This window comes from Nicotiana tomentosiformis, chromosome 4 (genome assembly GCF_000390325.3).
Source record: "Nicotiana tomentosiformis chromosome 4, ASM39032v3, whole genome shotgun sequence".
NCBI lineage: Eukaryota > Viridiplantae > Streptophyta > Magnoliopsida > Solanales > Solanaceae > Nicotiana > Nicotiana tomentosiformis.
Window position 1 is genome coordinate 124,425,922 of NC_090815.1, and position 72,089 is coordinate 124,498,010.

Consider the following 72,089-nt stretch of genomic DNA (forward strand, 5'->3'; position numbering starts at 1 on the left):
TATATATATATATATATATATATGAGGAAAAAATTGGGTATCAACAATAATAGGAGTAGTTGTCAATTTGAACTTGAGCAATTCAAATGCCTTCATGCAATCCTCACTGAAATGGAATTTGGCATCTTTCTCCAAAAGCTTACACAAGGGGTTCACCACTTTGGAAAAATCCTTGATGAAACGCCGGTAGAACCCCGCATGACCCAAGAAACTCCTTACTCCCTTCATGGATGTTGGAGGTAAAAGTTTAGAAATCACCTCTATTTTCGCCTTGTCGACCTCAATGCCATTCTTTGAAATTTTGTGGCCAAGGACAATGCCTTCCTCAACCATGAAATGACATTTCTCCCAATTCAACACCAAATTCGTCTCTTCACATCTTGCCAAGACCTTATCTAAATTTTTCAAGCAATCATCAAAAGAATTCCCGACCACTGAAAAGTCATCCATGAAGACTTCAAGGAAATCCTCTACCATGTCCGTAAAGATAGCCATCATACACCTTTGAAAAGTCGTCGGTGCATTGTATAACCCAAATGGCATCCGCGAGAATGCGAAAGTACCATAAGGACATGTGAAAGTAGTCTTCTCTTGATCCTCTAGAGCAATAAGAATTTGCTTGTAGCCGGAATACCCATCAAGGAAACAATAGAAAGCACGGCCGGCCAACCTATCAAGCATTTGATCTAGGAAGGGAAGTGGAAAATGATCCTTCCTTGTGACTTTGTTGAGCTTGCGATAGTCCATACACACTCTCCACCCAGTCACCATTCTTGTAGGAATCAACTCGTTCTTGTCATTGATAACCACCATCATGCCCCCTTTCTTTGGGACACATTGCACCGGAGAGTTCCACGAACTATCGGAAATGGGGTAAACAACCCCTGCATCTAATCACTTGATGATCTCCTTTTTGACCACCTCTTGCATTGCTTCATTTAGCCTCCTTTGATGTTCAATGGAGGGTTTGGAATCTTCCTCCAAATTAATCTTGTACATGCAAATGCGGGGCTTATTCCCCAAATATCCGCCAATATCCATCCGATAGCTTTCTTCCTCTTTTTTAGCACCATCAATATGGAGTCTACCTGCACGTTAGTCAAACAAGAGGAAAAATAACAGGTAAAGTAGAATAAAGGCCAATGAATTCATACCTGAGATGCGGAGGCAATGGCTTTAATTCCAAAGTGGGAGGCTCCTCGATTGAGGGCTTTGTTGGAGGAGTCTTCCGATTTTCAAGATCCAAGGACAATTTTCGGGGTTCATAAGTGTACGACCCTATTCCTTGCAATGAGTTCACGCATTCCATAAAGCCATCCGTCTCGTCATCATCAAGATTAAGCAAAACGGCCTCCAAAGTATTATCAACATTCATCGTGGCACTAGTATCATCAATAATCACATCGGTCACCAAGTCTACAAACGAACACACTTCATTGCTATTCGGTTGCCTCATAGATTTGCACACGTGGAACACCGCCTTTTCATCACCCACCCGGAAAGTGAGTTCACCGGCTTTTACATCAACAAGAGCCTTCCCTGTAACAAGGAAAGGTCTATCCAGAATAATCGGTACCTTATAGTCCACTTCACAATTAAGAATCACAAAATCCGTCGGGAGAATGAATTTATCAACACGAATTAACACATCATCAATGATACCCAACAGTCTCTTTATGGTACGATCTGCCATTTGTAATCTCATAGATATGGGTCTTGGTTGCCTAATTCCCAAAGTCTTGAAAACCAAATAGGGCATCAAATTGATACTTGCCCCAAGATCACAAAGAGCTTTAGCAAAGTCGGCACTTTTAATGGTACAAGGGATTGTGAAAGCGTCGGGATCTTCTAATTTAGGAGCCATTGAGTGCACAATTGCACTCACTTGATAAGTCATCTTTATAGTTTCACAATTTATCGACCGCTTCTTTGTCACCAAGTCCTTCATGAACATTGCATAACCGGGCATTTGCTCCAAAGACTCAACCAATGCCACATTAATAGATAGACTCTTCATCATGTCAATGAACTTTTTGAATTGATTCTCGCCATTTTGCTTAGCAAGCCTTTGAGGATATGGAGGAGGAGGCCTTGGCATTGGTTCCTTAGCCTTTGGCACTACCGGTTCCTGTATGTCAACAATGTGCTCCCTAGAGGGGTTCACTTCCTCTTGAGTCTCCTCCATATTGTCATCAATATCAATTCTTACTTCATCATTTGCTTGCACCACATTGTTTGGGATCTTATCTTCTTGTACCACTTTCTCATCATCCATAATTTTCCTTTGACTTGAGGTGGGTGCATCCCCACCTTTTCCACTCCTTGTAGTAACAGCCATAGCATATCCCGTGTTGTTCCCACCCTTTGGGTTCACCACCGTGTCACTCCAATTGCCTTGGTTATTTTGACCATTCCAATTTCCTTGATTATTTTGATTGTTCCAATTCCCTTGGTTGTTTTGATTGTTCCAATTCCCTTGATTACCATGAGGTTGCCATTGTTGTTGATTCGGGCCTTGAGAGTTGTTTATTTGCCCTTGAAAGTTGTTCACATATTGTACTTCCTCCTCTTGGTCATTGTAAGATTTATCTTGATCAAACCCACTATCTTCTTGCACATAAAGTTCCGCACGGTTTTGCACTTGAGGACCCTTTTGCCTTCTCCTGTTTACCATCATATTAACTCCTTCCATTGCATTGACTTGCTTAGGACCTTGTACTTGTTGAAGTTGAGCCTTGGCTAATTGATTCATTGTGGTGGTCAACTCGGCAATTGCTTGCCCATGATCATGCAATTCTTTATGTAGGTGAATCACATTTGGATCACCTTGAGGAACATTTGCTCTACTTTGCCATGCCGATGAAGTATCCGCCATTCTATCTAAGATCTCACAAGCTTCCACATATGGCGTTGCCATGAAATTTCCACCGGCAAGTTGGTTGACCACGTATTGATTGGTAGTATTGATCCCCCTGTAGAAAATTTATTGAATCATAGCCTCCGTCATGTCATTGTTTGATACTCTTTCACCATAGTTCGGTACCTCTCCCATATTTTATGCAACGACACATTGGGTTCTTGTTTGAATGCTAGAATCTCATCTCTAATAGTAGTCATATGCTTGGGAGAAAAGAACTTGGAAATAAATTTCTCCGCCAATTTATCCCATGTATGGATGGAATGGTTTGGCAACATTTCTAACCAATCCAAGGCTTTTCCCCGTAGAGAGAAAGGAAATAGCCTCAGCCTTAAAGCATCCTCGGAGATATTTGTCTATTTAAACCCCAGGAAGTGTCCACAAACCCTTTTAATTGTTTGTACGCATTTTGATTCGGAGCCCCGATGAAGAATCCCCGTTGCTCTAGCAATGTGAGCATAACATTTGTGATTTGAAAGTTGCCCGCCGTAATACGGGGCGGGACTATGGCACTTGCATACCCTTCATTCGGCAACACCCGGTGTGGAACCGCTCTTGGTGGATTTGGGGGTGGAACAGGAACGTTGTCTTGAGACGGTCGACCTTGTCTATTTGCTTGAGGTTCAAGAGGAATCTCTTCAACTTGGTCATCTTTCACGTCCACATCCCCCAAAGACATGTTTTCAAAAGGATCATTGTTGTTGAGAGCCATTGTTTCACCTACAATTATTTCACCAAAAAGATTAGTAACATAGAAGGAAAAGAAGACAATTCACACGCAAAACCAAATATATAGCTAAATCCGTTTTTATGCTCCCCGGCAACGGCGCCAAAAATTGATCTCGTCCAAGTCACACCTCTATTCGGGGTTATGAAACGGGCTATTGCAATAATAATACCCAACACCATAGGGAGCTGAGATGGAATTAGGTGTATATATTTGGATAAAGCACGTGAAGTATCTTGGTTGTACTTCCACAAATATGATTTTGTTTTTTACTTCTAAAATTACGTTAAGGATTACAATTCTAAAGATGTTAAACTAGAGAATATTGTTTTTGGATGATTTTCAAATATATAAAAAGTCCTAGGGGTATGACCTTCACCTAGGTGTTTGCCTAATGAGTTATAAATTTTAAAGCTTGTTTTATTGATCAGGGTGTATTATAGCAATCAAAACTCAAATACCCACTCAATACCTCTCGGTAAGAGAGTGATTTTTTCCAATTTGGCTTTCTCAAGTCCAAATGGGTATTGAAAAAAATAGTTGATAAAATGCTCAGGTCGGGTTTTACTATCTCTAGGTTCAACCCTTTAATTGGGACTATCAATCTCTTGATTTTATCCCAAATTCTTGTTAGCCAAGTTTTCCTAGACTAAGTCTCTCTTTCTCAAGTAGAGACCAAGTCAAATACGCATAAACTAATATTTGCAACCATTAATTTTACAATTAAAGGCAAGAACAAGGATAAATAATAAACACCCAACCATAAACAAGTCATAAATCAAACACCCATTAGGTTTACACACTAGGGTTAGGTCACAACCCTAGTTAGAAATCTAGCTACTCATAATGGGTATAGAAGAAAATAAAGAAGAGAAGATGATAAAACTCATATTGCAAGATTAAAAGATAAAAATCCAATGTTAAATCACCAAAGTAAGCTAAAGTTACCTAAAGAGGCAAGTAAAAACGGCTACAGGACTTTCAATATTCAAAACTTGACCTAATTTCGTAAAAGTAGTCTATTTATACAAAGCTAAAATTTTCGGACAAAATTGCCTTTTCGGAAGTTCTACGGCCGCACAATTATATGTGCGGTCCGCACTTCTCTTCAGATCTTGACAGGAGTTGATTTTGTGGCCGCACAATTCTGGATTGTGGCCGCATCTCTCATGTTATGTGGTCCGCACAATTCTGGGTGCGGCCGCACTGGGCTCTTCTGCGGACCGCACATTTCTTGAGTGCAGTCACATAGCTGTTTCTGCGGCCGCACATTTATTGTGCGGTCTGCATTTCTTCTTGAGCTTGAAATGAAACTCTCTGTACTTTGGCTCTTACGTAGCTTCTGCGGCCGCACAATAATTGTGCGGTCCGCACTTTGCACTGGGGCTCTGTTGATTTTTTTTCACATTCTGCGGCTGCAGATAGAAATCAGCGGTCCGCACTTGAGCTTCTGTGCCTGATTTATGTCCTTATTCAGATCACTCCTCCTTGAGTTGGATTTTATCGTAGTGGCTAATTTTCCAATACTCCTACAGGTAAGCATATTTCATCAGTTTTCAGAAATACAATTAGACACTTTTGGACTAAAACAAAAGCTAAAATGCGCTAATAAGTAGTCAAAATTCTCACTTATCAAGGCGCCCGGATCCATTTCCCCTCTGATATGCATTGCGTGGCTGGTATCGGTCGGACCGGCCTTGGCTCCTGATCAATGGCGCACTTAGATCTATCACCGGTTCTGATATGTTGACCGCCAGGTATTCCACCAAATTTTATTTTAGCTGCTGAGAGGCCACGTAACTTCGGGGGTTGAGCCCTTGAGTGAATGCCTGAACGGCCCAACATCTGCAACCTGTGGCAAATCCATCGGTTCCATCTGGAATCTCGACACGAACTCCCTGAGCATCTCGTTATCTCTCTGTTTGACCTTGAAAAGGTCTGATTTCCTAGTTTCTACCTTGATGGCCCCGGCATAGGCCTTCACGAACGCATCTACAAGCATAACAAATGAGTCGATGGAATTTGGAAGCAAGTTGCAATACCATACTATCGCTCCCTTGGACAGGGTTTCCCCAAATTTTTCAACAACACTGACTCAATTTCGTCGTCTTCTAATTCGTTTCCTTTGATCGTGCATGTATAAGAGGTTACATGCTCATTCGGATTCGTAGTCCCATTATACTTGGGAATGTCGGGCACTCTAAACCTCTTCGAGATTAGTTTCGGTGTTGCGCTCGGGGGAAAAAGGCTTCTGAATAAACTTTTTGGAGTCTGGCCCTTTCCATATCGGAGGTACTCCCGGGATCTGATCGACCCATGAGTTGTACGTTTCCACCTTCTTATCGTTGGCCTCAATCTTTTTCTCGAATGACTTCACCCGCTTTGTCAGTGCTTCGAGCATCTTCATCACCTCAGAAGTTTCCCCGGGTCTGAGCTCACCCGGTTCGACGATAACTTGTTCGTCTCTTCGAGTTTTCCCGGGACTGTTCGAGTTAGACCTTGTTAGGGGCGTGGCTTTAATTCTGCAATTGCGCTATACCACTTGTTGAGCCTGCAACATTTAGAAGATCAACCAAAGGCTTACCCTCTCACCTTCACCCTCGGGCGCTTCGCGAGCCGCTGGTCGGGGTCCCCCACAGATACTGTTTTCGGGATCAATTGGTAAATTGATATTGATGGCCACCTGCGAGTTAGCATCGATCGGGTCGGCGGCTAGGACACTATTGGGATCAATAGGAAGCACATCATTACTAGGCATCACGTTATTATTCTCGCCGTGAGTAGACTAAGAGTTTGATATCCTTAGGCTAGCCTGGAATCAAAATTTCAAAGAAAAAGCATAAAGTAGGGTGTGTTATGGAGATTCATATCAAATCACCACTATTATCCTTAGCCCCACAGTGGGTGCTAAATTGTTTATCCAAAAAATGAGTAACAATTAAATTTGTACGCGGTTTAAAAGATACGTGGTTTAGTATAATACGAATGATTAAGAACAACAGGTAAATGAGTTAAAGACAAAATAAATTGTCAAACCAATTACAATGTAATGACCAAGCCTGATCTTAGATTGAACAGTGGAATTCTTCCTCGATTGGATCTTCGATAGAAGCTCGGTTGCGAGCAAAGAAAAGAACAAATGAATAATGCCTTGAACAATAGCTAGAAGACAAAAATAAACTTTTAAAGCTTTGATTTGCGTGTTACAATGTGTCAAAATAGAGAAAGCCTTTCCTTTTATATAGTAGGAGAATTTCAGTCCTAGTGCAAGTCTAAAAAAGGTAAAAATCTTCTTTTTTCGGTAAATATTGATCTTCAGTTGATACTGAACGGGATTCGCGCCGTAATATCCGGCTGAGGGCGAATATTTCAGCCTCCTGCTCGTCATGCATAACTGTTCACCGCGTACCCCGAGGTCCAGAAGCTATACTTGGCCCGGGTCCGTCATTTCACCTTGTCCGATCTCAGGTACATCGTTCATTCCTCCCGGGTTTCGATACGAGGGGCTCCTGGCCTCGATTATAATCACTTCAAGTCGTGTTTACCCTTTGTTCCTTCATCGAAGAATCGGAAAAAACTTTGCCTCCGATTTTACCCGTATAAAAATACAATAGGAGCAAACTCAGTTATTTAATTACCTCACGGATATTTCTGAGATTAAAATAAAAATAATTTAATAACTTGAAAATGGGTCAAAAAATTAGTCTTTGTTACTTCGATCTTTTTAACAAGAATTACTTAGTTATAAATTTAAATTTTGTTATTTAATATAGACCCATTCTTATTTGGTAGATTAGTTAAATGGATATAAGGGACATGGAATAAATGAGTTTTATCATTAAAAAATATTTTTATAATATGACATGGCATGCTATGTCATGCCAAATAAGTGTTCTTTACTTTATGAGTGAAAAAGTAATAGTTGAGTAAATTTATTGTCCTAAATAAATATAAAAAAGTGACTTTTGTAGGATATTTTTATAAGTTGGGTGACCACTCTTAGGTTAATCCATATTTTACCTATAGATACCTAATTTTCACGGGTTAAATATGAGTTGAAGCCCAAATTTTATCCAACTCAAATATCACTCATTCAACCCACCAAAATATAGGCGGGTTGATAAAATATGGGCTTATTTTGCCAGCATTGATTAAGATGCTAGAGATAGATAATCAGGTGCGGAGCTAAAAGCTTAGCTACGAGTTCGATCGAATTCAGTAGTTTTTGCTCAAACAGTATATTTATATTAAAAAATTTATTAATTTAATTATTAGTATTTGACACGATCGTTTCAAAATTTAGAACCCATAAAACTGAAATCGCCGACACCTTAAATAATCAAATGTTTTCATCTATCAACACTTCCACAGATTGATGTATAATAGAGTTTCAATTCGGTAACGTATGGCATTTGTTTTTGTTATCTTTCACTATCAACCACGGGCCACCACTGTTTGCATTTCCAATGCAATTTTGTCATTTGTTAATTAATTGAATATTGTTTTCTTATAGAGGTGTATGCTAGCTAGACCGCAATCCTGCCAGAATGGAATAGGATCAATACATCTTTTCCTCGAAAACATCAAACTTTCAACACTTACGATATGGGACGTGACTATGAGTCTAGGGGCGGATCTATAGGCTAAACTAGGGGTAAGTGAATGTATGGACCTTCAGTGAAATATGTATTTTTTAGAATTAATTTAATATTATATATTGATATTTATGCTTTATAAATATTGAATCGTTCACTTAATTTAATACTTAATTATATATTTTAAAAAATAAGAATCAATTCTCACTTAATATTTTTTTTGTCTCTTTTATTTTGTAATGCACTAAATATTTTAAATTCGCCTCTGACTATGACAGATCAAACACAATAGTCAGACGTGGTGGTCAATGTTACGTAACATTCTCGATCACCCAAAAAAACTGACTATCATTCTATTTACACACAATATCTTAAAAGGTAAAGAAAAATATTTACATTGGCAATAACTGATATGTTCATCGCATATAATGCAACATTCAATTGTGAGCGACTGGGGACAATTCTTCCTTGGCAATTTTTGGCATAAGCTCTCTCATTTACAAGTAACACATGATAAATAAAATTCATTCACTCTTAATTAGAAATTTCCAACTTTGAGATCTGAGATTAGAAGATAATTTACTAGTAATTAGGAGTGATTCCTCCTTAGATGAGCCCTACGCGCAAAAGTAAATTATTTGGACAGTAAATTTGGATTAGAATATCAGATAGTTTAACTTAAAACAACCGCCATTGTCCTTTCATTGGTTTCCTAATGTTTTATGTATTATTTAATGGCAGTATATATACAACAAACTTAGAGGAGTTTAATTTAGCAATTTCAGCTTCTAATATTATAATCTTGAATTGAAGATAACGTGATATATTTGAATTTACTGGTTATTCTCATCCATCTATAAATATAATAAACTCCACCACCGTTCCTTTTTTGGAGTATACTTTTGAATATAAAGATTATAACAGGTTACATACGCAAAATATATAGTTAGCCATGGATTTCGTCTTAATTGCCATTACACTAGCTAGCTCCTTAGTTTTCCTCTTCCTTATTTACAACCAATTTCTCTCAACCAAAAGAAACAATGGGCAGAGGAAAAGGGTACCTGAAGCTGCCGGAGCATGGCCTATCATTGGCCATCTCCACCTTCTCAGTGGATCTGAATCTGATCAGTTACCTCACAAAGTCTTAGCTCGAATGGCAGAAAAATATGGGCCAATTTTCGGGTTGAAGCTTGGAGTATACAAAGCTGTTGTGGTTAGTGATCCCAAAATAGCAAAAGAATGTTTCACAACCAACGATTTGGCCCTTGCAAATCGGCCCAAATCCTTGGCTTCAGAGATCATAGGCTACAACCATGCCATGTTTGGGGTTGCTCCCTACGGACCTTATTGGCGAGAGATAAGGAAAATAGCAACTATTGAATTTCTGTCCACTCGGCGAATTGAGGTGCTCAAACACATAAGAGAATTTGAAGTAAAATCAGCTATTAAAGAGTCTTATGAATTTTGGTTGAAGAACAAGAGTAGTAGTTTAAACGGTGCAGTGAAAATGGAAATGAAGGAATGGTTAGGGAATGTAATTATGAACACAATGGTGAAGATGTTATTTGGAAAAGAATGTACTGAAGGAGAAGGAATAAATAAAGCTCACAAAGCAATAAGAAGATTTTTTGAATTGATGGGGGCTACTGTTGTTGCTGATTTTTTACCTTATTTAAGGTGGCTAGATATAGGAGGTCATGAGAAGGCAATGAAAGAAGTTGCTAAAGAAATCGACTCTGTTGTTGAAGAATGGTTAGGAGAACATAAAAGGAGGAGGGATTCTAAAGGGATTAAATCTGGAGAGGAAGAAGATTTTATGGATGTAATGTTGTCCATTTGTGAAAACAGAGATTTGCCTGGATTTGATGCTGATACCTCTATCAAAGCTACATGTATGGTACGTTTCTTAATTACCCTCTTAAAACCACTTCTAACCAGCTATGAGTATATGACTTGACTAAGAATTAAAGAAATATGCTAAAATCGGTTTAAATTATAGCAAGGGGAAAATGTCCAAATTCGTTCGTGTACTTTTCGGAATTGTTCAAGCCTGCCCTATGTCAGACTTTTGGTCTAATTATAACCATGTCGGTAGCAAATTATCATGTACTCGCTCCGTTTTAATTTATGTGAATCTATTTTCATGTTAATCCGTGCTAAAAATAATGACTCATTTCCTTATTTGAAAATAATTTACTTTTATGCAATGATTTATAGTCACACAAAATATATGTGTCTCATTTTATACCACAAGTTCAAAAGTGTTTTCTCTCTTCTTAAACTTTGTGCCCAGTCAGGATTTACATAAATTGAAACGGAGGGAGTATTTGCTTGCGTTGGTGGAGTTCACTTGTTCAAATTCTTTGATAAAAAGAGTTTAAATTTACCTCTCAACTTTTGAATATGAACGATTTTGAATATGAACCAAAGGTCAAGAGCAACAGTGAGTCTTATTCCTAATGGGGTAAGAGGTGTTTGGATTAACTTATAGGCTAAAAGTCAAAAGTCATGAGTTGGTAATACCCTAATTTTTGGCTTTTGGCTTATTTTTGTATTTTTAATGCCTAAAACTAAGTGATTTTATGCACTTTTTATCATTGTCAAACACCTCAAAAACTAGGAAAGTGCTTAAAAACGAATAAGCACGTAAAATAAGCCAATCCAAATACCCTCTTAGTCAAAAGTGCAACAGAGGACATAATTGAGCAATTTCGGAAAGTACATTGACAAATTTAACCATTTTCCTTGTATCAACAGCATAAAACTTTTGTTTTCATTGTTAGTGTATAAAATCAAAATCGTTTTTCATTAATCATCAATTCATTGTCTTCTGACTACGAAAAGAACATCTATAAATTTGTCATTAATATTCTATTGTAGTCCCTTGTTGTGCTCAAATGTGTAGCTTATTGCTGAAATTGTTGAGTTTGGGTTGGTAGGCTCTGCTAGCGGCAGGTACAGACACCACGATCGTAACTCTAACATGGACTTTATCTTTACTACTAAACAACTACCAAGCACTAAAAAAGGCCCAAGATGAATTGGATGCTCACGTTGGGAAGAACAGATGTGTACAAGATTCAGATATCAAGAACTTAGTCTATCTTCAAGCTATTGTTAAAGAAGCATTGCGTTTATATTCAGCTGCACCGCTCTCTGTACCACACGAGTCGATGGAGGATTGCACTATTAGTGGCTATGATATACCAAAAGGCACTCGCTTGTTAGTGAACATTTGGAAGATTCATTGTGATCCAGATTTATGGCCAAATCCTGATGAGTTTAAGCCAGAGAGGTTCTTGACGACACATAAGGATGTCGATGTGAGAGGAAATCACTTTGAGTTGATACCATTTGGTAGTGGAAGAAGAATGTGCCCTGGAATTTCTTTTGCCCTTCAAGCTGTGCCCTTTGTATTAGCTGGTTTGTTGCAGGGGTTTGAACTTAAAAGGCCTTCGGATGAACCAATTGATATGAGTGAGAGCTTTGGATTGACAATCCTTAAAGCTTCTCCTCTCCAAGTTCTCCTCGCTCCGCGCTTGGCTCCCAATCTTTACGAATGAAATGCTTAGTTCGTAATATTGATGTGAAAATAATAAGAAGACTTCAAACGTCATACATTACATGTGTAATTGTACAAGTCTTCACATCATGTTACAGATGACATTCAATTTTTTTAGAGTCCTGCACTGAAATTTCAAGTTGTAACTCTGACCAAAGGTATACTTTACCCTCCCAATTTTACTTTGGATCCGTTCAGCTCGGAAGGATATATATGCTTATTAGCTTCTGAAGTATTTTTCAAAAGTTTCTGTCTGACGACGTTGCTCTCATTTTCTCTCTAGCGTAACTACATCGCTATAATTTTTAACAAAACATTTTGATTAGTTGATACATCAAAGGTCAATGTAAGTTTTCTGCCAATTGTTATACCGCGATGCTAAAGTCACATGTGCTGTGAACAAGGTAGACAAAACCGAATGGATTGGGCTTGGGAATGTGTTACTCATGAGTAGTATTAACCAGCCCAATGATAGGTTATTAGACTACAATTGGGACCCAGGTTGAGGTACAGGTGTCATGTCAAGGAATTACTGGAAAAGAGGGAATACAGTTACTTTAATTATCAATCTGTTATTTCTGTATTTGGTCGTGGATATTGGATCCATTACAAATGTTTCAATAGCTTAATGACCTTAGTTTCACTCTGACGTGGACTGCGAAATCTACCATAATTTTTAATCTATATAAGAACAACCCCTTCCATAACTAGTTAGTCATTTAGTTAAGAGTTCTTCCTCTCATATCCAACGCAATGGATTTCTCTCTTGCCATTACCTTGTGCTATAACGTTTAGTTTTCTCTACTTCATTTACATGCCTTTACTCTTTAGGAATCAGTAGCAAAAGCAATATTAGCAGCAGAACACCCCCTAAAGTTGCTGGTTCGTGGCCTCTCACCGGCCATCTACACCTTTTCAGTGGCTCTCAGCTGCCTCACAAACTTTTGGGCCTCATGGCAGACAGAAATGGGCCAATCTTCACAGTAAAATTTGGGGCCTATCAAGTTTTAGTGGTGAATGATTGGAAGATAGCCCAAGATTCTTTAATCAATAAGGACTAGGCCTTGAAAGCCAAAAAATGCAGAAATATTATACTTTTTGGGGTGGTTTTAACTTTTGACCCTCGTTTGCCTCATGGGCAGAACTTCAAGATCAAAAGTTAAAAGTGTTGCCCTATGGATAAACGAGATACAACACTTGTTAAACTTGAAGTTCCATCCATAGGGGAAACGGGAATAAAAATTCAAGATCATCAACTTTGAGGGCTATTTGTATATTTCACCCTTCGCAAGCTGACCAAAGGTGCTAGTTGATATTGCAGTTTGTCTAGAAATTCAAAATCTTTATTCTTTTTCCTTAACACTAAAATAATCCAAACCTTGTCCGTTGAAAATCCGAAAGCAATATTCTACTTAATGTTAAAGCTTCTTTTCATGGATTGTAATTTTGAATAAGGTTGGAACTAATGCATTTTATTGAGTATAATGGAAGAAAATAAGAAGTATAGACAGTTGTAATATTAACTCATCTTACATGTTCAAGAAGTTAGTTAAGTTAGTTAAAAGTCAGTTACAAAGTTAGTTACACGATTACGGTTAGTAGCAATACTCTTAGAGCTGCTGTGAATCTTTTGATTCTATACATACGAGTAGTTATAGTCAGAAATCAATCAACGAAGAAAGTTCTCTTTAGTCTCACTCGATCATATCTATGTTTCTCTCTCTCTCTTCCTTCTTCTTCTTCTTCTTCTTCTTCTTCTTTCTCTAACTTTTACATTCTACATTCTTCATTCTTCTTGTTGTTATCAGCTCTAAATCTTACTGTGAGCAAGATGTATGGTTAAATTTCTATATGGTATCAGAGTAGTAGAATCCAATTACTTCCGCAAAATCTACAGTTCTTGAAATTTCTAATTCTGTCAAAACTATCTTCAAATCTACATTCTGGCAATCCACATCAAAGCAAATGTTGTTGGTTAATTACAATTCTAAAAAACAGTTCAATCTAGGAACCACAACTTGAACCACACCATCTGTGACTCAAGTTGATGCAAATGGAACTCAGTCTACATCAGGAATCATACCAGCCATGGACCATAATCATCCCTTGTATCTGTATTAAACCGATGTGAGTGACATTTCCCTTATCTCTTTACAATTAACTTGATCCAAAAATTACTCTCTATGGAGCAAATATATGAGAATAACTTTACTAGGGAGAAACAAGTTGGGATTTGTTGATGGTTCTTAGAAGAAAGAAAACTTTAGGGAAGAATTCTAGTACCAGTGGGAAAGGTGTAATGCTATAGTTCAATCTTGGATAATGAATACTGTCTCTAGTAAACTGTTGGGAGGAATGGTGTATGCTGATAGTGCTCAAGTATTTGGGAAGGTCTGAAAGAAAGGTTCAATAAGGTGGATAGATCAAGGTCTTTCAGTCTACATCAAGTAATTATAAGACTAACCCAAGGAACAACTTCTGTAGCAACTTACTTCACAAAGTTGAAAGAGTTGCGGGTTGAATTAGAGGCTTTAGTGCCACAACCTGGATGTAAATGTGATAAGCCAAGAGAATTTGTAGCTTATCGCCAACGACAGAAGCTGTACAAGTTTCTAATTGGGCTGAATGATAACTATCTACAAGCTAGGAGTCAAATTATTCTTATGACACCACTACCTTCAGTGAATCAAATGTATGTTATGATAGTCAGTGATGAATTACAAAAGGCTATGGGGGCAGTGATGTTTTATACTTCAATGCCACACAAGAGGGGGGTGATTTATGTGGTGTCCAATTTTTGCGTGCACTGATTATAGAAGGACCCGGTTCTTCTAAGTGTTCTTTCTACTACTATTGCGGAAATAGTAAATGCGGAAAGTAAAGAACATAAGTATTTTTACGTGAAAAACACCCCGCTCAAAAGGTGAAAAACCCACGATCTACTACTCAGTAGGATTTTTTCCAACACTTCACTAAATCACTGAGCCAAAACAGCATTTACAAAACTCTTAGTAAACCTAAGGATTAACTCTAATCCCATTGTGGCAACCAGCCTCTAACTGTTGCGATAACTTCAAGTTAACTCTAACTTGAATACTCAGAGTACCTAATTCAATTGCTTCTAGATAAAGCTGGAAGGTACAACTTGAAAACACCTACTACAATTGAACTAGAATAAGAGACAGACACTTGGAACTGGTTCTTCTACCTGGTTCATGTAGCTTCAGGTTCGCACACTTGAATCACACAAGAATTGCTTGCAAAATGTCTTGCTATTTTATTGTCAACTCACGTTTAACTTCAGCGTTTGTGCGTACCTATAAAATGAGAATATTTTGCAATATATAGAGTTAGTAGAATGGGAAATAACTAGAGTTCTAATGCTACCCTTCCTTGGTGGAAGAGTTCTAGCTATCTTCAACTTTTAACTCCTCCCTTATCTTGGATAAAGTTCTCTTCGAGTAAGTTGTCCTTTTCCTTATCATTTGCACAATATTTTCAATCAGGAGATATCAGATATAACAACTTAAGCCTATCTCATTCACGTGTATCCCTTATGCTCGAATCTGCCCGTGTCTGTGTACACTATGTATGGACCCGGTTCATGCTGGAGTTCCTTTGTCAATCATCAAAACAAACTTCACTTGGGCCAACAAATTCCCCTTTTTTGATGATGACAAACTTTGTGCTTTTCATAAGCATAGGCCTTGTGTCACTTTAGCTCAACATCAAACCAATGTTAGAACACTTTCCATTTTAAAGTCACAAATCATCAAGGGCCAGGTTCATTAGGTTATAAACATCATAGTCCAAAGTAAAAGCACAACCTATCTTTCCCCTTTTGGCATCATTGAAAAGTTATATAGAAATTATGTTAGATAACCAGATTTTAATAGAAATCACCCATGGCCACTGGGCTAGCATCAACAAACAGTCAGACCACAAAAATAGTTAATTATCATTGTTACTTAGTCATCCACACATATAAAGAGAAATAAAAAATACTGGATCATGAGCAAAAGAAAAAAATCCCATTCGGGTCACTAGTTGGTCTAACTAGGCTAGGAAGGCTTAAGGCTTGGAAGGACCAGGTTATTGGTTCTTGGCTTGAGGCAGTTTCAGCATGTCATGAAGAATGCCATCATTCTTCTCCTTCTTCTTTGCCAGCTCAGCTCTGAAAGCATCTCTCTCAGTCTCCACTTCTGCCAACCTCTTCTTCAGCCTTTCAATATCAGCATCCTTAGCCCCACTTTCTTGCACCAAGGCTCGCACTTTGCTATTCATATGTACCTTTTTGGATGAACCAGGTTCATTGAGAGTGGTGTGGACTTTATAGTCACAAGCAATCAGAGTATTTTTCCCAAAGTGATCCTTGCTAGTACCAACTTCCCATTTCTTGATGGGTACCTTAAAGTGTGCAAGTACAACGGTGAGAATAAATCCATAGGGTATGGCATGCATTTTGGTGCCAGTTAGAACCCTATCAAGAAGCTAAATAATAAATCCAGGCCAATTAATTTGCCTCCCACTGTCCAAACATTCCATAAGGATCAGGTCCATGAATGTGTCAATGTACATCATTTCCTGCCTAGGTAGGACAACTTTGTTGACAAATTCGAACAACATTTTGTGGGATGGCTTCATCTCACTTTTGTACACATCCTTGGGCCCAAGTTCTTCATCAATGCCACCAAACTTTCTTGTAATGGCAAGGGCAGTAGGGAGATTCTCTAGGTTTGGCCATTTGAGCTTCTTGTAGTCATTGTACCCTGCAATAGGTACACCTAAAATCTTTCCCAGTTCCTTGTCATCAAAACTCACTATCACCCCATTTACCACACTGGTGACCCTACCATCTTTGATCTCATAATTTGCCATAAACTCCACAATCTCAGTTCTGGCAAGCTTTCTATCCATTTGAAGGACCATGTCCTTCCAACCATGCACTTGTAACTTCTCCAGCAACATCAACATACCTTCCTCATCCAAGTCCCTGAGGAGTCTACCTTTCAAGATGGTTCTCTTCCCAAACTTAACCATCTTGTCCTTCTCAAGATTAGATTCTTCTTCTTTTTCTTCTCTACTTCATTCTTCTTCTTCCACTGTTTTTACTTTTCTAGACTTCAAGGCAGACCTGGTTCTTTTGACTAAGGAAGATGGCCCTGTAGACTTTGTATTTGAAATAGACTTCGTTGTAGAAGTCTTGATCTTCTTTGCATTTGGAGTCACAACCTTCATTTTTTCTACCTCCTCTTCATTATGACGAACCAGGTCCATCTCATCAATTTCAATTGCCTTAACAGGCTCAACCACCTTCTTCTTTCCCTTAGCAGTAACTTTTTTCTTACTTTCTTCTAAGGCCTTTTCCAGTTCAGCATCGCTCTGCTTCTTCTTACTTTTTGTAGCTCTTCCTCTTATAGGAGGAGTCTCCACTAGGATAGATAAGGCAACCTTTCCTTTCTTGTTTACCCTAGCAGTACCAGGGATTGTAGCTCCTGAACGCCTTTTCCTTTTAGGATTGTAACTATCAAACACCTTTTTCAGTAAGTTTTCAAGAGGTTCCTGCTCAGATGGAACAGGTTCTTGAACCTTCTTCCCCAATCGAATCAACCCCTCAGCAGCTTCTCTAGGCCCACTTCCCCCATTTTCTTTCACACTTTCTTCTTTTTCAGCCGATTCCTCAGTCCCTCCTTCCTTAACTCAAATTTCTTCGGTCAGACCAACATGGTGGGTGAAGATTCAACTACTCCTTGTCCCATTCTCCTCACATCACCTTGAGCTCCCTCACTCTCCTTTTCTTTTATTCTTTTATTTTTACCACCCGTTTTCACAGACTCAGCAGTCTCTACCCCAACCACTTTTCTTACCAGAATAAATCTAGTTTCAAGATTTTCAGTAACCTCAGAGAGTACTTCATATGTAACTTTAGGATCAGAATTTACCTGATATGTTTCAGATGAAGCAGTTTCTTCCCCCTCAGTTGCATATTTGAACGAGTCTTCAAATTTTTGATGTTCAACTCCCTGACTTGCCCTCAACTGCTTATTGATTTTCTGATTTGTTCTTTTCCAGCAATAACCTTGCGAGCCAATAGCTTGACCCTTCCTTTCTTAAATGTGAGTGTGATTAAGGGTGTGATGGATGGTGTGGGTATTGTTTCCTTTGGTGGTGATGAAGGATTCTCAAAAGGGTTTGCTATCGCTGTGTTTGGGCATGAGAGAAGATGAGGATTTGTGTGTTTGGAAGATTAGAGAAAATAGAGAGAACTTTGACGGTCTGGGAATTAAGAATTGAAGAAACAATTAAGGCCTTATCAATTTAAAGAGGTGGAGTCTAATTGGGTAACAACTACCTTTACAGAAGTTCAGAGGTCTAATTAATTTGGGAGTCAATTTGAGGAGACATTTGTGACTTTCCCTAGAATCTTGGAACTTATTGCATTTTGGGACTCTTTTGAATGAAACTGGTTCAGTTTGTCATGGAAAAGCTCAAAGAGGTTAGGATTAAATGGGACTCTCCTCTTGATCATAATTCAAATATTATTATTCCAAAATATGCAGAGTGGAGAATACGTACCAAGTAATCTTGATGAACCAGGTTCTTCATTGAGAAATCTCTTGTGTAAGTCTGAATTTTCCAAGAAAATAGAGATAATATAATTAGAGATTAATGAGTCATTTTAGCACATGGAACAAGAGTATACTTATGAGAGTATGAGACTGAGAAAAATCTAATCTAATTATGTACAAAAATTCACAATTTCTCTAACCAATTTGTTTGAGTTAGAACTGGTTCCTTTTAGGTGATCTTAATTATCCCTAATTCTAAAATGTTCCTTTCAAAGTGATCTCTACTTGGAGCTTTTGTGAAGATTTCAGCTTGCTTGTCAATAGCATAAAATTCCACATTGATCAAACCCTTCTCATAGTTGTCCCTTAAAAATAATGCCTAACATCTATATGCTTAGTTCTCTTGTGATAAACTGGGTTATTGGTCATACTAATTGCACTAGTGTTGTCATAAAAAATGGGGATACAACCTACATCAATTCCAAAGTCCATTAATTATTATTTGATCCATAACAATTGAGCATAACATGAGGCAATAACAACATACTCAGCTTCAGCATTAGATAATGCCACATAATTTTGCTTTTTGGTGGCCCAAGACACAAGATATGAGCCAAGAATGTGTGCCATACCTGATGTGCTCTTTCTATCCACAAGAAAACCTGCATAATCAGCATATCCCACTAAGTTGAAATTACTACCTTTTGAATACCATAGACAAAGGTCAGTTGTGCCTTTTAGGTATCTTAAGATCCTCTTGACAGCAGTCAAGTGAGACTCCTTTGGACTTGCCCGAAATCTAGCACAAAGGCCTACACTGAAAACAATGTCAGGTCTACTAGCAGTGAGATACAACAAAGAGCCAATTATTCCTATGTACAACTTCTGATCAACATATGAATCATGCTCATCTATATCCAATTTTGTGGCAGTTGCTATATGAGTGTCAATTTCTTTGGAATCTTCCATTTTAAACCTTTTAAGCAACTCTTTCACATACTTCTACTAATGGATCATAGTTCCATTTGAGTTTTGTTTAATTTGTAAGCCTAAAAAGAAATTAAGCTCACTTATCATGCTCATTTCAAATGCACTCCCAATTAGTTTAGCAAATTCTTTACTTAACTTATCAGTAGTTGCTCCAAAGATTATATCATCAACATATATCTGAACTACCAGGAGATCTTTACCTTTTTCTTTCAAGAATAAAGTATTGTCAATTTTACCTTTCTTGTAGTCATGCTCAAGCAAAAATTTTGATAATTTTTCATACCATGCTCTTTGAGCCTGCTTGAGCCCATAAAGTGTCTTTTCAAGCTAGTAAACATGATCAGGACATTCCTTGCTTTTAAAGCCCGGAGGTTTCTTGACAAAAACTTCTTCCTTTAGATAGCCATTGAGGAACGCACTCTTGACATACATCTAATGGAGAGTGAATTCCATATAAGCAACAAAGGTTATAAGGAGTCTAATTGCCTCTAATCTTGCAATTGGAGCAAAAGTCTCATCATAGTCTATGCCCTCTGCTTGACTATATCCTTGAACTACCAATCTTGCCTAGTTCCTTGTAACTGTTCCATCTTCATCAAGTTTGTTTCTGAAAACCCATTTTGTGCCAATTATTGATCTGTCCGTGGGTCTTTGTACCAGATGACAAACTTGACTTCTCTCAAATTGGTTGAGTTCATCTTGCATTGCATTCACCTATGTTGCATCCTGCAAAGCTTCAACAATATTTTTAGGTTCAATAAGAGTTAGAAAAGCATCAAAATCACAAAGATTCTTCAACGAAGATCTGGTTTTGATTCCAGAAGTTGGATCAGTAATTATGTTCTCAATGGGATGAGAACTTTTGATATTTGTAAGGTTTCATAACCAACTGATTTCCCCTAGATGTTCCTTCAATGTTTTGTTGCTGAGGAACATGTTCATGGATAGGTTCCCTCGAGATTTGAGGATCACTTCCTCTTTGTTCAGTTCCCCCTATCAAGTTTCCCTGGGTGGAAAGACCTGTTTTATCACCCGTTTTTTCCTCTGGTGCAGCTTCAGTCTGGGCTGTGGTTTCATTTGAGTTTCTTACCAGCCCAATTGTTTCATCATCATGTTCCTACCTCTCAGAAAGAATGTTAGTTTCATCAAAAACCACATGTATACTTTCTTCTACACACATAGTTCTTTTTTTTATAAATCTTATAAGCTTTACTATGTGAAAATATCCCAAGAATACTCCCTCATCACTTCTAGGATCAAACTTACCTAGGGAGTCTTTACCATTATTATGCACAAAGCACTTGCATCCAAATACCCTAAGATTGGATATGTTTGGCTTTCTCCCTTTAAGTAACTCATAGGGAGTCTTGTCGACGAGAGGTCTAGCCATGCGCCTATTTATGATGTAACATACAGTGTTCACAGCTTCTGCCCAGAAACTATGGGGCAGTTTACTAGAAAGAAGCATAGTCCTAGCCATTTCTTCCAATGTCCTATTCTTTCTTTCAACTACTCCATTTTGTTGTGGAGTCCTAGGAGCAGAAAAATTATGATTTATGCCATGCTCATCACAAAATTCAGCAAATTTAGCATTCTCAAATTCAGTACTATGATCAGACCTATTTGATGCAAGTTGATTACCTAGTTGTTTCTGATTTTTCTAACAAAAGAAGTAAACATGTCAAATGCTTCATCTTTAGATGTTAAAAACAATGTCCAAGTAAACCTAGAGTAATCATCAACAAGAACCATCACATATCTCTTACCACCTCTACTCAATGTTCTCATTGGTCCGCAAAGATCCATATGGACCAGTTCCATCGTTCTGGTAGTGCTTACCACTTTCTTGCTTTTGAAAGAGGATCTTACCTGCTTCCCCCTTGCACAAGCCGCACACACTTTATCTTTCTTGAATTTAATGTTATGCAGCCCTATCACCAAGTCCTTGGAGACTAGTTTGTTGAGTTGACTTAGACTGGCATGTCCAAGTCTCTTTTCCCAAAGGAGGCAATCATTATCCAACACACTTAAGCAAGTGAGTTCATTATCTGAAAGTATGGACAAATCTACAACATATATGTTGTTCACTCTTTTCCCCTACAAAACTATCTTGTTAGTGGTAAGATTAATCACAAAGCATTTTGTAGAGGTGAATGCTACCACGTTACCTCTATAACATAATTATGATACACTTATTAGACTGTACTTCAGTCCATCTATCAAGTAGATGTTCTCAATAGAGTGAGAATCAGTGTTACCTACCTTTCCAACCCTAATGATCTCACCTTTTTTCCCATTTCCAAAGGAGACATTACATCCTTTAAGGTCCTCAAGTGAAAGAAACTGGTTTTTGCTTCCTGTCATGTGCTTTGAGCAGCCACTATCCATGTACCATATTTGGCTACTCCCCTTCACTTGGACCTGCAAAAGGAAATCATGGGTTAGTCTTAGGAACCCAAACTAGTTTGGGTTCCTTTCTATAGGCAAAAGGATGAATCAAATTCTTTTTAGCCCAACTTGGTAGCCTATTCTTCCCTTGAACAAATTCTTTGTTCTTTTGCCTAGCCTTTTCTTTTGCAGTGCATTCACTTTTATAGTCACCTGTTTTACCACAATGTGTGTAAATCTTGTTCGCAGGAAGTGTGAGGTGCTTGCTTTTGGGATCCCACTTAGGTGCCACGTTCCCAAAGCCAAATCCTCTTCTGTTGCTACTATGGTGTTCTTGTAGCCATGAAAGTGCATCGGAAGACCTGTTCCATTTACAAGTTCTGTCTAGCTCGTGCTTGACCTTGCTTAGATCCTCCTTTAGAATTCTTACCTGCTCATTCCTTTTATATAACTCGTCTTTTATTTTTCCTATGTTTTATTTTAGAGTGAGTTGTGTGTGATCAACTATCTTTTTACCTGTTCCTAATTTCAATTTTAGATTTTCAAATCTAAGCTCTAGGACCGTTGAGTCAAGTGCATAAACCTGGTTCTTCAACACAGTGTTTTCACTTACAGTTTCACTAACCCTAAGTTTCAGGTTTTTGCACTTAGCCTTCAAAATCACACATTCTTTAGACAACTATTCATTCTCATTGTTTACATCCTCAGATTCATCAATTAGTTCTAGAAGTAACTCAGACAGCCTTTCTTTAGACAACAGTTTAATTTTGTCTTTGAGATGAATTACACTTACCTCAGTTTCTTCATCAGATTCTCCGATTTCCACAAGTTCTTGTTCATCTTCATCATCGTCTGAGCTTTCTCCCCAAGCAGCGACCATAGCCTTGGTTGATCCTTTGTTGTTGCTTTTCTTGGGTTGAACCTGTTCCTTCTTCTTGTTCCTTCATTCAGCTCTTTCCTTCTTCTATTCAATTTCCCATAAAGGATAGTTCTTGATGTGGTGATCCGTCTTTCCACACTTGTAGCAGCCATCATTGGTTTGCTTCTCAGGAGTGTTTGCCTTGATATAGTTTCCACTTCTTGAAGAGCCTTTTCCTCTCCTCAGGTACTTCTTGAATTCTTTGGTGATCATAGTCATTTCATCATCTTCTAGCTCAGAACCTTCAGTGGTTCTGAGTGCCAAGCTCCTTTCCTTTTTAGGTACATCCATTTTCATGGTTTGTCTCCTAAGTTCATAGGCAATGAGATTTCCAATTAATTCATCCAGTGGGAGAGTGACAATATTCTTTGATTCGTGAATGGCAGTGATTTTGCTTTCCCAAGTGATAGGCAAAACCCTAGTCAGTATCTTCTCAACTTTATCTTCTTCAGGAATAATCCTTCCAAGAGACTTTAGCTCATTTGTGAATGTAGTGAACCTTGTGTACATCTCTTGAATTATTTCTCCTTGCTTCATAGCAAAGTTCTCATACTGAGAATATAGTAGAGTTCCTCTGGATCTCTTCACCTGAGATTTTCCTTCATGAGCCACTTGCAATATGTCCTAAATTTGCTTAGCAGTGGTACAACTTTGGATTCTGCTGTACTCATCTGGACCAAGTCCACAAACAAGCCATTTCTTGGTTTTAGCATTCTTCTCCCATTTCTTCAAGTCCTCAGAAGTGCAATCCGCTCTTGTCTTTGGCACCTCTACCCCTTCATCATTTATCTTCAAGGTAGCCAGTGGACCATCGGTGACAATGTCCCATAACTCATAGTACTCTATTATAATGTGATCTCTCATCCTGTTTTTCCATCAAAGTAGTACTGGCCATTAAAGAGTAGTTTCCTAGCAGTGGCTTGCCCTTCCCAGTTTCCAGGTGGTATACTCATCTTGATATTCTCCTAAGGGGTTAGCCTCTTCAAGGATAACTTTCTCTCATACCAATTGATGTTTTATACTTCAATGCCACACAAGTGGGGGGGTGATTAGTATGGTGTCCATTTTTCGCATGCACTAATTATAGAAGGACCCGATTCTTCTAAGTGTTCCTTCTACTACTGTTGTGGAAATAGTAAATGCGGAAAGTAAAGAATACAAGTATTTTTACATGGAAAATACCCGGCTCAAAAGGTGAAAAAATCACAACCTACTACTCAGTAGGATTTTTCCCAACACTTCACTAAATCACTGAGCCAAAACAGCATTTACAAAACTCTTTATAAACCTAAGGATCAACTCTAATCCCGTTGTGGCAACCAACCTCTAACTGTTGCGACAACTTCAAGTTAACTCTAACTTGAATACTCAGAGTACCTAATACAATTGCTTCTAGATAAAGATGAAAGGTACAACTTGAAAACACCTACTACAATTGAACAGACACTTGGAACTATTTCTTCTGCCTGGTTCATGTAGCTTCAGGTTCGCACACTTGAATCACACAAGAATTGCTTGCAAAATGTCTTGCTATTTTACTATCAACTCACGTTTAACTTCAGCGTTGGTGCGTACCTATAAAATGAGAACATCCTGCAATATATAGAGTTAGTAGAATAGGAAATAACTAGAGTTCTAATGCTACTCTTCCTTGGTGGAAGAGTTCTAGTTATTTTCAACTTCTAACTCCTCTCTTATCTTAGATAAAGTTCTCTTCGAGTAAGTTGTCCTTCTCCTTATCATTTATACAACCTTTTCAATCAGGAGATATCAGATATAACAACTTAAGCCTATCTCATTCACGTGCATCCCTTATGCTCGAATCTGCCCGTATCTGTGTACACTATGTATGGACCCGGTTCATGCTGGAGTTCCTTTGTCAATCATCAAAACAAACTTCACTTGGGCCAACTGGCAGTCTCTAACTCAGTTGGTTTATTGGGTACAATGCCCACCCTTGATCCTACTGCTATATATTCTAAGACAGGATATCAAAATTAGAAGTTCAAATAAACTAACAATTTGTATTGTGATCACTGCAAAATGAGAAACCACACCAGAGAAAATTACTATAAACTGAAAGGATATCCTCAAGAGTCTAAGTTCAAATGAAAAAGAGGAGCAGGAGGGTCATATTCTACTTACAAAACCATTAACTACAGTACAAAACCATCAACACAGTACAAATTCCCACACTAGCTCTTCATCCAATGTAGTAGGTAAAAAAACAAGTATTAGTAGCAGTAAGTCCATGCTAGTGTCCAAAATTCTTAGAGACTGGATCATTAACACTGGTACCACAAACCACATGATATCTGATATAAGCATGCTATATAAAGCCTCTTTGTTAAAAAGTACAAACACAAAAAATGTGCAGTTACCAAATGGTGATGTATCACAAGTAACTCATATTGGTTTAAGCACAATTTCTGGCAACAATACGCTAACTAATGTGTTCATACTGCCTTAATTCAAATATAATCTTATGTCAGTATCACAAGCAACAAAATAATTTAATTGTGTAGCTGCTTTTTATCCGAACTTCTGTGTGTTTCGGGATCTTTGCAGTGGCAAGGTGAAGGAGATTGGTAAGGAATGCTTATACATGCTATTAAACAAGTCAACTGAAAAACTTGAAGAAATAAGCTTAAATGTGCATCAAGCTACTGTTGCTAGTGCAGATGAAACAAAACTATGGCATATGAAAATTGGCCATGTAGCCAGTACAACTTTAAATAAAATTCTACATGCTAGCGCAGTTAGATTATAGTAGAAACTCCCAAGAAATGTAGCATATGTCCAAGTTTGATCTTGTTCACATGGATGTATGGGGACTTTACAAAGTTCAAACCTTTGATGAAAACAAATACTTTCTAACCATAGTAGATGAGTACACTAGAATGACATGTGTTTACTTGCTAAAATTAAAATCTGATGCATGTACTGTCATCTATTCTTTCTAAAATATGTTCAAACTCAGTTCAATACTATGGTTAAAGTTGTTAGATCAGACAATGGTACTAAGTTCCTTAATGAAGTTTGTAACAATATATTCAAACAATTAGATATAATACACCAAAGGTCTTGTGCCTATACACCTCAGCAAAATGGCATAACCAGAAAAAAAAACCAGACATATTCTAGAAATAACAAAAGCAATTAGATTTCAATAAAACATTCCTCTGAAATTTCGGGAAAATTGTGTTCAAACTGTTGTATATTTGATTAATAGATTACCAAATGTCTCCATATGAAAAAATATACAACAGGAAACCTTCTTTTAGCCATTTAAGAGTAATGGGATGTCTGTGCTATGCCAAGAATATTGCTGAAACCGATAAACTTCAGCCAAGAACAAGAACAGTTGTCCTAATAGGATGCTCAGAGGTACAAAAAGGCTATATACTATATGATATGAATAACAATTTTTTTTTTGTCAACATGGATATTAGTTTCAGGGAAGATGGATTTCCATTCAAATGGATTACTACTAAGATTCCAATATTTACTAACACTATGTGAGAGATGTCTCAAGGAGATGAACACAATACACAAATTCTGGAACTACAGACTTCTAACAATTATTAGGGGTCGAGTAGTAACAATGAGCCAGCATAACAACAACTAACTACAACTCTACCAGTGCCTTTAACTTAGACTACTCCAGAAACACAACCTACCTTACAACCTTAGACTAATACAAACACAAAAACTATGTTACAAATACCAGGGCACCAACAATTCAATAGTTGCCTGCTCAACTTGTGTCAAGATCAAAACCAAGAGTGAAACCTACCAGAAAATCAACAAGAACTTCAAGGCCACATATATGGAAAAAGGACTTTATATCGCTCAGCCTACACAACAAAGCTAACTATCCAATCTCAAACTTCATTTCCTATGACCAGATCTTACCAAAATACAATGCCTTCCTTTCAGCTTTTTCATCTATCGCAGAACCTCAATCCTATACTGAGGCAGCTCAAGATCCAACATGAATTAAAGCCATGCAAGCAGAGATTAATTCACTACAAGAAAATAATACATGGGAGATAGTAAGTCTATCAGAAGGAAAGAAGCCAATTGGCTGCAAGTGGATATACAAGGTTAAATATAAGGCAACATGTGAAGTAGAAAGACTTAAAGCAAGACTTGTAGCAAAAGGCTACAGTCAACAAGAAGGTATAGACTACTAGGAGACTTTCTCTCCTGTAGTCAAGATGGTAAAGTCAGGTCAATTCTATCTATAGCAGTTGCAAGAAGTTGGCATATACACCAAATGGATGTATATAATGCCTTCCTACAAGGAGATCTTATTGATGAGATTTACATGAAACCGCCACAGGGATTTCAGAGTCAGAGGGAAACTAAAGTGTGTAGACTCATAAAATCCCTCTATAGATTAGCATGCACTAAGGCAATGGAATGCAAAGTTGATAGAAGCTCTGTTGAGTTTTCAGTTCACTCAGAGTCAATTTGATCATTCTCTATTCATTAAGAGAACATAAATAGGCACTAAAGTGGTTCTTATCTATTTTGATGACATGCTGATAATATGTGACAGGTTGGACCTCATAGAAGACACCAAAAATGCACTACAGAAGGCCTTCAAGATGAAGCATTTAAGTGAATTAAAATACTTTCAAGGGATTAAATTTGCAAGGTTAGAAAAAGGAATATTAATGTATCAAAGAAAATATGCATTAGAACTAGTATTTGAACTTGGACTCTCAGTTGCAAAGCCAATAGGTACACCTATGGACAACAACCTAAAACTCACAACAGGGAATATGATGAACATCTCTCAACAGCTTCACTCACAGAGGATGAAGTCTTATCTGATCAAGGATCATACCAAAGACTTATTGGAAAACTACTATATCTCACAATAATAAGGCCTGACACATCTTTCAGTGTGCAGAATCTAAGTTAATATCTGCGGCAACCAAAAAGATCACACATGGAAGCAGTTGCTCAAAGAATAGTCAAGTATATCAAGAATGAGCCTGGCCTAGGTGTACTTTTATCCAATAAACCTCAAGATAAAATTACAACATTTTGTGATGCTGACTAGATAGCATGTCCACAAACAAGAAAATCTATCACTGGTTTTCTAGTGAAGATTGGATAGTCAACTGTGTCTTGGAAATCAAAGAAGCAAACCACAATTTTCAAGAAGATTTGTTGAATTTGAATACAGGACTATGTCCTCAGCAGTAGCAGAATTGACATGGTTATTAGGAATGCTTAAAGAAATTGGCTTCAAGTTTGAACTTCCTGTAACTATTTACAGTGACAGCAAAGATGCCATTCAAATCGCAGCAAATCCAGTCTTCCACGAAAGAACAAAATATATTGAGATAGGCTGCCATTTCATAAGAGAGAACATACTACAAGGACTTGTGAAGACAGAATACATCAACACCACATAACAGCCAGTTGACATACTTACAAAAAGGTTAAACAAAATTCAACACATGTATCTAAGGTCCAAGCTAGGATTACTTAACATCTTTACTCCACCTAGCTTGAGGGGGAGTATTGAGTATAATGGAAGAAAAAAGAAGTATAGACAACTGTAATAGTAACTCATCTTACATGTTTAAGAAGTTAGTTAAGTCAGTTACAAAGTTAGTTACACAGATACAGTTAGTAGTATTACTCTTATAGTTGCTGTGAATCTTTTGATTCTATATATACATGTAACAGGAAGAAGAATGAAGATTGAAGAATGTCACTTGATCACTATCAAAAATAACTGCAATCTTAACTTCAATCTTCATTCTTCATGTTGCAATTGTGAATCTTCTGGTTGAATTTCTACACATTTCTTGGCATGAATCACTAAGGATCCACTCCAACACGATCAACAAATTCACGTTTTATGTGCTTCTGTGTCAATTTGGTGAATTTAAATTGAAACACAGAACCTGAAGTGTCAGCTTAAATTAAGATTAAAATAACTCAAGAAACCTTAGTCATCTCTTCCGTAAGCAAACTCCTGATTAATGGTTTAATAGCAAACGCAAAGATTTTGGAAACAGGAAGAGATCGTTTAAAGGCCGAAATAAAATAGTGGCTCAAATAGTTCTCATTTTTTTCGAAAGAGCAATGTCACTCGATCATTATAAAAAATAACTGCAATTTTTCTCTGTTTGTGACTTCTGTCGTCTCATCACTCAATGATGAGAAGCAGTTCAACTCATTCTTATTGTTAAAAATCATGTTTAATTGATTTTGAATAATTTGATCATGTAAAGATTCTTTGCACACTTCACCTTAACTGGAAAAAAAAGAAGGAACAAACAAAAAGATGAGAATAATATTGAGGTTATCATGTGGAAGCCTATTTGAGATATTATATCAAAATTTTCAGAATATTTTGACCACCATATATATTAGGCATCATATATACATATGACAACTTTAAAGAGTCAGTTGGGATGGAATGGCAGGGAGTCCAATTGATTGATGGAAATGGCTGTGGTGTCTACTCAGCATCTCAGAGATGCGGCAATAGCATTGGGAAGAAAACCAAAATTTAACTCTGAAGTACATAATCTTGGGGAAATGGCTGAGCTTTTATCACTTGCATGTGTTGACCCTTTCATGGCCAGGCCAGCCAGCTTGCCCCATGTGAATGTGATCAATACCACATTACGCATAATATTCATGGCCCATGGGTTAATATAACGAGGAACCGACCCTTGGCTATGTTAGTCCCGCCAATATTGCTGTATTTGTAAATAATAATTCTGTAAAATATAAGTTATCGTAATGAAACAGTAATTAATTCGAGCCCACTGAATTCACAGTGTTTTCTTAAGGAATTTAATCCCCTCCTAGTACCCAAGGTTATGGATTATTTCCTCCCAGGATAGAACGAATCACACACTGGTGTAGCGGTACTTCAAACCCCAGTGTTTCAGCGAACACAAAGTTCGGTAGCAAATCACACTTACAGTTGCTTTGTTTGAAGTTAAAACAATGCAGAACAAAGGAGTAGAAACTCAGAAAATCGTATGGAAATGCTGAGAGGAAGGAGTGCAATGTATAGCCAAAGTTGAGCGTTTTCAGTTTTGTTTGTGTGTCTTTCTTCAACAGCTGCTGCACATATTTATAGCAGTCAGCTTTGAAGATGAACGACCCTCCACCCTCCATGGTGGAGCATGCACTAGTTTGTTTGTGGAGCAAGCACTTGGCCATGGTGGAAAGAGCATTAGGCGGCTGCTATTGCAGCTGGTGGTCAATATGCGGATTGGAACATATACGTTACAAATACGGATAATCTTACATTAATATTTACTATTAACAAATAAATTTGGTCCAAAAAATTAATCAATCAATCGATCATTTGACCAAATCCAAATCCAAATCCAAATCCGAAGCCGAAGCCGAAGCCGAAGCCGAGCCGAGCGAGCTACGACGATGACGACGTGAGGCTTGCTTTCTTCTTAACTCTTTAAGAGCTACAAGAAGAGCAATTATATATATACCCACCAAAAATCTTTTCCTCTTCCAATATGGGACAATGTCTCATTGTCAAGAGGGAAAAACTTAAAATTTTACTCAAAAATTTCATTTTTCCCTCCATTTCCCATTCACCCTCATTTTAAGACTATTTCATCTTAAATAAAAAACCTCAACAATCCCCCACATGAATGGGGAATGGCTATATCACGAAAGTATGCATGGAAAAACTGTGTGATTTGCAAGCAATGATTAATCACATCTGGATAAGTAGGTTTTCCTTTGAACTTTTCGTAGTGAACTTATGTCGGATATACTCGGTCAATCGGTAGATTTGATATCTTTGAACCGTCAAACTTTGGTGTATACCTAGACAACCATAAGTCACACAACCGACCCTTAACCGTCTTTGGCTCTCATTGTTGTGTTCGTTTCAGCCATGAACACTGCCTGGTTTCATAAGTGCGTAGAGAACTGGCCTTACAAAGTTCTCCTTGAAGCGGCTAACACTTCACACTTACATAGGTGATTCCTAAACGTGTCATCCTGTAGATACACTATTTGATATACCCCATATCAAATTTAGAAATTATTAAAAAGCCTTAATGCTTTATCCATGGTACTGAACATTGTCTCATCATGAGAACGGACTAAAATTTTATTTGACAATGTTGAACCGTCATTAATGACTTTGTTTGATCTCCTTGAACCTAGATCTTGGGATCTCCAGTCTTCTAGGTCGAGTTACCGCCACAATAACTTGTTCTCGGCCATAGCCCCATTCCCTTTGATGATTTCTTAACTACCTCTCTAGTTAGGCCTTTTGTAAGTAGATCCGACACATTATCACTTGACTTTACATAGTCAATCGTGATAATTCCTCTAGAGAGTAATTGCCTAACGGTTTTATGTCTTCATCGTATATGACGAGATTTATCGTTATACATAACGCTCCCAGCCCTTCCAATTGCCGCTTGACTATCACAATGTATGCATATTGGTGCCAACGGTTTGGGCCAAAATGAAATATCTTCCAAGAAATTCCGGAGACATTCAGCTTCTTCACCGGCTTTATCTAAGGCTATGAATTCAGCCTCCATTGTAGAGCGGGCAATACATGTTTGTTTGGACGACTTTCAAGATACCGCTCCTCCACCAATAGTGAATACATATCCACTCGTGGACTTAGAATCAGTTGAACCGGTGATCCAATTTGCATCACAGTATCCCTCAATCACCGCAGAGAATTTACTGTAGTGCAAGTCAAAGTTCTGAGTATGTTCTAAATATCCCAAAACTCATTTCATTGCCATCCAATGAGATTGGCCTGGATTGCTCGTATATCGACTCAGTTTACTTATAGCACAAGCTATATCTGGTCGTGTACAATTCATGATATACATTAAGCATCCCAACACACGAGCATAATCCAATTGTAATGTGCTTTGGCCTTTATTCTTTGCTAATGCAAGATTCACGTCAATTGGAGTCTTTGCAACTTTAAAGCCCAAGTGCTTGAATTTTTCAAGTACTGTCTTAATATAATGAGATTGTGACATGCCAGACCTTGAGGAGTCTTATGAATCTTAATTCCCAGAATTAAATCAGCAACTCCCAAATCTTTCATATCAAACTTGCTATTGAGCATACGCTTAGTAGCATTTATGTTGACAATGTCATTACTCATTATCAGCATATCATCCACATATAGGCAAACGATGACTATGTGATTTGGAACATTTTTAATGTACACACATTTATCACATTCATTTATCTTAAAACCATTTGACAACATTGTTTGGTCAAATTTCGCATGCCATTATTTGGGTGCTTGTTTTAGTCCGTAAAGAGACTTAACAAGTCTACATATCTTCTTTTCTTTACATGGAATCACAAACCCTTCAGGTTGTTCCATGTAAATTTCTTCCTCCAACTCTCCATTTAAGAAGGCCGTCTTAACATCCATTTGATGAATTTCAAGACCATACACTGCAGCTAATGCTACTAACATCCGTATGGACGTAATTCTTGTAACTGGAGAGTATGTATCAAAGTATTCTAGACCTTCTCGTTGTCTATACCCTTTGACTACGAGTCTTGCCTTGAATTTATCAATAGTGCCATCATCTTTGATTTTTCTCTTAAAAATCCATTTAGAACCCAAAGGTTTATTTCCAAGAGGAAGATCAACCAATTCCCATGTATGGTTGTTCAATATGGATTCTATTTCACTATTGACTGCCTCTTTCCAAAACAATAATTCAGAAGAAGTCATAGCTTCTTTAAATGTTTGAGGCTCATTCTCCAATAAGAAAGTCACAAAATCTGGTCCAAATGAAGTAGACGTTCTTTGACGTTTACTACGTCTTGGATCCTCCTGATTATATATACTTTCTTTTGTTTCTTCCCGAGGTCGTTTAGATCCTTCACCAAACGACTCACATGCCTTTTTATATGGATATATATTTTCAAAGAACTCAGCATTATCTGATTCTATAACCGTATTATTATGAATGTCGGGATTTTTTGATTTATGAACCAGAAATCGATATGCTTTACTATTTGTCGCATATCCTATGAAAACACAATCAACGATTTTCGGTCCTATCTTTACCCTTTTGGGTTTAGGAACTTGCACTTTTGCCAAACACCCCCACACTTTAAAATAATTCAAGTTGGGCTTCCTTCCTTTCCATTTTTCATATGGAATGGATTGTGTTTTGCTATGGGGCACTCGATTTAATATTCGATTAGCCGTAAGAATGGCTTCCCCCCACAAGTTCTGTGGCAAACCAGAACTTATCAACAACGCATTCATCATCTCCTTTAATGTGCGATTCTTTCTTTCCGCAATCCCATTAGATTGGGGCGTGTAAGGGGCTGTTGTTTGATGAATAATTTCATATTCTAAACATATTTCTTCAAAAGGAGATTCATATTCACCACCCCTATCACTTCTTATCATTTTTACTTTCTTGTTAAGTTGCGTTTCAACTTTATTTTTGTATTGCCTGAATGCGTCTATTGCTTCATCTTTACTATTCAGTAAGTAAACATAGCAATATCGAGTACCATCGTCAATAAAAGTTATGAAATATTTCTTTCCACCGAGAGATGGTATTGACTTCATGTCACAAATATCTGTGTGAATTAAGTCTAAAGGATTTGAATTCCTTTCAACTGACTTATAAGGATGTTTAACATACTTAGATTCCACACATGTTTGACATTTTGATTTTTCGCATTCAAACTTAGGCAGTACTTCCAAGTTAATCATTTTCCGCAAGGTTTTATAATTGACATGACCCAAACGTACATGCCATAAATCATTTGACTCAAGTAAGTAAGAAGAAGCTGAAATATTATTATTGTTTTCCACAACCATTACATTTAGATTGAAAAGGCCCTCGGTGAGGTAACCTTTTCCTACAAATATTTCATTCTTACTTATGACAACCTTGTTGGACACAAAAATGCACTTAAAATCGTGCTTAACAAGAAGTCTAGTAGAGACTAAATTCTTTCTTATTTCGGAAACATAAAGGACATTGTTCAAAGTCATGACCTTGAATTTCCACGGCCTCTCCTTTCAGCAGCTTTATTGTCCTCTTCGATTCTCAATCGAACAATGAGATCTTCAAGGGACATTTCCTTTCGTTTGTGTTTCAAATAATTTTTGAAGTCCTTCCACAACGGAGGCAACTTCTCAATCATTGCTGCTACTTAGAATGCTTCATTGATGACAAGACCTTCAGCAAGTAGATCATGAATAATCACTTGCAATTCCTGAACTTGGGTAATAACAAACTTGCTATCTACCATTTTGTAGTCCAAAAATTTTATGGCAACGAATTTCTTCATCCCGGCATCTTCAGTTTTATATTTCTTTTCAAGCGCATTCCACAATTCTTTTGACGTCTCTACGCCACTGTATACATTATACAGATTATCATCCAGTCCGCTAAGAATATAATTCTTGCATAAAAAATTAGAATGCTTTCACGCTTCAATCACGATAAAGCGTTCATTCTCTGGAGTTTTATCTGGCAGATCAGGAACATCTTCCTTGATGAACTTCTGTAGACATAACGTAGTTAAGTAGAAGAATATCTTCTGCTGCCAGCGCTTGAAATCAATCCCGGAAAATTTTTCGGATTTTTCTGCCGCTGCCAATGCCGGTGTTCGGCTTGTCGATGCGTTGGCAGTCACCGTCAGAACAACTTGGTTTTCGCTTTCAGTTGTCATTTTTTCTGTAAAAGAATGACATAAACAAACGTTTAATACACATTTTCAAACTGGAGTAAAAATCACGTAGATTTTAATCTCCAACAAAACGCCACGAAGGCTTTACTCTCCAAAACGGGAGTACACAAAACCACAAAGGTTTTAGTTTGTAGAATAATAAGAATAACACAAATACAGAAATAAATATTAAATTCTTAATATTGTTAGTCCTGCCAATATTGCTGTATTTGTAAATAATAATTCTATAAAATATAAGTTATCGTAATGAAACAGTAATTAATTTGAGCCCACTGAATTCACAGTGTTTCCTTAAGGAATTTAATCCCCTCCTAATACCCAAGGTTATGGATTATTTCCTCCAAGGATAGAACGAATCACACACTGATGTAGCGGTACTTCAAACCCCAGTGTTTCAGCGAACACAAAGTTCGGTAGCAAATCACACTTATAGTTGCTTTGTTTGAAGTTAAAACAATGCAGAACAAAGGAGTAGAAACTCAGAAAATCGTATGAAAATGCTGAGAGGAAGGAGTGCAATGTATAGCCAAAGTTGAGCGTTTTCAGTTTTGTTTGCGTGTCTTTCTTCAACAGCTGCTGCACATATTTATAACAGTCAGCTTTGAAGATGAACGACCCTCCACCCTCCATGGTGGAGCATGCACTAGCTTATTTGTGGAGCAAGCACTTGGCTATGGTGGGAAGAGCATTAGGCGGCTGCTATTACAGCTGTTGGTCAATACACAGATTGAAACATATCCGTTACAAATGCGGATAATCTTACGTTAATATTTACTATTAACAATCCAAAAAATTAATCAATCAATCATTTGACCAAATCCAAAGCCGAAGCCGAAGCCGAGCCGAGAGAGCGACGACGACGACGACGCGAGGCTTGCTTTCTTCTTAACTCTTTAAGAGCTACAAGAAGAGCAATTATATATATACCCACCAAAAATCTTTTCATCTTCCAATATGGGACAATGTCTCATTGTCAAGAGGGGAAAACTTAAAATTTTACTCAAAAATTTTATTTTTCCCTCCATTTCCCATTCACCCTCATTTTAAGACTATTTCATCTTAAATAAAAAACCTCAACAGGCTATTAAAACCATAAGATGCCTTCTAAGCCTCGAAGAAATTCCGACTAGCGTGGTTCTTTTTCTGGACCAATTTGAATTTTATTTTATTTTTGATTTTAAAGGTTGTAGAGTAGAAAGTAGCTAGGCGGATTTCAGCGCATGTATTGAGAATCTCCAAAGAAAATTTATCTTATAGTTAACTTTCGACAATAGATTCTTAAAAGGCGGAGGACATCCGCAAACTTTAAGATCGTAAGTAAAATCAAGACTAGTTTGAGGGGGTTCATATGTATTATCCTTTCATATTTATACTTATTGTCACAAACCTACTAACTTAAAATTTTGAATCTACCTCGATTTGGGAAAACCTTTCAAATCTCAATATATGCGTTGAACTCTAATGATAAACATATAGGAGAAATTAGTATATATTGCGTACGGAAAGCGTTAGAAATCAAAAGTCTTCATAAAATAAATAGGAAAAAAATAGTAAAGACGATATTATAAGATTAGGAAATCGATTGAGTAATAATGAAGTAGCAAAATGAATGGAAGCATTGATTGTGTAATAAGTGTAATCACATGATTTTTCGTGTGACCTGTCTTGAAAACAACAAGGCGAGCCTAATGCAAATGGCAGCTTCTCATGTTTTCCCTTACTCTGAAAGCTGAAGCTGATCTATATATTCTACATAAATACAAATGTACACTATAAAGTATTCAGTCTCTAGTCCTCATCTGTGTATCCCAGCCCTACATTATTTTCCATACATCATTATCACGCACTCACTCCCAATTAGTCTGTTTTGCTTGGCTGTTTATGTTAACGCTGAGCTTTCTTGATTCCTTTGTATATGCGTATAGGACCTTTAAATTATACATATTGATTGTACTAGTATATTAATGTAATTTAACATATTATTGTAATAAATTACTACTCTCTTTTACATGAGTTTATCAATCCACATGGTAGTCATATGTACTTAACAATTTAGGTAACTTGGCATAGCTAAGTTTAATTTCTTCTTGGGATTACTTAACAATTTATGTGTCTAAAGTATTTCTCAAAGAAAAAAAAAACTTCTGTTACCAAATCTTGACATTACGTTCTGTCATTATAGAAGTGGTCATCGAAACATTCATTCTTAGAAATATGAGTTGTACACAGTTCTAATTAATAGCTGTTGCTGCCACTTCAACTAATTAAACCTCTGAAATTGGAATTAGCTTACAACTAAATAGCTCTGAGGAATACACTAATTCCCTCATGAAAGAAAATTGATATCATGTCCTAAGAATTTGGTAAGTAGTAAAATATTAAAACTGCATCTGTATTTCGTCTTAAGAAATATTTCCATATACTACTCTTTTGAAATTTGAACAAAGCACAATTTTTACGTAGCGTTTAACGTTAGCTAGATTTTCTTTTGTTAGTTTTTTTCCCTTAATACAAAGCCTGAAAATGGATTCTAATAAATAAGAAAAGTTAAAATAGATTTTATATGAGTAGAGATATGATGGTCCAACTAATTTGAACTCGCATTGAATAGGACCATTAAAAGGGATAGTTCGCTTCTAACTCAGAAATTTTTTCAAATGGCTATGTCTAAAATGATAAACCTAGCTAAATTGTTTTCAGTTTTAAGTATGTATCTATAAAAGAGTTTATATACACATTGTTAAAAATTTCTTATTACCGAAGAAATCATGTCGAAGGAACTCGACAAAATGATCCGGTAATTTTGGAAGAAGGGTCACAAAGTTTATTTTTGGGGGTCAATAATAAGTTCTCTAGAAGACGTAATCCTTCCCTAATCATAAATTTTGACCATAGTGAAGATAATCAATAAGAGAAATAGATGGTGCCAACATCTTAATCCAAAGAGTAAGAATTTCTTCCTCTACATTTGCTGCAATTGATGTGTCTACTCCAAAAGTACAAAGTAACTCTTCGTGAAAGTGAAATTCCTATAATAAATAAAAACAATCTAATTTTACATTATTGATGTATATAAGTTAAACTTATTACTGTAAAATATGAGGTTCCTTACATCAATTGCAAGTGCAGATTAACTTGCCTCTATTAGTATATGGTTTAATTTGCCGCATTTATGGAAATTAATTCCAACTTAGCGTCACTTTCTTAACAGTTAAGCGAGTATTCATTTCATTATTAAAATCACAAATCACAATCACTCCCCACCTCTTAGCTCCCCATACTATAGACCACATAGCTCTCCCTCCCGACAAGTAGTTAACCAACCGCTCAACACTCAAAACAAAACTCTCTCTCTCTCCTTCCCCCGAAGCTTAGCTTCACATCGGTCGCCGGAATCTGACGTCATACAATGTTCCCGCCAAAACCCGAACGGCGGACTCAGTCGATGCCACGTGGCATTTCTCCTCATCTGGCCGACAAAGTGATTGTCGCCGTGAAGGCGGAGAAGGTGATCACTAAGACTGCACTAGCTTGGGCTCTCACTCACGTTGTTCGTCCTGGCGATTGCATTACGTTGCTCGCCGTATTTGCCGACGACAAAACCGGTAATGTTACTACTGTATGAATTTTAGCAAGTTAAGCTTATGAAACCGTTCAAATTTCTTAATTTCACCTTTTTTTTTTACGATTTTTACAGAGAGAAGGAGATTTTGGGGATTTCCGAGGATGAGAGGTGACTGCCGAAGTAATGAAAGGACGAATTCGCATGATCGAATCGGACAAATCACGGAGACTTGTTCTCAGATGGTTCTTCAATTTCACGATCATATAGATGTAAGTAAAATTACTTCCTTTTACCAGTAGTAAAAATTACTCAAGTGCCTCTGTTTTTATCCTCTTTTAACCATCCTCCATTGACTCTGGTAACTGCATTTGCTTTACTAGGAGGGAACTGCTTTTAACTTTTAGTTTTAACTGTTTATTGTTTGATGAATTACTGTGTGCAACATGTTGTTATGGTCAACGGTGGTAAAAAGTAACCGTAAGTAATTTCAGCTGTTAGAAAATCACTATAATGAGTTTAACTTTCATCCACTTATGATATAAAAAAGCATTTGGGCCATTCCGTGCAAGTTAAAATAAACAGCAGTTAAATGTGTAGATTAAACATAGTCAGTCACATTTAACTGTAAAAATAATTTTCTTTTACACTGTTGTGGACAGAGGCGGATCCATGATTTAAATTCTATGGGTTCAACTTTTAATGTTTTTAGCATTGAACCCATTATATTTTTAAAGTTATGAGTTCATATCTACTATTTTTGTAATTTTAGTGAATTTTTACATATAAAAATTTACTCCGCATCAAAAGTTATGGATTCAGTTGAACCCATTGATACTACGCTACATCCGCCACTAGTTGTGGATAGAAATAAAATTCAGTAGTTAATCACATACTAATTGGTTCTTCAATCTCAATGTCTGATATAATTGAGTTCTATTAAGGTTTAAGAAGATTCTAAGCTTGTCAGGATCCAATGTAAACTGTTGTACTTGAAGCTAATAATGTATAAGGGGTTGCATGTGCTCTCCATAAGAAATGTCTGGTAGGTAATAAAATATTATGGAATCTTTTATACTTCTGCTGATTTAGGTATGATAACTCAATGATAATTTTGCTGATCAATCATTATCGCTACAATGTGCGGTTGGCACTTTACTTTTCCTGGACTGAGGAAATTAAAAGAAAAGAAAGAGAAAGTGTGCAGAAAAGTAATTATATTTACTGTTAAAGATAAAAAAAAAAAAAGATTTACGCTTGTCAAGAAGGAAATTATAGTGACTGTAGTCTGAAAACGATATTAACCTTGCAAATAAACATAACAATAATGAGTTTTTAATTTAAATCACCTTCTGTTTGTAGGTCAGGGTGCGAATTAAGGTCGTCTCAGCTTTGTCTGCTGGTGTGGTGGCAGCTGAAGCTAAAAAGAATGCAGTCAGCTGGGTCATTTTGGACAAGTAATAGCATGTAAATGTGTTATATCCTTTTATACTCTCTATTCATCTTTGCCTAAAATATCTTTTCTCAATAACTTTAGTTGATCTGCATGCATATTGCTTGATTATGGAAAAAGCTGTAATACCAAAATATACCATATATTGTTGCTCCACTTATCTCTAACTGAAACATGTATAGGAGGTGTATGTTACTTCTATACGTTCTACATGTACCTTACTAGATTCTGTAATTGCAATTGCTACTTAATAGTTTATCTCTACTGTTTTATATGGGATCATCTCATCATATCTTTGTTTGTGCATATGGCACTATGCTTCTTTTTCCCTGTTTTAATATCTCGTGGACTCATTTCTTTTTCTTTTATCAATTTTTTTCTACAGAAAATTGAAGTTAGAGCGTAAGCATTGCATGGAAGAACTTCGTTGCAACATTGTAGTGATGAAGGGTTCTAAACCGAAAGTTCTCAGACTAAATCTAGGATGTCCAGAGGAACTCCAAACTCCTTTCTTTTCTGCCAATTCCTCTCCTGTTAAGGATAGTAGAGAAATACAGGATGAAAGAATGAAGCATTCTACTCCAGTGACCAGTCCTGAGGATCAAAGAACATCCTATATTAGAACTCCATTACTGAATTCATTGACTGATCCAGACACATTCCTTCTATATGAGCGGAATCCCCTGTATGAAGGGTTCAGTAAAGAAACATTTTCACCGGTCCACAAGCGAAATGGATATGATCATCCGGTAAACGAGCTGCACTCTTTTGGGGAAAGGATAATAACTCTCTCAACAGTTCCTAAATCTCAAAATCATACTCATAAAACAATCCTTTGGATTCAGCAAAACCATATTATTGCTGACAACAATTCAGCTGTAGAAAACTGCAAAATTATCTCACGTTCTGTCACTTCTGGAAATAAACATGAGAATTCTATTGAATACAACCAAAACCCAAATACCCAAGGAAGCAAGTTGAATCGAGATACTGACAGGGACTATCTTAACTCCAGCATCAGAGAAGCAGTCTCTTTAGGTCGAACTTCCTCGATACCTCCTCCTCTATGTTCATTCTGTCAATGTATAGCACCATCTTTTGGAAAGCCTCCAAAACAATTTCGCTATGAAGAGCTAGAGGAAGCAACAAATGGATTCTCAGACACAAATTTTCTAGCAGAAGGCGGGTTTGGTCTGGTTCATAAAGGGGTTTTAAGGGATGGAGTGGTTGTTGCTGTAAAACAGCTAAAGTTTATTGGATCTCAAGCAGACGCCGATTTTCATAGAGAAGTTCGAGTTTTGAGCTGTGCCCAGCACAGGAATGTTGTGCTGCTGGTTGGTTACTGCATTCAGGGAAATAGGAGACTATTAGTATATGAGTTTATTTGCAACAAGTCGTTGGACTTTCATTTGCATGGTATTTTCTGTTCAATTTTTCTCTTTAAAGTTCGTCTACTATTCAACGTATGGTGCTGCTTTATGTGGAATTCAATCAGTGCTGGACTTGAAACACCTTGATGTTCAAATAAATTTTGCAGGAACGAAGGAAACAGCTCTAGATTGGAGCTCACGCCTTAAGATAGCTATTGGGACAGCAAGAGGCTTACGTTACCTTCATGAAGATTGCAGAGTGGGATGTATAGTTCACAGAGATCTCAGACCAAAAAACATTCTCTTAACTCATGATTTTGAACCTTTGGTAAGTTTTACTGGTGGTTCTGGTGAAGCATGTTTATCTTTCCAGCTTTTGAGTGTCAAGTACAGCAGATGTTTTTACATCAGATGAACCAAATCCATACACTTGCCATTTGGATGAGAAAAGCTATTATATTTGAGAGATCTTAAGATATCTATAATTGCATGTGATTATGGACAAACACACTTATCCTTTTGTAGAAGCAATGAACAAAACCTAATCAGATGGTTTGTTTATTTAAGGTTGCTGATTTTGGGCTTGCACGATTGTACAATGAGTGGGATGTTTCTGAAGATGAACATCTAATTAGAACTTCAAGGTAATTTTCTGTTTTCTGTATGTCTATGTTAAATACATCTCATTCTTACCCTAATTATTGCTTATTATTATTGATAGACTAGATCTTTTCAGCCTTGTTTTGTAGACCTCTAAACAGAGATCCTAAGCTCTAAGGCTGCTTATTTTTGTTTTCGTTTCCGAACTCATTTCTATGTTTAAATTGCCAGATAGATTGGTGGTTACTTGATGAGAATTATTTTGAAGTTGCTTTTCAGGTATCTTGCCCCAGAGTACTCCAATGATGGAAAAGTCACAGAGAAGGTTGACGTATATGCTTTTGGCTTGGTGGTATTGGAGTTGATTACTGGTAGAAGAACCAATGACTTGCAATGCTACAGAAGTCAGCACCTGCTTGCAGGAAGCCTTTCCCCTACAGCTGGAAATGGACCATATCATCTTTCAGCATTCAAAAATCATTTGCTGGACTCCAACTTGACCTCATCCCCGCTTGAAAACTTTCCTTATGAACTACAGGCGATGAGTCATGCTGCCTTCATGTGTCTACAGGAAGATCCTCAGCTGCGACCTCCAATTTCAAAGGTTTTCGTTTCTTCTTTTGTTATTTATTAGAGATGTGTGTTTTCTGTATTCTTTATCATTCAGTAGGCCTAATGTACCTCCTTAGAGTTCAAACTGGATATTTCCCCTCATCAATACAGGGAAAGTGTGCTTAGAATGGTGAGAACTTTATTAATTTTTTCTTCTAATCTGTCAGGTACTTAAAATACTAGAAGGAGGTGGTCCTATTTTTGACTTAAATTCATTTGGCAGTAGAAGTGGTTATATGCAGGGACCAAATTTTAATAATCATCCTGTATCAAAGAGGCATTCTCGCAGGCTTTCTTATTAAGAACATCGGCAAGTGACTTCTACTTAGAGTGCTGTGAAGCCTCGATCTTCTTGTAGTCATTTTCCCATCATACACCAGAATTAATAGCTCCAACCTAAGATAGATACAGTTGTCATACAATTCTAGTTACGTTTTGTACAATCTGAACTTCCTTTACTCAATGTATCACATTTCCAGTGTATATAGATGTAAGTTCATTCTTCCATTTTCATGTGACTTCTCTGAACTCTTTTAGAAAATTTATCTGAATTGGAAAATGTTTTGTGAAATGAGACTACCGCAGGAGTCAATATTTCATTTTTTGGCCTTCTGTTTCAATATCCAGCATTGTTTTTTTGTCCAGATTCAAGCAGATGTCTGCTTTTACTTCTGTTTGCAAGGACAACGAGCCTTGTAATTTATCGATGAAGATAACGTTGGCTGCTGAGTTAATATCTACTGATATTCTGCCACAACCGATGTGGGACAACTTAACACCCCGCCCGCCCAAACCTACCCACTGGACTGGAGCATGGACAACATAATATGGGGCCCAACGTCGAGTAAATCGAGAATTGAATGGGTCTGACTCTGATACCATGTAAGGAAATGAACCTTGGGCTGAAATCAACCCCAACAATCTAGCAGATGTGGTGAGAATTACCTAAGACTAATTCTTGTTATGAGTTTATTATTTAAGTATATCATTTTCCATTTGTATTGCAGTGAAGAACGTTTCATTTAACTGTTGAACCACGTGCTTGAAAGGTTGTATCAGGTGCCCTTTCTTAAATTATCAAAGCGGACCAAGCAGTAATAAAAAGTAAAGTAACTCTAGATGCTGTGTAATGAGGTTGGTCTGGAAATGCTGTTGATTTAACAAGTCTTATTCATTCAGGGAGTTGACTATGAACAGGAAAGTATTTTACTTTCATTCTCAACATTATAGAAGTGGTTGATAGGCTTCTTGAGGTGTCATTGCGAGTGTTATGAGATTAAGAGCCAGTAGGCCCCCTCCCACCTAACCCCCCCCCCCAACCTGCAGTGGAAAAAGAAGGAAAGAAGAAACAGAGAAAATAATGAGGTACCAAGCAAGAAAGAGAAAGGAATGAGGGAAAAAACAAATGTGCTGGAGCCCTTCTGATTTATTTTTTTTCTTTTTCCTTTTCATCTTTCTTTTCGAATACCTAATTGGCTAATTCAATCAAGACTTGCAAATTTGTTGTCAACAACCTGAAAACCGAAATGTGGAATGATGGTGGCCTAATCATTGATGAAGATCAAACCATTGCAATGTTTGAATAAAGTATTTAGTCACTCATTATGTGAGTTGGGCCTTTCTATTTATGTTGAGAAAAACGATAATGAAAAAAGGGCTAGGAACTCGCTCAAAAGGAGCCTAATCTAGCAGTTAAGATATTAAAGAGAGAAGACACTTATTTTCTTGACTGTGCATTCAACACACCTCCTCTTCTTTTTATAAGCCGAATAATGAGTAGACTCGAATGTACAACCTATGTCTCTCTAATATTATGTTAAAGTTTGTGACTAGCTTAAGACACTATTAGCTATACAGAAAAAACTGCACTTAGATTTTCTTAATTACGTCTTCAACAGTAATTGAAAGTATTGTGTACCCAGTGGTCGAGGCCCTAGTATTCAACTCTAGTATACATTATTAGATATGGTGGTTATGTTTCTATTACGCGACAATCATCATTGGATTATGCTTAATATAATAAGGACTTCATGATTTGACAACGTGCGGTTACATGCATGGAGATTCTAATCATTCAATTCATTGAAGTAGGTCAAGATATTGGCATGTGAAATATATTAATCACTTACAAATTGTCTAGTTTATAGTTTCTGGATTTGTTCTTCGGAAGAATCTTTTAGTGCCCAATAGTAATGAGAGAACGTGAGCAGAAATTCAATTATACATCATTTTTTATTTTTCCATTAAAATGGTATGTCAAAGCCAGGTTGTTTCATGGAACATGCTTCGCAGTATGAAATATTGGATTAAAAAATGGTCGTAAACTCGTAAAATGATGTCTGATTCGCCAGATTTTATATATTTGTATAGAACCATGAAATGATTAAAAGAGGGAGTAGTGACACACTCATCTTTGCTAATGACAAGATCCACCTACTCCTTTGTCAAAACAAACATTCTAATTCTTTACAAACGAAATTCTTTAGTAAAATTTAAATTAAAGTAAAGAAAAGAATGTAGATGAGCAGATGCATCGGAAGAAAAGTAATGGATGGTTGTGATTGTTTCATCTTAATTAGAGGTTTTCAGTTTAAACTCAGCCTCTTGACGAGAAACGTTTTTACTCTTTAGTAGATATATGTTACTAGACACAAATTCGTATTGGTCGGGTTGGTGAATTTCAAATACCAAATAGTAACTAAAATGAGACGGATGCATAACAAGATGAATAAAACTTTGTAAAGTAAATAATTTTACATGCTATTATAGGAAAGTGGTATAAGTAATTAAGAAATTGTAAGAAAGAAGTTATTCATCCACATCCCTACCCTGAATTACATAGTCATTGTGCCAGAAAATTCACACACCAGAATTGTCTCATTTACACCATAATCCCTTCGTTGATGTTCTTCTTCTGATCTTGTCTATGCGATTAATGTTGTATAAGACCACCTTGGACGAATAATGCAACATCATTACACGTGTCATATACTTGGACCGTCAGATGAATATTTAGCGGATGGGATTGAATCCCAGCTTACATCTTCTTGACCATTATTCATGGCCATATGATGCAAATTAGGTGCCATTTCTGAAACACTCCAAACTTTCACCGATTTATCAAGACTTCCACTATAAACCACCCATTTTCTCTCACTTCCGGTCGACTCCTTATCTTCCTCGACCGCTAGACATTTCACCGGTCCATTATGACCGGTCAATATAGACAAACACGTGTGAACCGAACCGTCCCTTTTCCAAACAATAATATTTTTATCTGCTGAACCGCTGAAAACCAAATTCCCAGCAACTGCTAAGCAAAGAACCGCTAATTTATGCCCTGTAAGTACCCCTCCGTGAGACAGTTGTTTTTCACGTTCCCAAAAATTCACAACGCCATCCGACGAACCGCAGTAAACTACTGAACCGGATTTATTAACCGCTAGAGCCGTCACTGCACATTCCTGGTTCAGTAGTGTTTGTACAAAAACATGATTTACGCTTTTTCCTACGGATTCCCTTTTCCAAACTTTGACGGTTCCGTCTGCTGAACCGGTATAAACGATTCCGTCTACGCTGGCTACAACCGAGTTAACGGCGTCGTCATGGGCTTTAACGGATTCCAAACATTTGGAGTTATCAACTCTCCATACTTTAAATGTTCTATCCCATGAAGCTGAGTAGAGAAGGCCTTGAGTATGGTCCATGCTCAAACATGAAATTGCGTCGCAATGCTTGATCCAAAGGGCTGTCCGATTACGCTTTACCTATTCAGAAATAATATAATTAAAAATATGTTATCTCAAAATGTTTAAATTTCACACTACCTCAACATGACATCAGGGAGGTTTACAGTCAAATTTCATCATCAGCCAAAAAGCAAAATGAAGTATACACCCTAGTACATTTTCGGGTGTTTGGCCTATGTTGACACATAATATAATCAATTAATTAAGAGTGTGTTAACTCTAATCATATACTTGAACAAGCAGAGGAAAACTTTCGGGAAAACCCGCAGGCTACCATTTGGGTGCGCATTTGGTAACATGTGCACTGTACAATAGCTCGCAAATCACATCGAAAATGTAACGCCTGATGCGACGAGCTCTGCCTGAGGAGGCTCATGATGGTGAGGGGAATCGATTCTAGGTCTTCTACGTGGGAAACCACTCACACAACCAACAGAACCCTTGGGGGCAAATTTGACCGACACCCAAAAACCAAAAAATATTTTCCACGTATTTGGTTCATGGAAAAAAAAAAAAAACAATCTTGCACTTGAAAGGGAGTGTTGAGACATAATATGATTAAACAATTAAAAATATATTTTTTCTATTATTTTAAAACTTATAGGTAAAATGGTCAAACTTCGACATTACCTCAACATAGTTGCTGGGCTTAATGGAAGCCTTGAAAATATCAAAAAATGTTGGTAAACTCCCTGCACGTTTATGATTACTCGGATTCTTCGATTGCACCTTCCAAATTCGTACCTTTCCATCTTGATGACCCGTGAAAATTTTCTCCCCGGAGATAATAATAGCTTTAACAAGACCACTATTTGATTTAAAAGCAGCAAATTCCTTCATATCTTTCCAAACACGTATGTTTTTGCTATCCGAACCAGTATAAAGAATATCATTCTTTGCAGCTAAAGAATATATATGCCCTTCTTCACGAACAAGAGAACCAATGAGACCATTTTGTGGGATGTTTTTTGGAACATCATCGTCAAATTTGTACCAAGGGGATTTATTAAAAGGAGAACTTTGGTTCCAAGGTGACAACATCGTAGGAGATCCCTCGGCGCTAAGGCGATTGGGATCATAGGCGGAGAAACTACTTTGACGGACGTCGAAATCGTCGTCGTTAACGGTAGTTGACGACATATTGGGCACGGAGTGAACCATGTTGTTACAAAAATTACTACTATGAGGTAATAAATTATTATGGGGACAAGTTTCAGCTAACATTTGAGGTTGTTAATTGGCCTTTTCTTTGTTTCTTGGCTGATTATCGTTTGATTTTTTTTGCAAGAAGACGAAAATGAGAAGAAAAAGCAAGGGGAAACAGAATGAAGATGGCGAAGATGAAGAGAATGTTCAATGAAAGGGAGAATGGTGGAGAGTTTTTGTAGGGAATATAAAAAGAGGGAAGGCGGGAGAGGAGAGAGAGTCATGAAAATGTGAATGGGGAAGGACATGCAATCAGATCTTGACACGTGGACGGTGGATATTATCCGGATTTTGTTAGTATTGGGTCGGGTTTGGGTATTATCACTCTTAAACCGAAAAAATATACAAAATTTATATTTATAAATAATTTCTAGCGAGGACAAAAATTAATAATAACCCCGGCTCGTCGTAGTAACATGTCCATAAGTTATTTTCTTCTGTTTTTTTCTATTTTAAATATTGACAGACACCGTGGAGCATTTTGGCAACAGAAAGCAAATGGATTTTAAATAAAAATTTATATATGCCAATCTCGCAAATAAGACTCCAAACAAAGTTATATTTTAGGTGTTTGACAACTAACATATTAACATGATTGTATGTAGTCTCATGGCAACTAGTTAATCTTTTTGTAATATATTTTTAATTGATTTTCGTGGATTATTTTATATTCACACACTATAACATATAACACAAATTGTACAATGCCATTTCGTAATCTCCCTTCGCCAATAATCCACTACAATTAGAATTAAAATCTCACTTATTACTCAATATGCACTGCTAACCACCTCAATGATTAAGGTTTACTTTTTTCATTAAGAGTTTAAGACTTTAAGAGCCAGGCCTATTTGAATTAAGAGCCTAGGCTTATTCGCTTACGTCTATAAGATATGATACATTCATTCTAGACCTAAACTTCCGTACTATATTTTTCATCACTCTATTGCTAGTCACATCACACTGTGATTTAATTTAGTTTCTGACACAAGGCTAAATTATAGAGTGCTTAAAATATTGAAACCCGAGAAGAGTGGGTTGCTCTAGTGGTAAGCACCCTTCACTTTCAACCAAAAAGTTGTGAGTTCGAGTCACCCCAAGAGCAAGGTGGGGAGTTCTTGGAGGGAGGAAGCCGAGGGTCTATCGTAAACAGCCTTTCTACCCCAGGGTAGGGGTAAGGTCTGCGTACACCTACCTCCCCAGACCCCACTAGTAAAATTATACTAGGTTGTTGTTGTTGATAAAATACTGAAACCTTAGGCGTTTGGATTGAGTAGAGCATTTTCTCTTCGATTCAAAAGTAAACAACCTAACAAAATTGTTCTTCGGCTTAATTCAATGTAATATCTGAACATCTGACAAATTATCCAGCAAAGTCGTTCTCAAAGAGATATCAGGTGACCAACATGCCAAAATTGTAAGTGTAAAATATTATTATCTCAATGTAATATTTTTCACTTTTCAAAAATTAATTTTACTAATCTTCGAAACTATATTAGATAAGATCAACTCAATATTTTAAAATTAATATTTAGATAGTCGAAAACTATACGAAAAGTACTATAAATTTAAAAACAAATCATGTCAATATGACAAAAAATGCATTTAAAAATATTGGTTAAAATTCACGTAGTTTGAATCACGAGAAGCAAAGTGTAACATAAATTGAGATAAAGAGAGTAATTCGAATTTTAATTATTTAGAAGAAATTACACCAGGTAGCCACTTTAAAGGGCTGCTATTTAGGAATTAGTCAGTGCGTCTTGAATTTCAGTTTTTAGGTTTAATTTTTAGGACAAAAATTTTCTGAATTATCCTGAAATTAAGATTTTTAGTTTAAAATTTCAGAACAAAATAAGTACTGACTAATCTCTAAATAGCATATCTGAAAATGGCTATCCGTGCACTTGCCCCAATTATTTCTTGTGGATTGTTTGTTAACCTGTTTCTTCTCCTTATTAACTATCTCCAAAAAGGAATATGGAACAAAACCACCCAAGACTTATCATATCCGTTAACTGCTTTAAAGAAAAGGTATAAAAATCAAATTTATTCTTTAAACCGAAATGGTAGCATCTTATCACCAACAGTAGGGCGCGTCACCTGAATTTTCTGGCTATTCATGGAAAGTTCTATGGTAAGAAGATTATAAGTGCTGCACTTGATTACTGTTTCCATGCTTTGAATATTGATTCTATATAAGAGTATGAATTGGACTTTGGAGCAAATCACAATCTAACGAATTCTTTATCTATATAGTGATATTGTTTGCTGGATTTTTTAAATGCCTCTAGATTGGATTAAGAAAAATGGAATAATATGATGGAGCCGAAATGAATATATATACATTAAGTTTAATAGCTGATTTAACTTCTAAAATATCCTATTTTCTTTAATTAGAATGCGTATTTATCCTACAAGATAATTCTCCCCACGCCAATTAACATCTTTTTGGAGGCTACTTAGGCAGCAAAAGAGAAGTTAGTTTGAGTTATGAGTCTTGCTATAGAAGACTTGTGTGCTAATTTCACTATAGTAAAAAATAGCAATGAAATAATATAAAAGGACAAACTTGTCCTTTAAGCAGTACGTGCTTTAATGATCCAAGGTTGAAGCATCGCAACCTCAATATGCCAAAAGGGAATAAATAAATATGATGGATAGAAATCTATAAACCTTCTAAATATGAGTGAAAATAAGAAATTAGATTAGATCCAAAGATATTGATGGTTTTCAGTGGTCGGCTGCTAAGATACAAACCCTAAAAGTTCCACAAATTTTATATCTCTGCAAGTGGTTGATGGGAAGAGTTTGCTTGATATATACCTTACATTTTTTGAATTCCTTCTGCCCCCGTGCATAGGGAAAGAGTTCGCACCTTACGATTATTTTAGAAAAATCCAAGTATCCAATGAGGTATACTAAAAACAATAAAACGAAATCGTGTTCCTAAGAGCTTATGTTGAAAAAAGTTGTAGATGAGCACCACCACGATTTAGGTCCCGACACATGGGAATTAATTCAGTGTAAAGTTTCAAGCTCTAAAGCATAACCTCCAAATCTCAACTCAAAGACAATGAAATGAAAAATTTATCCCAAACTTTAGACGCAAAATTTGAGGGTTTGGCCACCTATTCTCTCATGTTAGATAACATAATTACTCTCAAACATGATGTTTTCTTTGACCACGCTTTGCTATTTCTGAATTTCTTTCTAAATATATTAGGAGATTCGCATACTACACTGAATCACACGTTCACATTATCTAAAAATTTAAGTTGTTAAAAAGATGACTCTTATTACGAAGGTTAAAGGTTGGTCCGACCGGGTCATGGTTTATATTATTGGGGCTTAGTTTGTTAATTCTGGATTGGCTCCTTTGTTTTAAAGGTTCCACGTGTGTCCAACCCGTTAAACTAAGTGTAAATATAAAATTTTGCCCAACGGTAAAGGTAAATTATGTCGAATATTATAGCGGGAGTACATTTAAGCAAAAAAAATAATAAAGGTGTAAATTGCGTCATTCTCCGTTAATTTAATTATATAAATTCATGAAATGCTATACAACGTCATGCTATGCATATTGTTTCACCACAAAAAGACTTCTAGACAAAGTGGACACCAGAATGGATTAAACACGCATATACACAAACGACACAACTCATTTGCCATAATAGGAAAACGAACGGGCTTTAGAACCAAATTATGGATTCTTACAAGCCCAATGATGCATGATTTTGAGGTTCTTTTTGGAAATTTTACCTCGTGTAGCAAAGTTTTATACCCTATTTATTATTAAAAAAATTCTTTTAAAATATTATTTTTTATAGCTACCTTTTAGTTTTTATAGCAAAATATATATTTATGGTATACACTACCGTTAAGCCATTAAATACGCTGTCTAATATTTTTCTCTCTTTATTTCAGTTATTCTCTTTCAAAATCACCGCACAGTATCTTATTTCTTTCTCCATGATCTCTCTCTCACATCGCCATTGTCTTCCCCATTATTAAACCACAATTATCAGAAACCGCCATTGTTTCCCTCAAATTTCAGTATTTTTGCTCCAAAAAGTTGTGGTAAGTGTTTAAGTTTTTGGCTTTTGGCCGGTTAAAACTTCTTCTTTTTCTCTTTACTAATTTTTTTAAAATATTCACCATTGTTATGTTTTTACCATAAAACTTGAAATTTCCTCTTCAGTTGTTGATTCAACAACTCAGAAGAGGGTTACCCGAGGTATACCCATCAAAGCACTCAATTTCGATGGGCCATCTTTCAATTTGCAAATCACTCAAGCGGAACCTATATTTACAGGTTCATCAGCAACCACTGAAGCAGAAAGGAGAACAAAAATACACCAACTGTTCTTAGATGCATTTATATGTATTAGAGTCTGCATACATAGATTTTTAGCTTGTACAGTGGTTGTCTCTTCTTGTATTTAGATATATTTATATGTATTCGATATTGCCTACACTGATTTTTATTTTATATAGTGATTTTTGACTGTTGTATTTAGATATATTTTAGTTTATTCAACAATATTTTTAAATACACCAACTATTCTATAATAGTTATGTATTCAAATGTATTTTGAACCTAACTGTATTCATATGTATTTAATACAACAATCATTGCCATAACTCACCGTTTTTGTGGTAATTATCATTGCAGTATGTTGTATTTCATGAATGAGTTATGTATTCAATTTAACTGTATTCTTTTATATCAATGTAAAAAAATATCGAAGGATACCAAATAAAAAGAAGAGTGAAACTCTGAAGATAGCTCTGTTTTTTGGTGTTCATCGTTTGCAAAATCTTCTCATAAATTGGATTGATAATGTTGCGTGTTATAATGGTGTTTGTTGAGTTATATTAGATGTATATCACGTTAATTGACCCACTTTCCATTTTTAAACAGTTGGAGAGACCTATTTTTACGTTGATTTCCGTTACTGTATTCATGAATACATGACGCGAATACACCTAAATACATAAACGTACAACTGTGTTTTCCTGTTTTTTAGTCGAGTTTTCATACTGTATTCATTAATACAATAGTTTGAATATATCGAATACATTACCATAACAACTGAAAAGGTAGCTATAAGAAGTAATTAAGTATATGGTAGCTATAAAAAATTAATAACCATTAAATAATAGTGGTTTCTGAAAATTCCTCTTTTTTTTTTTCCCTAAAATTTTGAGCCGTGAAGTTCAATGGCCTATTTAACTGCCTAAAATTTTGAGCCGTCAAGTTCAACGGCCTATTTAACTGCCTTGGGACAAGTCGACACGTATACAAAATCATATTCTGACACCAAATACTAGGAATCGCTAATCACCTGCCACGTATAAAACGAATCATATTTCTCTTGTCCCTTTCGGCAGAGAGCAATATCTATAGGTCACTGTAATTTCTCCACATATAGAAGTACAGTGGGGTCCTACTGTACATAAAACCCATAATATACTGCCACGTAGAGGTTTAGTGAGTCGTATGATAGCAAAAACTGCAAAGTTGAGTGAAGGTCGTAATAGGTCATAGACTAATATAGTCCTATATGAGGGAAAATTTGATAGGAGGAAACTTTTACTGCTCAGGTTGTTTGGGTAAAATAATGAGAAAAGAGAGCATGTGCAATGGCTTCTTTTAACTGTTGGTTGATTAAGGTAGGACAGTGTTTGTCGTTCTACACAATCTTGGAAAGTAAATAGCGGAGGGGACATTTCATCATTCAACATTACCTGCAAACCTAGTTATATGGTACTTTCCAATCTTTTTTAATTTCCCTAGGTTGTTTATTGCTACCAAATGCCTATGAAAGCACCATGAGTTCCATGTACCTTTATTTATATTTTTAATTTCCAAAATTTTGTATGGGGTGACGTATGCGGTGAATATAGTTTGGATGGCAGGATGAGCGACATAAGGTAGAGTTGGAATTATATTTTATGTAAGTATTACAAGTTTTTTCTAATTTTGGAGCTAGCTCGTGTACCTTCGACTATTTTAGCGAGCATTTGTGCTATCTTCGTCAGCATATGTATCGAATATTTCTATCCACAAAAACTTTGGCGAATAAAAAAAAATCACCGTATATATATTTGGTGTCTCACTCCTTAAAATCAATATTCTTCTCCTCCTCCTCCTCGATCGTGAAGGTAGACATTTCCTCAAATGCAATCAAGGTGTTGTGGCGCATGGCATAGTAGGCCATATTTTGGAGAAAGGTGACATCCAATTTTGTACTTGCTTAAGGATAAAATTGTTCAAATTTCAAAATTCCATTTTGGTTTATGTTTAAAAGCAAATTAGTTTTGGAGCACCAAAATCAAATTATATATGAGAGAAATCGATAGTATTCAAAAGTAAAATAAGTGCAAGGTTGAAGACAAGAGGTTGGACATGAGCTTATAAATTAAAGCTCCATTAATTCCTACTCTCGTACCCCCATAAGTTAGTGCTTTTTCAGTACAAAACACTCCATACCAAATGTGGGGATTAAATTTCTCTTGGAGCCTATTGAAAGATCAGTAGATACTGGGAAGCGAGTACATTTTTTGTTCTTTCCTTTTCACTTGAATATAATATCAACGATAGTGTGAGTCAGGATCACAAAGAAGTGAAGCTTTTTTCTATTTGGTAGTGGGAGTAGAAAAAAGAACACATGGAATAAGATCTCAATAATGTGTAGGAAAGCCTAATAGGGAGTATTTCATCCTTTAATAAGTCTTACATGGCGTAAATACATATAGTTATAGAGTTTAAGTTATATATACTTATAAGTAAAAAATTTATTCTATTACTGTAATTTAACCGGAAATAACATGTCATTACTTTATTTTTTAGGTTACATATCAAGATTGATATGAGAAATATATATTGCTGCAAGTCAACTTAGCTTTATAGTGTAAAAATTCATCATACTGTCTGTACACAGATAATTCATAGTCATATTAGATCCTTTAATTAATCAATCGTATGATCACTTGTGCACTAAATCATAAGAAGAAGAGATTGACGAGTATATAAAAAATGAAATTAAATGTGAAAGACAAAGAGAAGTGTTTTTACTTTTATTCTTTTGTTATGCTTTAATTTCCTTCGTATGCTAAACATTTTCGGCTAATCCTGAACTTTGTAAAGATGCGGGCATTACTAATATTATTTAGTTATCGATGGAGCACATGGTCTTCAAAGGTAATTACCAGAAATGGCAAGAGGAAATATTAATTCTTCAGTTTTGCTTTGCGTAGAGAAATAAAAATATGGACAATTTGGGTAAAGTCTCCTATTATTTTGGCAGTTTAAGATTTTATGAAATAAGTGTTTGGTTTGATATCAACGCCATAGAAATTTTCAGTCTTTTAAGATAAGGTTGTTTCTTGCTATAAGAAGGAATAGTATGGATCAAGCATGAGTTTCTTGCAGCGGTTGGTGTTGTAATGGAATGGTACTTCATCCTTAATCAGAAGCTTTAGGTTCGAGCTTTAAGTATAGAGTCGTTTCTAATAGGAAGTGTTTGACCCATAATATGGAACTCTCCGTCGCGAGTCTGAATTTAATCGAGCCACAATACAGTATTGGACAGTGAGTGAGAAACGAAAAAAATTCTAGCAATAGCATTCAAGAAAGAAAAGACAAAATCATTGCTTTTCTAAAATAAACTAAACATTCTGGTAGAGGCTCAATCATCAATGGCTGTGATATTTTAAAAATATTTCAAAGATATCTTTCAAGACCATCCTATTTTGTTGATCGTTGAAATTTTCAGTATCCTTTTTTTTAATTAACGAAAAGCTAATATTTTTTGGAATTTTTAATAATTAATGATTTAAGCATGACATAAGATAAGGTCCACTCTATTGAATTGGCGAAATAAGGATTTAATGATTAAACTCACGTTCAAACTAAAGGAAAGCGAACACAATCTCACATAGAAGAAAACTCTAAAAATGAATTTTCTAGAGGAAATTTTGACCAATCGTAGTAAATTCTTTTTTATTCTCTATTATGGCTTTGTGATGATAAGCAACATTCACTTTCAACCAAGAGGTTGTGAGTTCGAGTCACCCCAAGAGCAAGGTGGGGAGATCTTGGAGGGAAGGATGCCGATGGTCTATTGGAAACAGCCTCTCGACCTCATGGTAGGGGTAAGGTCTGCGTACACACTACCCTCCCCAGACCCCATTAGTGGGATTATACTGGGTTGTTGTTGTTGTTGTTGTTATTATGGCTTTGGTTCGTGAACTTTTCCAAGTCATCTAATTAAGAAAATCTTCATCATTGACGTAATATTTGGATTTTTTATTCTTTTTTAGGGGTGCATTAACAACTTTAAATTTTTCTATTGACCGATAGTAGAAGGTCGTAAAAAACCTTAATAATGAATCTTTTAGTGGTAAAATATGAAATTAAATGTGAAAGACAGAGATAAGTGCTTTTACTTTTAATTCTTTTGTTATGCTTTAATTTCCTGCGTATGCTAAACATTATCAGCTAATCCTGAACTTTGAAAGATGCGGGGATTACTAATATTATTTAGTTCTCGATGGAGCACATGATCATCAAAGGTAATTACCAGAAATGGCAAGAGGAAATATTAATTCTTCAGTTTTTCTTTGCGTAGAGAAATAATGTTAAAAAGTCAAAACCCCATCTTAATTTGGTAATCAATGGAGATATGGGGTGTGAACAGAAGAGAGGAGAAAGGGAAGGTGAATGTGATGACCCAAAATGCCATCTTTAAATTTAATGATTAATTCTGTGATCTAAGCACTATTTATCATTACTTAACTTGCGTGCGCAGTCCGTAAAAATTTCCGAAAAGTTTTTATGTGAAAATAGATTAAAATATGAATTAAAGCTTTAAAACTCAACTGAGTTGACTTTGGTCAATATTTTGATCAAACGGACTCGGATCAGTATTTTGACAGTTTTGGTAGGTCCGTATCGTGAATTGGGACTTGGGCATATGCCCGGAATCAAATTCCGAGGTCCCTAGCCCGAGATATGGAATTTTGATAAAAAATTTAAAATTTAAGTTCAAATAGTGACCGAATGTCGAATTATGTGCAAATGATCCCAGAGTAGAATTTTGATGATTCCAATAGCTCCGTATGGTGATTTTGGACTTAGGAGCGCGATCAGAATTTTATTTGGAAGTCCGTAGTGGAATTAGGCTTGAAATGCCGAAAGTTGAATTTTTGGAAAGTTTGACCGAGGAGTTCACTTTTTGATATTGGGGTCGAAATCCGATTCTGAAAATTTTTATAGCTCTGTTATGTCATTTATGTCTTGCGTACAAAATTTGAGGTCAATCGGACTTGATTTGATAGGTTCTGGTATTGTTTGTAGAAATTAAAAGTTTCAAAATTCATTAGGCTTGAATCTATGTGTGATTCGTGTTTTTAGTGTTGTTGGATGTGATTTGAAGATTCAACTATGTTCGTATGGTGTTTTAGGACTTGTTGGTATGTTTGGTTGAAGTCCCGGGGGCCTCGGGTGTGTTTCGGATACTCAACGGATCATTTTTGGACTTAGAGAAGTAGCAGATTTTTTTGGTTTTTGTTGCAGAAGTTGTTCTTCGCGTTCGCGAAGAAGATCTTGCGTTCGCGAAGGTGTGGTCAGTGAAAACATCGCGAACGCGAGGAGTAGGACACGTTCGCGAAGAGTTTTTTCTGAGTGTGAGGTTTTGTTCTTCGCGTTCGCGAAGGGGAAGACGCGAACGCGAAGGTATGGTCTGTGTATGCATCGCGAACGCGTGAGTGGAATCGCGTTCGCGGAGGAGAGCGAGGCAGCTGGGAACCCCCAGTCTTTTGTTCTACGCGTTCGCGAGATAAGGGACGCGTTCGCGAAGGTCTGAGTTTGCAAAGCTTCGCGTTCGCGAAGTGTTGGTCGCGTTCGCAAAGAGGAAAATTAGTGATTTAAGTTGGAAAGTTTTGCTATGGTTAGGCTCGTGGTTGAATGTGCGTTCATATTTCGTAACTTTCGTCGGATTCCGAGAGCCATTTTTGAGTTAATTTCGAATTTTTATTGAAAAATATAGTATTTTCTTATACAATTAATTCTATAATTTTTGTTGACTGTATCGAATTACTTATGACTAGATACGAGTCGACCGGAATCGGAAAATCGAGGAAAAAGCATATTAGTTGGTTAAATTGGAGCAAGTCGAGGTAAGTGACTTGTCTAACCTTGTGTGGGGGAAATTTACCCTAGAATTGATATTAATGTGATTATTGAAATGTGTTGAAAGTCGTGTATACGAGGTGACGAGTGTGTACACGGGCTAAATGTGAAATATTATATTTTTAAATTGTGTAGATCATTATTGCGCATTTATTAAATTATTTTATCTTGTTATATTCCTCATCATTGATCTGAGATATATATTTTAAATTTGTTTGACCTTTTCCTGCTAATTGTTTTACCTGTTTAATTGAAACTTAATTTCTTTTATACTGTGCATTATTTGAAGGTTGATTTTCTTTAAATTAAATATTATTAATATGAAGTATTTGACATTTTTTAAATTTGATATTGAAGTAACGTATTAAAGATTTGAAATATTATTTTCCTGAATTATTTATTCTTGAATATTTTCGTAAGATTTTTGGTACTCATTATGATGGAGCCGTGAGCTCTTTATTATGATGGAGCCGTGAGCTCTTGAGGTGCAAACTATGATATATTGTGATATTGATACGCATGCAGTGGTATAAGGTCTGGGTATTGAAACGCATGCGGTGAGATAAGGGTGGTTTGATACGCGCGACTAGTAGAGGTGACTACTAGGAGTCATGCGGTGTGATAAGGGTGGCTAAAATGCGGGATGCTATTTCGGAAAAAATATTTTCTTTAAATAAATCGTGAAGGCTCCTGCGGTGATATAAGAAAATGAGATATTGTAAAATTGTTTATAATTTGGGATTACGAGGCGGTACCTCGGTAGTGCCCTTGTTGATATTGATTTATGGCCATAGTTGCCTTCGATTAATTGTTGTGATTTTTATAAAGTTGAAAGAAATTCTGTTTTGATTCCACGAGATATTATTTGAAATTATTTGGTGTCATTAAATGTGACATACTATTTGATTCACTTCCATAGTCATTTTATCTTATTAAATTGTTTAAACATTTTTCCATGTCATTATCTATTCTCCAGTAGGGCCTGACCTGACCTCGTCACTACTCTATTGAGGTTAGGCTTGGCACTTACTGGGTACCACTGTGGTGTACTCATACTACGCTTCTGCACATCTTTTTGTGCAGATCCAGATACATCTTACTAGTCTAGACGTCAGTGAGTTACTTGCGCACGGAGACTTCGAGGTATATCTGCTAGCGTCCCCAGACTCTGGAGTCCCCTTTTATCATTTATTGTTGCTTCCTTATTTGTCTTTAGATCTTGATACATAGAAATATTGAGAATAAAGTTTTAGAAGCTTGTGACTTATTTTTACTAGGTTTTGAGAGTTGTAATTATTTGAATCGTAGTTTATTTATTTTCAGATATTTATGATTATTCCGCATTGACAGGCTTACCTAGTCTTAGAGACTAGGTGCCATCACGACCTCCTACGGAGGAAATTTGGGGTCGTGACAGTGAAGACCAACCAGACTAAGGTTATGTTCGATATAACTTAGGATGAATGTGTCGGCTATTTTTATTTAGTTGCAGCTGATTATTTATAATGGATCATGGCCACACATCAGGCCCATGATGGATCAAATCTGCATCGTTGGATCATTTTAATGCTAGAAGCTTCTTCCCTCGTGTGAATAGCACGTGAAGGAATATTAGTAGTTAGGATAGAATTTTTCTGTTATAACTAGACATATTAGAATATGACAAGTGTAATTAATATTTTCGTTTCCCTATTCTTTTATTCAAAGTTCAAGTGTATATATACATGTATAAACAGATGAATAACACACAGAGAAAAGTTTCCTAATTCTGCAGTCTCTCGTCTTCAATTTCTTACATGGTATCAAAGCTATAAGATCAATCCAACAATGATCTTTCACCATCAAATTCATTCTTCAACTCCCAGTGATGAAAGATGCTTGATTCAATTGAAACCACAGTTGCAGAAACAAGCAACATTGCTAAGGAAGTCAGTTATGACATCAATCATTATCACCTTAATAACTCTGATTCACTTGGTATGACTCTTGTCAACACTGTGTTTGATGAAAGAGCTTATCCAGGATGGAAGAGATCTATCATTCTATCTTTATCAGCCAAGAAAAAGCTTGGATTCATCAATGGAGCTTGCAAGTTTCTAGATCTCAACTCTGCTGAATACGAGCAGTGGAGTTGTGTCAATGACATGGTTACATCTTGGATTCTAAATCCATTGTCAAAAGACATTGCTGACAGTGTCATATACTCCAAGACAACAAAGGAACTTTGGGACAACTTGGAGCAGAGGTTTGACAAATCAAATGGTGACAAACTTTACCACCTGCAAAAGGAGTTATCAGGTTTAGTACAAGATATCGTTGGGTACTTCACTAAACTTAAGTGACTGTGGAATGAACTAGATGCACTAAATGTAATCATATCTTGTTTATGTGTCGGTGTGTGTGAGGGAAAAGCAAAGTTAACTAAGTCCTTGGAAGATCAAAGGCTGATTCAATTTCTGATGGGGTTGAATGATGCGTATGCACAAGCAAGAGGAAATATTCTCATGATGAGTCCTTTGCCTAGTATGGATATTGCATATTCACTCCTTTTGTAGGATGAAAATCAGAGATAAGTATATGCAAATGCACACTTCAACTCAGATTCTGCTTCTTTTGTGGTTGATGGACAAGGAAAACAGCCTAATGCATAGATTTTAGCTGAATTTGCAGCTTTCATGGCAACATCTTAGGGAAGGAATAATTAGAGATTCAGAAATCAAACACCAAGAGGGACAGTAGCAGCTCAAAGGTTCAATAATTCAGCTCAAAATGTTGCACAACTACAACAAAGATTCAAAGGGAAGAAGAAGTATAATCCTAATGTTACTTGTACCTATTGTGGAAAGATATGTGTCACGACCCGAAATTCTCACCTTCAGACCGTGATGACGCCTAATATTTCACTTGCTAGGCAAGTCAACGTTAGAACAATATTATCCATTTTTAAAAATATTTTTAAATTTATAAATGACAAAGAACAATTGCGGAAGTAAATTCTGAAATATAGTGAATAATCCATAAAAATAACGATGTCTAAATACCATCCCAGAATTGGTGTTACAAGTGCACAAGCTTCTAGAATAAATACAAATAAAGGTCTGAATAAAATAAAGCTGTCTGAAAACAAACACACAGCTAAAGTAAAATAGACGGGGGTTTCAGAACTGCGGACGCTGTGCAGTTATACCTCAAGTCTCCTCAGAGTAGCTGAAATCCGAGCAAGTCTATAGTATACCGCTGGGACCAACTCGGAAATCTGCACAAGAAGTGCAGAGTGTAGTATCAGTAAAAACGACCCCATGTACTAGTAAGTGCTGAGCCTAACCTCGACGAAGTAGTTACGAGGATAAGACGGGTCACTTACATTAACCTGTATGCAATATTAGTAACAACAAAAAATAATAGAAATAAATCAGGTAACTCATTTATAATAATTAAAGCCAACTCAACAGTCATAACCAATTATCATTTCCATCAATTTTCGTTACAGCGTGCATCTTGCTCTTACAATATATTCACATTCAATTATGTTGCGGCGTGCAACCCGATCCTCCAATATATCCATTTCAATCAATTCTGTTGCGGCGTGCAACCCGATCATCCAATATATCCATTTACCAATTCTTATAGAAGAAATTTCTCCAATAAATGCAACAATTAATATAAAATTATAAGACAACAAGCATACAATAATTATAACTTAATTATGAAACAAACAATGACAAATAGCAAATTATTATGAAAATCAGGGAGAAAATAGGCAGTTTAATATTTAATATGCTAAATGTCAAATAACAATTAAGATACATAATTCAAATAATATGTAACAATTAATGCAGGAATTCAAGAATTAATATTTGACAAAGAATAGGAGATGAACAATTATTATTATAATTAATTTATGATTTAAGATGATTTATGATTTTTTAAATAATTATGCAAATAATTAATTTGACGACGTATAGATGCTCGTCACCTCGCCTATACGTCGTTCACATGCATTTCATATAACAAATAGTTTAAGAGTTCTATTCCCTCAAGTCAAGGTTAACCACGACACTTACCTCGCTTTGCAAATTCCGATCACTTACTCAACCACAGCTTTTCCTTTTAAATTTGTCTCCAAAAGCTTCAAATCTATTCATAAACAATTCGATATATTCAATACGAATCATAGGAATTAATTCTATATGAATTTACTAATTTTTCGGATAAAAATCCGAAATTTATTAAAATATTCGACAGTGGGACCCACATCTCAAATCTCGGAAAAACTTACGAAATTCGAACACCCGTTACGAGACGAGTCCAACCATATAAAATTTATGAAATTCTGATGTCAAATGGACCTTCAAATCTTAAATTTTTGTTTTTTGAAGATTTTATAAAAATATGATTTTTCTTCCATAAATTCACGGATTCATGATATAAATGAGTATGAAATCATGAAATATAATCAATATAGGATAAGTAATACTTACCCCAATGCTTTCCTGTGAAAATCGCCCAAGAATCGCCTTACCCGAGTTCAAAAATTGGAAATAGTTGAAAATGGGTCGAAACCCCATTTCCAGAAGTTAAGTTCTGTTTCTGGGATTTTTACCCTTCGCGAACGCGGTCAGTGCCTCGCGTTCGCCAAGCACAAATTTCTGCTGACCAATTTTACTCTTCGCGAACGCGAGGGCTACTTCGCGAACACGAGGGCTACTTCGCGAACACGAAGCTTGCCTGGCTTGGTCTTCGCGAACGCGAAAGCAATTTTCCTGGCCAGCCCCTTTCCCTTCGCGAACGCGAAGCTTAGCACCTCAAGCCTTCGCGAACGCGTTCACTCTGTCGCGAATGCGAAGCACAAAATGTGCCAGACTAAATTTGCTCTTCGCGAACGCGAGACTCCCTTCGCGAATGCGAAGAAGAAAACCAGAAGCAGGTTTCTGCAGTTTCCTCAAGTCCAAAAATGATCCGTTAACCATCCGAAACTAACCCGAGCCCTCGGGACTCCAAACCAAACATGCACCCAAGTCCTAAAATATCATACAAACTTGCTCGCACGATCAAATCGACAAAATAACACATAGAACTACGAATCGGGCACCAAATCAAAGGAAGTTTTCAAGAAAACTTTAAAAATTATATTTTTACAACCGGACGTTTGAATCACGTCAAATCAACTCCAATTCTCACCAAATTTGGCAGACAAGTCATAAATATTATGATGAACCTATACCGAGCTCCAAAACCAAAATACGGACCCGGTGTCAATAAATCCAACATCAGTAAATTCTTAAAAATCATTAAGCTTTCAAGCTTTTAATTTTTCATCAAAATTCCCTATCTCGGGCTAGGCACCTCGGAATTCGATTCCGGGCATACGACCAAGTCCCAAATCATAATACGAACCTATCGGAATTGTCAAAATACTGATATGGATCCGTTTACTCAAAATATTGACCAAAGCCAACTCAATTGAGTTTTAAAGCTCTATTTCACATTTTAATCTATTTTTCACATAAAAACTTTCCGAAAAATTGTACGGACTGTGCACGCAAGTTGAGGAATGATAAATGGTGCTTTTTGAGGTCATAGAATATAGAATTACTTATTAAATTTAAAGATGACATTTTGGGTCATCACAATATGCCATACACAAGAGGATTGTTATAGACTAATTGGGTTCCCAGATGATTTTGAGTTCACAACCCAAAAACTTATCAGAACCAAGTCAAGGCAAATGTGGTGACAACATATGAGGATGAAAGTGTAACAGGACAGAAAAATGAGAACAACAGTAATAATTTTGGCCAACAGTTTAGCAAAGAACAAATTACAGAGGTGATGCAGATATATAAGCAGGCAAAATCAGCACGAACAGGAAGCTCAGAAATTAATCCCAATGCAGTTGCTGGTACTATTCTAAAATACTCAGGTTCAGTGTTTACTAGCCTAAAATCAGATACCCGGATAATTGATTCTAGAGCATCAGAAATATGTATTTGATCCTAACTCTTTCTTATATATAATTCCACTCCATGTACCTTTGAACACCAGTTTACCTAATTCTTTCAAGGTAAGTGTTACTCATATAGGGAGTATTTCCATTCTGCCAAGTCATGTTTTAACCAATGTGCTTCATATGTCAGATTTCAAATACAATTTGCTATATGTTCATAAGTTTTGCGTTCAATTCAAGTATGATGTCCTACTTATATCTAGTGGGTGTCTATTGCAGGACCTTTCAATGAGGAATCCTCAAGTTTTTGGTGAAGTTAGAGAATGACTCTACCTCTTAGAACCCATTAGTATTAAGTCTAGAAGTCTGCTTAGTAATGATGTAATTCCATTTCCAAAAGGAAGAAATTCCATTTCAAAGTCTATTTTAGCTTCCAATCCAGTACATGTTAATATTATACATGATGTAAAGCTTTTGGCATGTAAGGTTGGGTCATGTTCCATTTTCAATAATGAAACATTTACATTTCCTTCATTGTGGTTCCAATTCTGATTTTATTTATGATATTTATCCTAAGGCTAAACAGACTAGAAAATCTTTCCCTATTAATAGCATAAAGTCCAAGTATCACTACTAGAAATTCGAAAAAAACCGTCCAAAAAAACTGACCAAGTTGGTCGGTAATGGCTAATAACCGTCCAAAATGCGACCATTAACGTATGGTCGGTATTTTGAAGGTCAGAAGGGCATACCGACCAAAGTTAGTCGGAAATTACTGACCAACTTTGGTCGGTCAATTAAATTCCAAAAAATAATTGCCGACAAAACCGACCAAAGTTGGTCGGTTTTTTCCGATCAAAGTTAGTCGGTATTTTAATTATGTAATTAAAAAATGCACCATCTGGGAATTGATCCGGGGTATGTACTGTGGCAGGATACTATTCTACCACTAGACCATTGGTGTATTTTATTTTAAGACTGCCTTTTATTTTATTTATACTCTTTAATTGTATTTTCGCACGAAAATAACCGACCAAAGTTGGTCGGTTTGATTAAGAATAAAATTATCGACCGAATTCGGTCGGTTTTTTAAAATGACCGGCCGAATTAACCTACCGATTTTGGTCAGTTTTTTAATATTAATTTATTTTAAATGAAAAACCGACCAAAGTTGGTCTGTTTCTTGAAAAATAAATTTCACGGGACTCAAAAATAGTTTTTCGCATTTTTGCGCCCAATAAAACCAACCAAAGTTGGTCGGTTTCGTAAAATAAAATTAAAAAATAAAATATTTTGAAAAACCGACCAACTTTGGTCGGTTTTTTGGCTGATTTTTTGACTGACCAAAATTGGTCGGTCGATCGTGGTCGGTTTTTGCCGTAATTCTAGTAGTGCATGCTTTTGATCTTATACATGTTGACACTTGGGGGCCTTACAAGTCTAGCACTTATAATGGTTTTAAGTATTTTCTCACTAAAGTTGATGATTACAATAAAGGAACCTGGACATTTTTATTGAGTGCTAAAAGTAATGATTTTCCTATGCTTAAACGTTTCTTGTCTATGGGGGGAAAGACAATTCAATGCGAAGGTTAAGATGATAAGATTTGACAATACTTTGAAATTGGAAAAGGGGACACAAAAAGCAGCTTTTATTGCTTCAGAAGAGATCATACATCAGTTATCTTGTGTGGCTACTCCTCAATAAAATAGAATTGTTAAGAGGAAGCACAAACATCTTTTGGAGGTAGCAAGGGGATTAATGTTTAAATCCAGTCTACCTATAACATATTGGGGAGAGTTTATTCTAACTGTAACACATATCATAAATAGACTGCCCTCTAGTGTGTTGAAAGGCAAGACTCCATATGAAGTATTTTTTCAACAAAAATCTTAATATGAACATTTGAGGAATTTTGGGTGTCTATGTTATGCTTCTACTTTAACACAAGGACGAAGCAAGTTTGATGAGAGAGCAACTGCATGTGTGTTAATTGGATATCCTTTGAATCAAAAAGGTTACAAACTATTGGAACTGGAAATTGAAAGGAATTTTGTTTCCAGAGATGTAAAATTTTTTGAATCACACTTTCCTTTTGCCAAAGCTAATCCTACCAACAATCCTATTTTTTCAAATTCACCTTTTTCTTTAGATTCCACCTATACTCCACCTATACAAATAGATATACCAAGTACAACAGATATAGATTATCCAAATTCAACCTCACCTCCACTTACTTCTCCTCAGCCTACTTCCATTGCTCCCTATTCCACACCTATCTCTCATGAGTCTGTTTCTCATGTTCCCTACTCTACTTCTCCAAACAATCTACACACCAGCTCACATATTTCTACACCTAGAGAAGGTGTTCCACTAAGGAAGTCAGGTAGAGTAACGCAACAACCAGTCTATCTGAAGGGCTATGTATGCAATAGCATAATGCTTGCTGATTTGGACAAGGCATTTTTTTCTCAACCAAGTAAGCCAAGTGCTTACTCCTTTTCATATCTAACCATCAATAATCAACACCTTATCCAGTCTTTATATACATTGAGTGAGCCTAGCAGTTATACACAAGCCGCTCAACATCCAGGTTGGAGGCAAGCCATGTAATCAGAAATTCAAGCTCTACAGGTCAACCACACTTGGAAAATGGTTGAGTTGCCTAAAGGGAAGAAAGCATTACCTTACAAGTGGGTTTATAAGGTGAAACACCTATCTGATGGCTCTGTTGAGAGACTAAAGGCAAGATTTGTAGTAAGGGGGGATATCCAAAGAGAAGGAATAGACTACAGTAAAACATTTTCACCAGTGTTGAAAATGACAACTATAAGACGTCTCCTTACTATTGCATCTAAAAGAGGTTGGAATGTGTCTCTATTAGATGCAAATAATGCATTTTTACATGGTGACCTACAAGAGGAAGTGTAATGACCCGGACGGTCGTTTTGAGAATTTAAGTCTCGTTCGGTGGCATAAGACCCTGAGCAGCTTCATATTATGTGTATTGACTTGCGTGCGTGGTTGAATTCGGTTACCGGTTGTTTCGGAGTGATTTGGGACACTTAGTCCCTAAAACAAAAGCTTAAGTCTTAAGATTTTTTACTGTAGTCAGAACTATATGAAGACGACTACGGAATGGAGTTTCGTCGATTCCATTAGCTCCGTTGGGTGATTTTGGACTTAGGAGCGTGTCCGTACTGCAAATCCGAGGTCTGTAGCTAATTTACGCTTGAAATGGCGAAAGTCAAATTTCTGGAGATTTGGACCAGAAGTGGACTATTTTTGATATCGGGGTCGGAATACGATTTCGAGAGTTGGAAAAGCTCCATTATGTTATTTGGGACTTGCCTGCAAAATTTGACGTCATTCCGGGTTAATTTGATAGGTTTCAGCACGGGTTTTAGAAGTTGAAAGATTTAAAATTTATAAGTTCGATTCATGGTGTGATTCGTAGTTTCGATGTCGTTTGATGTGATTTGAGACCTCGAGCGGGTCCGTTTTAGGGTATAGAACTTGTTGGTATGTTTGGACGGGGTCCCGAGGGCCCCGGGTGTTTTTCAGACGAGTTGCGGATGATTTCCATGGTTTTGGGGAGGTCTGAGTTCTAGTGTAATCGTGGACCTTGGGCGCAGGTACGATGGTCACAGGTGCGAAGAATGAGGTACAGGTGCGGGAAGAGCTGGACTTGGCAGTCTCGACAGGTATGGAGAATTTGTGCGCATCAGCGGACTCGCACGTGCGGAGATGGAAGCGCAGATGCGAGAATTTGAGAGTTGGCCTGGGGTCGCAAGTGCGAGGAAGTTCCGCATCTGCGATGCCCGCATATGCGCAGAAGACTCACAGGTGCGGAGGCTGTGGGAGTTAGTGACTTCCGCAGGTGCGACTGGTTAAACCGTAGGTGCGGTGGCGCAGGTGAGAGAGATGATCGCAAGTGCGAGGATCTCTGGGCAGAAAGGGATTGGAATCGAGAGTTATTTCATTTTCACTCCATTTTTGATTTTGAGCTCGGGAGAAGGCGATTCTTTGAGGGATTTTCAGAGGAATCTTGTGGGTAACGATTTATTACTCGAATTTGGTTTTATTGCATTAATCTATAGTTGTTTTCTCCATTTAGTTTCGGAGTTTTGGGGTTAAAATTGGGAAAAATTGGAAGAACTTCTTCAATAAAGATTTTGGGTTTTGAAAGGGGATTGGTGGTCGGATTTGAGTATTTCTTATATGGTTGGACCCGTGAGTGAATGGGTGTTCATATTTTGTGATTTTTACCCGATTTCGAGACGTGGGCCCGGGTTGATTTTTTAGGGCAAATTTTGAAATTTTTGTTAAATTATTGATTTCATAATTGGATGAGTCTATTATCATTGTATTCATGATATGCAATTGTGTTTGGTTAGATTTGGACCATTCGAAGTCGGATAATTGAGGAAAGGGCATTCTTACGGACCGTTTGAGCTTGGTTCGAGGTAAGTATTTTGCCTAACCTAGTGTGAGGGATTTCCCCCTTAAGATTTGAGTCTTTTATGTTGATTGTAGCCTGTGTGCACGAGGTGACAAGTACGTGCACAGACTTATTTGTGGAAAGTTGGACTTTTAGGGTTCTTAGGTCCTTGTATTCATTGAATATGCAGTTGTTCTTGTTATGATTATATATCTTAATTACTACATTCACATCTACCTGCTTAATTAGAATAAATTGCTTCATGATATGCTATTATCGTTTCTTGACTCATATGTACCTTAATTAAAACTGTTATCTCTTTTATAGCCATGCTATCTTTTCATAACTGCTTATCTTTATTTGGAATTTATATTATTTCATCCTATAATTATTTAGTCTTAATTGAGGTTATGATTATTTTTTCGCTGTCATCCTTAATTGAATTGTTGAATATCCTTCATAATTTTCTCAGCCTTAAAAGAAGTAGATATCCTATATCTTAGCCGACTTGTTTTATTTGGCATTATTGAATTCGTGTTAGCTTCCCTATTGTTGAAGTGTATATTGTGGGATTCATTGCTACACCTTAGTTTTCCCTTTGTTGATCTGTTCGCTTTACACCTAACATTTCAGACTGTGGTTATTCCTTATGATTTGGTCCCATATTTTCCTGTGATTTAAAAGTTCTTGAGTTGATTTACTTGTCGTACTTTGTATTATTGCCATTGTTTTTGTTGTTGTTATTGTATTTGTTGTGGTGATGCACGAGGTTTCTGCCGTGCGGTTGTTATTATTGTGATGCACGAGGTTTCTGCCGTGCGGTTGTTGTTATGGGGTTGCACGAGATTTTTGCCGTGCTATTGTTACTATTGATATTTGCACATATGGCGTGACAAGGTGGGATATATATATGTGTGGGTTGCGCATGTGGCAAGACAAGGTGGGAACATTATTATGCACGTGCGGCGAGACAAGGCGGGCATTCATGTTACTATTGCACACGTGGCGAGACAAGGTGGGTTGTGTCAGGGATTGATTTATGATGATTTATGGCCTGGGGGCATTCTTGTTGTTGATATTTGTGTAGTGGTATACGTACCTGTGTGAGCTTTATCTTGTGAAAGCTATGAGAAAATATTCTACGTGTTGTCCGTTCTTCTTCTTCCTTATGCTTATTTGCTGGTATGGACTATGTTAGGACACATGCACAAGCATACACATAGTTAAGCACTCTTATCGGATAAGAGGTGTTCTTGATATTGTTGAGCATAGATGCTCACCCTTGTTTACTTGTCTTCTATGTGAGAATAGCTCTATTGGCACGTGAGTCGTCAGTGTGGTTATGAGGTGTTATGAGGGCACAGGATGCCAAGTGTTAGGGTTCAGGTATTGAGACCCGTGAGTTATGAATTGTCTGAGGTTCGGTACCTCGTGGAGTTGTTGACTAAAACCTGATGTAAAAGTGGTTGTAATTACTGAGTTATTACTTGTCCTTGCTGTATTCGTGATTCCGGATTTAGGTTGTGTTCCATTCACTTTGTCTGCATCATTTTCATGATATTCCGCTGATACTTGTTGTTTATTGCTTTAATGCCATTACTGTATTGTGAGCCATATTGCATAGTCTTTATGTAGACATCATACTTCTGTTATTCATGTACGTATATCTGTTCGGTTTATTAGACCAATGGGTGTCTTGACTGTTTCTCGTCATTACTCCACCGAGGTTAGCCTTGATACTTACTAGGCACCGTTGTGGTGTGCTCATGCTACTCTTCTGCACATTTTTGTGCAGATCCAGGTACTTGTTCGTTAGCTAGCTGTGTGGACTGTTGCTGTGGAGATTTAAGGTAAACCTGCTGCTGTGTTCGCAGGCTTCGGAGTCACCTTCCAGTTTTCGTTTTGCACTGTTTATTCTTATTTCTGGACAGTTGTATTTAGAGTTTTCTAGCAAACACTCTGTAAAGCTTATGACTTGTACTACCGGTTTTGGTAATTTTAAGAGATTCTATTTAAATAATATTGTTGTTTTAATTATTGTTAGGCTTACCTAGTCCCTAAGACTAGGTGCCATCACGATATCCAACGGAGGAAAAATTGAGTCGTGACAGGAAGTGTACATGAAGTTCCCAGCAGGTCTGACGCTACCTAGTCCTACACATGTTTGTCTTTTAAGAAAGTCTTTATATGGTTTAAAGCAAGCTTCCCGACAGTGGTATACTCGGCTTGCAGGGGCATTAAGTTTCAAGGGTTTTTCATCCTCATTAAATGATTATTCTCTATTTTTCAAGAAAACAGGATAACTCATTTCTATTCTAGCTGTTTATGTAGAAGATATCCTATTAACAGGGGATGATTTATAAGAAATTCAAAGCATCAAAGACTTTCTCAACACTGAATTCAAGGTTAAGAATCTATGAGAAATGCCAAGAGGAAATATTAATTCTTCAGTTTTGCTTTGCGTAGAGAAATAATGTTAAAAAGTCAAACCCCATCTTAATTTGGTAATCAATGGAGATATGGGGTATGAACAGAAGAAAGGAGAACGAGAAGATGAAGATCGGCCAGACTAAGGTTATGTTCGATATATCCTAGGATGAATGTGTCGGCTATTTTTATTTAGTTGGAGTTGATTATTTACAATGGATCACAACCACACATCAGGCCCATGATGGATTAAATATGCATCGTTGGATCAATATAATGCTAGAAGCTTCTTCCCTCATGTGAATAACACGCGGGGGAATATTAGTAGTTAGGATAGAATTTTTCTGTTATAGCTAGACATATTAGAATAGGACAAGTGTAAAATTTTGGTTTCTCTATACTTTTAGTCAAAATTCAAGTGTATATATACATGTATAAACACATGAATAACACACAGAAAATTTTCTTAATTCTGCAGTCTCTCGTCTTCAATTTCTTACAAATAAAAAATGTATACTTTGGGGAAAGTAGCCTAGTATATTGGCAGTTTAAGATTTTATGAAAATAAGTTTTTGGTTTGATATCTACGGCATAGAAATCTTCACAGTCTTTTAAGATAAGGTGATTTCTTACTATAAGAAGGAATAGTATGGATCAAGCACGAGTTTCTTGCAGTAGCACCAATTAGGGTGGTAGTGGAGTGGTAAGTACTCCTTCATCCTTAATCAGATGCCTTAGGTTCGAGCCTTAGGTATAGAGTTACCTTTATGTTTTACCCCCAAAATGGGACTTTCTGGCACAAATCTGAATTTAATCGGGCCCCAATTTGATAACAAACACGGACTGAGAAACCAAAAAAATATTTCTAGCAATAGCATTTAAGAAAGAAAAGACAAAATCATTGTTCTTCTAAAATAAACTAAACATTCTGGTAGAGGCTCAATCATCAATGCCTGTGATATTTTAAAAAATATTTCAAAGATATCTTTCAAGACCATTGATCACGCCCAACTCTAGTCCTAAAAGAGATAAACGATCGCTGCAAATATAATCTGGTCTAAAAGTCCGAAGTCGAATCCCACAGAGAACTAAGGCTTAGCTACAACTGTTTACTATCACTAAGAAGACAAGTTTGAACAAATTACGAAGTTATAAAATTGAGATTTTATTTCTAACTAATTAAAGTTGAATTATTAACTAAAGATACTAAGGGTTAGAGACAAGATTAAGGAGGCCTAAAGTTATGATTTTTCCAATTGGCGGAGTTTTCACCGCTACATTTTTTATAATTTCGCTTATGTATTCTCTACCAATCGTGAGTACTTCGGATGTCATAATTCTCTTCCGAGCAACTACAATAATTTACTAGACATATTCTTTCCAACTACGCTAGCTGGCACTAATTCACCGCTCATTAAGATCGCATCAAGGTTTCGTTATTCCTAATCCCACCTTTAAATGCTCCGTATTGATTCCTCATATACGTTAGGAGTGATGTTGTTCAATAACTACCTAAATATGCACCCGTTTCCAAGCAATACACACTAAATAGGCACAGTCAATTGAGAGCCATTCAATTAACTAAGATAATCACGTAGTTGAATAAGAAGAGAAAATCCAACGGCAAAATTATATTAAACGCAACAGAAAAATCATCCTTCAAAAGGTTCCATCAAACCCTAGATGGGAAAGTTTAGCTACTCATAACCATACTAAGAATCATGATAATAATTAAAAGCATTAAAATACAGATTAAGGAAGAATGGAAGAGAAAACTCTTGTGATTCGTTACTTTCAAGTGTTCTCATAGCCTTCTTGCCTCTCCAAGAATGTCCCCTTTATGGTCGAATCTGCTCTAAAAACGTCCTCTCCTTCTCTTAGACATGTTTAGGGAGTAGGCTAGGGTTGAAGTCCTTGAGTCCAAATCCGGGTTGGAGACTTCTAAACCGCGACTTTTAATTACCGGGCTATGGACCTCGTGAAGCCAGGCTTATAGCGCGGTCAACCTGGCTATAGACCTCGCGAAGCCTGGTCTGTAGCGCGGTTTGGGTAATCGGCATTTTTGTGCTCTTTTCTTGCATTTTCGTCCTCTTTTTGTGCAACCTTCACTCGTCTTTGTCT

The 72,089-nt window shown here is 36.7% G+C and overlaps 5 protein-coding genes across 8 annotated transcripts; 3 read left to right on the forward strand and 2 right to left on the reverse strand.

The window, feature by feature from the left end:
* Positions 1 to 9,143: 9,143 nt before the first annotated feature.
* Positions 9,144 to 12,061, forward strand: LOC104084433 (cytochrome P450 CYP82D47-like). Its single transcript, XM_009608413.4, has 2 exons — positions 9,144 to 10,139; positions 11,182 to 12,061. Exons 1-2 carry the CDS (start codon positions 9,192 to 9,194, stop codon positions 11,803 to 11,805), a joined length of 1,572 nt encoding a protein of 523 aa, XP_009606708.1. The 5' UTR covers positions 9,144 to 9,191; the 3' UTR covers positions 11,806 to 12,061.
* Positions 12,062 to 22,715: 10,654 nt separating this feature from the next.
* On the reverse strand, positions 22,716 to 23,534 carry LOC138910494 (uncharacterized). The gene is made up of 2 exons (XM_070201736.1): positions 23,321 to 23,534; positions 22,716 to 23,269 (listed from the first exon to the last, which is right to left on the reverse strand). Exons 1-2 carry the CDS (start codon positions 23,532 to 23,534, stop codon positions 22,716 to 22,718), a joined length of 768 nt encoding a protein of 255 aa, XP_070057837.1.
* Positions 23,535 to 26,949: 3,415 nt separating this feature from the next.
* Positions 26,950 to 28,102, forward strand: LOC138910495 (uncharacterized). Its single transcript, XM_070201737.1, has 3 exons — positions 26,950 to 27,140; positions 27,235 to 27,333; positions 27,871 to 28,102. The coding sequence occupies exons 1-3, from the start codon at positions 26,950 to 26,952 to the stop codon at positions 28,100 to 28,102; spliced, it is 522 nt and encodes a 173-aa protein (XP_070057838.1).
* A 9,577-nt stretch (positions 28,103 to 37,679) lies between these two features.
* LOC104100593 (probable serine/threonine-protein kinase PBL21) lies at positions 37,680 to 42,571 on the forward strand. 4 transcript variants are annotated; one of them, XM_009607860.4, is made up of 8 exons: positions 37,680 to 38,008; positions 38,101 to 38,237; positions 39,328 to 39,422; positions 39,804 to 40,834; positions 40,956 to 41,116; positions 41,356 to 41,432; positions 41,668 to 41,992; positions 42,168 to 42,571. In XM_009607860.4, exons 1-8 carry the CDS (start codon positions 37,813 to 37,815, stop codon positions 42,300 to 42,302), a joined length of 2,157 nt encoding a protein of 718 aa, XP_009606155.1. In that variant the 5' UTR covers positions 37,680 to 37,812; the 3' UTR covers positions 42,303 to 42,571. The 4 variants fall into 4 exon arrangements, with proteins under 4 accessions (XP_009606155.1, XP_033513148.1, XP_018627767.1 ...); XM_033657257.2 differs by having other exon boundaries at positions 37,717 to 38,008; positions 39,328 to 39,432; XM_018772251.3 differs by lacking the exon at positions 37,680 to 38,008 and having other exon boundaries at positions 38,106 to 38,237; positions 39,333 to 39,432.
* A 2,154-nt stretch (positions 42,572 to 44,725) lies between these two features.
* LOC104100588 (protein JINGUBANG-like) lies at positions 44,726 to 47,101 on the reverse strand. The gene is made up of 2 exons (XM_009607849.4): positions 46,380 to 47,101; positions 44,726 to 45,767 (listed from the first exon to the last, which is right to left on the reverse strand). The coding sequence occupies exons 1-2, from the start codon at positions 46,971 to 46,973 to the stop codon at positions 44,985 to 44,987; spliced, it is 1,377 nt and encodes a 458-aa protein (XP_009606144.1). The 5' UTR covers positions 46,974 to 47,101; the 3' UTR covers positions 44,726 to 44,984.
* Between the last annotated feature and the right edge of the window lie 24,988 nt (positions 47,102 to 72,089).

Coding starts and splice junctions, on each gene's coding strand:
- LOC104084433 (XM_009608413.4), top strand. CDS start 9,192: ATGGATTTCGTCTTAATTGCCATTACACTAGCTAGCTCCTTAGTTTTC. Junction 10,140..11,181: donor CTATCAAAGCTACATGTATG/GTACGTTTCTTA, acceptor TTGGGTTGGTAG/GCTCTGCTAGCGGCAGGTAC.
- LOC138910495 (XM_070201737.1), top strand. CDS start 26,950: ATGGATGTATATAATGCCTTCCTACAAGGAGATCTTATTGATGAGATT. Junction 27,141..27,234: donor GAGTTTTCAGTTCACTCAGA/GTCAATTTGATC, acceptor AATATGTGACAG/GTTGGACCTCATAGAAGACA. Junction 27,334..27,870: donor CAAGGGATTAAATTTGCAAG/GTTAGAAAAAGG, acceptor ATTTGAATACAG/GACTATGTCCTCAGCAGTAG.
- LOC104100588 (XM_009607849.4), bottom strand. CDS start 46,973: ATGTTAGCTGAAACTTGTCCCCATAATAATTTATTACCTCATAGTAGT. Junction 45,768..46,379: donor AGCCCAGCAACTATGTTGAG/GTAATGTCGAAG, acceptor ATTTCTGAATAG/GTAAAGCGTAATCGGACAGC.
- LOC104100593 (XM_009607860.4), top strand. CDS start 37,813: ATGTTCCCGCCAAAACCCGAACGGCGGACTCAGTCGATGCCACGTGGC. Junction 38,009..38,100: donor ATTTGCCGACGACAAAACCG/GTAATGTTACTA, acceptor CGATTTTTACAG/AGAGAAGGAGATTTTGGGGA. Junction 41,993..42,167: donor TGCGACCTCCAATTTCAAAG/GTTTTCGTTTCT, acceptor CTAATCTGTCAG/GTACTTAAAATACTAGAAGG.
- LOC138910494 (XM_070201736.1), bottom strand. CDS start 23,534: ATGAGAGATCACATTATAATAGAGTACTATGAGTTATGGGACATTGTC. Junction 23,270..23,320: donor TGAGTACAGCAGAATCCAAA/GTTGTACCACTG, acceptor TGGCTCATGAAG/GAAAATCTCAGGTGAAGAGA.